The sequence below is a fragment of the Lathyrus oleraceus genome, chromosome 3, assembly GCF_024323335.1.
Source record: "Lathyrus oleraceus cultivar Zhongwan6 chromosome 3, CAAS_Psat_ZW6_1.0, whole genome shotgun sequence".
In the NCBI taxonomy this organism is placed as follows: domain Eukaryota; kingdom Viridiplantae; phylum Streptophyta; class Magnoliopsida; order Fabales; family Fabaceae; genus Lathyrus; species Lathyrus oleraceus.
Window position 1 is genome coordinate 283298623 of NC_066581.1, and position 60948 is coordinate 283359570.

At 34.5% G+C, this 60948-nt stretch overlaps 2 protein-coding genes and 1 pseudogene across 2 annotated transcripts; all 3 read right to left on the reverse strand.

The window, feature by feature from the left end:
• Positions 1-22869: 22869 nt before the first annotated feature.
• LOC127130867 (E3 ubiquitin-protein ligase At3g02290-like) lies at positions 22870-24241 on the reverse strand (annotated as a pseudogene).
• A 3866-nt stretch (positions 24242-28107) lies between these two features.
• Positions 28108-33961, reverse strand: LOC127130868 (beta-glucosidase 13). The gene is made up of 15 exons (XM_051059828.1): positions 33865-33961; positions 33302-33351; positions 33053-33178; positions 32863-32932; positions 32383-32429; positions 31980-32055; positions 30953-31030; positions 30742-30829; positions 30367-30607; positions 29980-30095; positions 29609-29823; positions 29373-29407; positions 29172-29274; positions 28969-29062; positions 28108-28288 (listed from the first exon to the last, which is right to left on the reverse strand). Exons 1-15 carry the CDS (start codon positions 33956-33958, stop codon positions 28108-28110), a joined length of 1614 nt encoding a protein of 537 aa, XP_050915785.1. The 5' UTR covers positions 33959-33961.
• Positions 33962-45215: 11254 nt separating this feature from the next.
• On the reverse strand, positions 45216-51065 carry LOC127130869 (beta-glucosidase 13). Its single transcript, XM_051059829.1, has 15 exons — positions 50969-51065; positions 50405-50454; positions 50159-50284; positions 49969-50038; positions 49489-49547; positions 49086-49161; positions 48058-48135; positions 47848-47935; positions 47473-47713; positions 47088-47203; positions 46717-46931; positions 46481-46515; positions 46280-46382; positions 46077-46170; positions 45216-45396 (listed from the first exon to the last, which is right to left on the reverse strand). Exons 1-15 carry the CDS (start codon positions 51060-51062, stop codon positions 45216-45218), a joined length of 1626 nt encoding a protein of 541 aa, XP_050915786.1. The 5' UTR covers positions 51063-51065.
• Positions 51066-60948: the final 9883 nt, after the last annotated feature.

A 60948-nucleotide genomic window follows, 5' to 3' on the forward strand; every position in this document is an offset into this window, starting at 1 on the left:
CAGATGGTGACTTGTTGTTCCGCGGATCAGAGTCCTGTTTATAAGTCGGATTTATGGCCATTTATTGCCGAGACGCCGGAGTGCTGTCCGTGATTTATTAGTGGGGATCCGTTTATTTCAGGATTCCCCGGGCCGAGATATTTATCAGTGGGGATCCGTTTATTTCAGGATTCCCCGGGCCGATTCAGATGATTGTGGTATCTGCTCAGAGATGGTGCAGTGATGATGATGATGTATCTGTCTTCCGTTTATTTCGGAACCCGTGGGTCTGATTGATGATTGTACACTCCTCAGATGGTTATGATCGGTTCAGAGATTCGGGTTGTGATTCAGAGCAACAGAGGATCAGATGACTTGGAGGATGGCCCAGTGCATTGCATACATCTGCATCATTCTCATTTTGCATTCATCTGCACCAAACCTATGTTTAGCCATATGGGGAATATTATTGATTGAGAATCTGGTTGAGAGACATCCGGATGTCAGAATATTATTGATGAATTTTTATCTGTCTCGATGAAACCAGAATCAAAGGACAGAATCTTCCTCATATGGATAGACGTTGCATCCATGCATATTAACCTGTTTGCTGTTTTGCAGGAATCATTGCTCGTGCTCGCAGAACTGTACCTTTGCACTCGACCCGTCCTCACAGATACTTCACCCGGCACAAATCCAAACTGATGGATCCGTCCAACGCTGACATTCTCGAGCTGAAAGAGAAGATGGGAGAACTGATCAGTGTCATGCAAGAGTTCGCCTTAGAGCAGAAAGTACTTGCCGAAAAGGTGAGGAGGATTGAAGACTGGCTGGAGATGGGGAACGTGCAAGAAAACGCTTCGTTGTCTGGACCGAAGAAATCCTTTGGTAATGACCAGCGCAAGGATGAGGGTGGATCGAGTGCTGTGTACGCCCAGAGAGGATACGGTAGGGGTCGTTACTACCAGCACACCGCTGCGGTAACTATTCCTGCTGACAAACAGCCTGCACAACAGCAACAGCAGCGTCAGCCATTCCAGCAGAGGTCTCAGAGGGTAGGATATCCAGTCAGGAGGAGGATGAGTGATCGGCATTTTGACAGGCCGCCTGTGACATATTCTTTCCTATTGAAAAAGCTGAAAGATATGGGGCTGGTACAGTTGAGGACTTTGGCACCTATGAGACCTGATCAGAGGCCAGCCAATTTTGATGAAAGTGTCAAATGTGAATTCCATTCGGGTGCTCCTGGGCACAGTGTAGAGGACTGCAAAGCTTTTAAGCACGTAGTCCAAGACCTGGTGGAGTCCAAGGCCCTCCATTTTTCACTATTGTCAGATGTTAATGCTAATCCCATGCCGGCGCATGGTCAGGCGATGGTGAATGCAATTGCTGAAGATTCAGATCGCGCCTGTGCAGTAGGTGGAGAGACTGACAATGACTGCAAGTTCAGTGGTTGGATAAAGCCGTGCGCACCAGGGAGCTGGGAGGCCTAAAAAGATCAACACTGTTACTCAGCCTGAAGAGTAATGATTTCTGTTTTGATTTTATCTGCATGAAAGCCATACGTGTTGCCCGACACGTAATGGTTCATTGTAAGGGCCACCTCATGTTTACATTTGCAACATTTCTGCATCATTAATAAATGGATGTTTTTCAGTCAAAAAGCGGTGTTCCCTGTTTTTCATTTATTTTTGCAGTTTAAAAACAAATAAAAATGGCAATGGTTATTTTCATTTTCTTTTTGATTTGTCTCGTCCCAAATTCAAAAATAATTCTCCGGATCTCATTGATAACAATCCTGTTACACCTCATATGACTTCGACAATCCGAGCGATCAGGCTGAAGAAGAAGACGAAGAAGATCGTGATCTACTGGAACTAGCCAGATTGCTGAAACAAGAGGAGAAGGTGATTCGGCCGCCTGAGGAGCGGGTTGAGATTGTTATTCCAAGCACCGCCGAGGTCAGGAAGGAAGTGAAATTAGAGCCGCTTCAGAGACGAGTCGAGAGCAGAATGGTAGCCCTGTTGAAAGGAGTATGTAGATACTTTCGCCTGGTCATGTCAAAATATGCCAGGGTTGAACACCGATGTCGTTGTACACAAGCTACCATGGAAAGGAGACTGTCCTCTAAAGAAACAGAACGCCGGTGCTACTTATCAGAGGGTCCTGGTGACTTTGTTTCATGAGATGATTCATCGTGGAATCAAATGCTATGTTGATGACATGATAGCAAAGTCCCCAAACGGAAGAGGGGCATCTGGTAGACCAGGGCAGGTCGTTTGACCAGTTGAGACAATTCAAACTGAGGTTGAATTCAAGTGAGTGCACTATCAGAGTGTGAGCCGGTAAGCTGCTGGGGGTTCATTATAAGGGAGGAATCGAGGTTCATCCTGCTTTAAAAAAAAAAAAATGCCTGAACCGAGAAAAAGTAAAGAAAGAGATTCGTGGTTCCTTAGAAAGATTGAACTACCTGTCATGGTTCACATCTCATCTAACAGCCACGTGTGAACCTATATTCAAGCTGTTGAAAAAAAAAGAGATCAAACGGTCAGGTGAAATAATGATTGCCAAGGGGCAGTGAAAGAATAAAAAAAATAATAAGGAGCAGGAGCCTCTGATTCTGATGCCTCCCTATGGAGAGAGACTGTTAATCTGTACTTGACAGCCTTCGAGGGGTCTACGAGGTGTATTGGGTCAGCATGACGCGTCTTGTCGAAAAGAGCATGCAATTTACCTTAGCAAAAAGTTTATCGACTGTGAAACAATACATTCACTGTTCGAGAAAACTTGATGAACTTTGGCATAGGCTGCTCGCCGACTAAGACAGTATATGCTGGTTCATACCACTTTGTGGATTTCCGAGATGGATCCAATCAAGTACATTTTCGAGAAGCCAGCATTGACCGGACGGGTTGCGAGGTGGCAAATGATTTTGACAGAATATGATATACAGTACACCTCCCAGAAAGCGATCAAGGGGAGTGTATTGTCTGATTACCTCGCCCAGCAACCTATTGATGATTATCAACCGATGAAGTTTGAATTCCCTGATGAGGACATCTCGAGGTGCTCTGATCGAAGGATTGAGAGTGACCGATCCCGGAGGAGGGGCCTGACCCCAAATCCGAACGGATTCTGATGTCTGATGGGGAGGTTAAGGAGAATAAGATTTTGTTGCCCGGATAACGTTTGAATACACCAACGACGGTGTGATTGAGTAGGAAACTGGTATCCTGGGTATTGATCTTCGGTACGTCTACTGGGGCAACTCCTTTCTCATTGGTATATGGGATGGAGGCGGTGCTACCTGTTGAGGTTCAGATTCCCTCTTTGAGAGTCCTGATGGACGTGAAGTTGCAAGAGGCTGAATGGGTAAGGACCCGGTACGAAGAGTTGAGCCTGATTGAGGAAAAGAGGCTGGCAGCCATCTGTCATGGACAGTTATATCAGCAGAGGATGAAGCGTGCTTTTGACAAGAAGGTGCGACCTCGGGTATATCACGTAGGTGATATGGTGTTGAAAAGGATCCTTCCTCCTCAAAACGATCGAAGGGGCAAATGGACACCGAATTATGAAGGTCCATTCGTGGTCAAGAAGGTTTTCTCTGGCGGAGCCTTGTTGTTAACGACCATGGATGGCGAAGATTTTCCATCCCCTGTGAATGCGGACGCAGTTAAAAAATACTTCGTATAATTGACCCGCTGGACGAAAAGAATAAAATAGTCCAGGCAAAAATGGGCATCCCGGCGAACCAAAAACAGAAAGAAAGGTTCGGGCAAAAATTAGGGATAAAAATGGAAAAATGTACACCCGGCAAGTCGAAAACCTGAAAAGGCGACTTGGGCAAAAAAGGGTATCCCGGTGGACTGAAAACCCGAAAGGGAGGTCCAGGCAAAAGAGGGATTGAAACGAACAACTGCGTCTAGCATGATCGTTTGCGCTTTGGTTAAAGCATCATGGATAATACCCGGTAGGGATCAATCGGAATCGTCTTGCTCAGAAGGCAGAAAGCATGGAGAGTCTGAGGACATATGGGGTGTAACTGAGTTGGAACTCGATGAGATCACGGGTTTCACATTGCCATTAGGATAGATTTTTCCTTTTGTGCGCAATTACCTCTTTTCAGGAATTGCTTCCTTTGTATTGCTCAATTTGAGCCACACACTTTTCCAATCAATAAAATGCATGTTCAGTCAAATAATTTTGGTTTTTGTTTTTCATTGCCGCTTTGATTGCAAAAACATCCAGATATTTTTGATAAAGAATCTTGCATTTTAAGACATACAGGTTCCTTCCAATGCATGTTTATAAGATTGAAGGCTTGAAATCTTATTTGGAAGGTTGAGTGACCCAAGTGTTGAAGTCTTGACACGCCTGGGGCACGGTTTTATCTAATGATCTGTTTTGCAGGAACTGTTGGATATTTTCACTCACTTGCAGGTTGTGATGTGGAAGCTTTATAATAGATCCCCAAAGAGTTCGCTCAGGGACGAATGAATACCAAGAAGACTCTTCAAAGTCGGAAGATTTGGAAGTCTGTAGAAATTCCCCGCAGAGTTTGACCAGAAACGAATGGATGGGTAGAGAAGCAGTGAGAGACGTCGAGACGTCCGACGACCTTTGATGGTAATCAAGAAGACTCTTCAAAGTCAGAAAATTGAAATTTCTGTATAACTCCCAGGAGTACGTTCTCGTCGAGCACGGAGCGACTTGGAATACAAGATGATGGAGCAGAAAAGGTCCAGACGAGTCTGGGAATTCTCAAAAGTGGAAAGTCGATACGAGATTGGGAGGTGGATACCGTGGTTCGACGAGTCGACGGGTGTTCTGTACCAACTTTTCTCATTTCCCAGCTAGGTCCCCAAGCAGAGTGAAGAGGACTAGCTCCCCAGCGGATCCAAGGTCCGTGGACTTTCTCCAGCCGAGTCATGGTGGTTAGCTCCGGCAGGTTTACAATGGTGTTTCCTCAGCAGCCAGGCCAGAAGGTTGCTATTCCCCGAGTGGAGCGGGTCTCAATGAAATATATCTCCAGCAATTCCCCGAGTGGAGCGGGTTCAAAGAAATATATCTCCAGCAGTTCCCCGAGTGGAGCGGGTTTCAATGAAATATATCTCCAGCAGTTCCCCGAGTGGAGCGGGTTTCAATGAAATATATCTCCAGCAGTGTTCATCCTACCAGTGGATTGGACAAGTTCCCGTAGCGGACGGATATTTGCATCCCCAGCTAAGGGTATCCTACCTATGGATTGCATGGGTAATCCCCAGCGGAGTAACATTCGTTTCCCCTAGCAGGGTCCGGATGGTTATCCCCAGCAGATGTCAGATCGATGCTTCCCCAGTTGCCAGGCCTGGAGGTGGTTGTTTCCCAGCAGAGTATCTGTGAGCATTTCCCCAGTGAAGTCATCAGGTATCTGTGAGGGTTTCCCGAAGCAGAGTCAGGATTGATATCCTCAGTAAGTCGAAGATCGTTGTATCCCCACAAAGTGTTGGTGGTGCTTATCCCCAGCAGTTTCCCGAGCGGATTGGGTGCAAAGGAGGTTCTTCCCCAGCAAGGGTTGCCTTATTCCCAGCAGCAGTGCTTATTCCCCGGCAGGGTGGAGGTTGGAGTAATGACGAGTTCCTCAACGGAGTGTCTCGTGCTCCCCAGCAGAACCCCTTGAGGGGGACGTTTTTATGCATTCATCATGTAGCGTAAGCATAGCATATTGCATAGAAAAATAAATCGCGTAGCATTTCCATAATTATGGAGCATTACGCAGAAAAAGATCATGCCTCATTGTTGCAAGCATAGAGCTAGTCTCAAGCCGTGGTTACCGTTTGAGAAGTGGTTGTGTCAGACAGTGAAGGTGTTACTCCGAAGAGTTTAGCCTCATGATTGGATCAGAGATGTACCCCAGTAGTGCGATACTGGAGGAAGCTTTTCCGTCGGGCCGAGATGGGAATGAAGATTGGAGAATGTTACGCGATCAGCGCGATTCAAGCCGTGGTTACCGCTTGGGATTGGTTTGCCGGACAGTGAAGACGATACTCCGAGGAGTTCAGCATTGTGAGTTTGGAACAACAGTATTTCCCAGTCATCAGTAAGTGTCTGGTCGGTCATTGTTTGATGTCCTGTCAACATCCTTGTTTGATGTCTTGTCAACATCATTGTTTGATGTCCTGTCAACATCCTTGTTTGATGTCTTGTCAACATCATTGTTTGATGTCCTGTCAACATCCTTGTTTGATGTCCTGTCAACATCCTTGTTTGATGTCCTGTCAACATCCTTGTTTGATGTCCTGTCAACATCCTTGTTTGATGCCTGTAAACATCATTGTTAGATGTCCTGTCAACATCATTGTGTGATGCCTGTCAACATCATTGTTAGATGTCCTGTCAACATCATTGTTTGGTGTCAGTCAACATCATCGTTCGATGTCCAGTAAACGTCGAGTTTTCTCCCAGTCATTGTTTAATGTCTGGTCGAGTTTCTTTGGTGTCAGGTAAACATCATTGTTCGATGTCCAGTAAACGTCGAGTTTCTTCCCAGTCATCAGTCAGTGTCTGGTTGAAAGTGTTACTCTGAGGAGTGTGGTACCATGACGTCAGATCAGCAGTGTTCCCCAGTAGTGCGATATTGGAGGAAATGTTTCCGTCGGACAGAGATGGAAAGGATATCAGAAGACGTTACGCGATCAGCGCGATTCCGGGGTTCAAATGGAGAAAAGGAGATGTTGCGACATTTTCTGGAGATCGGGGTTCAATCAGAGAAGAGTATATGCTGAGGCATTTTCTGGGGTTCAAATGGAGATGGAGTTGAAGATTATATCCGGGATGAGGTCCTTAGGATTATCTTTTGTTCATGTGTCACCTTAGACTCAGGCTGAGGCCAATGGAGGTCGTTATAGGTGTCTTCTGAGGAAGAGTTACACATGTTACCTTCTTTATGAAGGTTTACCCTCTGACATGTCGCCCTCAGAGTGGTTTGGTGTTATTTCCGACGTTGCCAGCGGAATTATCACGGAGAAAAGGATATGATGAGGCATTTTCCTGGGGTTCAAATGGAGAAAAGGAGATGTTGCGACATTTTCTGGAGAACGGGGTTCATATTGGCGATCGCGAGTTATCGTCAGGCGACTGGGGTTCAAATTGGAGAATGGGGTTCATTATTTTGGCAAAAAGGAGTGCTGAGGCATTTTCCGGGGTTCAAATGCAGAGATATGAGGATCGTTTATGCAATAAGAAAATTTCGGGGTTCAAGAAAAGAATAAAAAACAGAGGCAGAGCTGATAATCCCGCGTGGATGTGTGGTGATCAGACCATGGTTATCCCTGTTTTACCATTTATTTTGGTGTCCAGGTCGACGTTTCAGAGCTTGTTTCTACGCCGATGCTGACAGGCGTTGTTAATTATATCCCATCGGAGTGCAAATTGTTCGTCTGTTTCTTGGTATTCAATCACTCTTCATCCTGATTATCCGAAAGCCGAGGCTATTTCGTATCGACAGGTTCACAGTGGATTGAATAGGGGCAGCTGTAACACCTCAAAATTTGCCCTCCTCTCTTGGGACTAGCATTAACATATTTGCATTTCATTTTAGGGCATTAGGCATTTCATATTGCATATCATGTGGTTACATTGTGCAAGCTATCTTCCCAAGTCTTGATCAGGAGATGAGGAAGTCAAGTGCAAGCCTAGGGTTTACTGACTGATCATTGATCATCTGAGGATTGGGCTGTGAATTAGGGTTTCATGATTATCAATGGATGTTGGTATTCATCTTGATGGAATTGATACATCATCATCATCATGGTTGGTTGTCATCAGAAGATTGAAGAGGATTCCTTGAGATTAGGGTTTTGACCACTGGTCAACCCTAATCAGTTGCATTGGGCCAATCAGGGCTGGATCAGGAGAGGAGGCTTCTGATGGTGATGGGGTTTATAATGTGATTATATGGTGATTATTGAGGCTAGGGTTTCACCCTTGAGCCATTTCAGTTGAAGATTGGGGTTCAATTTGATCTATGCATTGCCAGGTTCATCTATCAGTTGAAAAGTCAACTGTGGTCAACTGTACATGATCTGATGGATTTGGAGGTGGAAACAAGTGGGAGACACTTCATTCATGTTGGAACAAGTGTTAAATGATATCTCAAAGCTTAAGAATGAAGAAAATCAAGTCAGGACAAAAACTGCCAAAAATAGAAAGTGACTTGTAGTTGAAGTTTCCAAAAATGGAAAGTTTTGGACCTCAAAGCCACGTGTCCAAGGAAGCTTCAAATGAAAATTTGTTTAACATGAAAGTTGTAGATCTTGTTCTCACCTTTCCAAAAAGTCCAAGAACTTGTAAATCCCATGTATGGTTGGAAAGTTAGGGCTCAGTGAATTTCAAAAATGACCCATAATCAGGAGGCCATAATTTCCACATGCTTTGTCCAAATTGCAAGTTCTTTATATGCACAAACTCCATTTGACATGTACTTTCATGGTGCATCATTGGATTTTTCCAAAAGTGGCCAAGGCAAAAAGTCACTTTTCAACTGGACAGCTGAATTGGACCAGGGGCAAAATTGTCCAACTTTCAAAATAATTGGAATTTTGAGATGAGACTTTTTGCTACACCTCATAATTGGCATTTTAAACTTGTTGGAAGCATCATTTCATGGCTAAGGCATGTAGTTTGGAATTTGGCTTGAAGAATGGAAATGGAAAAATTGGATATTTTGCCATACACATGTGAATTTGAGAAATACACAACCAATGAAGTTGGAACAAGTTGCAATGGTTCACATATGGTATTTGGAGATTGCATGAGCTGTCAAAACAGGTGGCATGAGCTGTCATGTGGAATTTCCATTTTTGCCCCCACTTTGAAAATTACACTTTCATTAACAATTCCATTTTTGCTAATTAACATGATTAGTGGATGATTAAGCTCATGTATATAAACCAAAACACTCTCTAATCATAACAGAATTTCACAATTACCAAAGTTAGATCTCAAAACCTCTCACATTCATCAAAATCTCAAGAACACTCCAAATGCAAAACTTCATCAATCTTCCTCAATCTTGAACCAAACTTCGAAATTCCTTTTGCATTCAACTCATATCATCTTCTCCTTCATCTGTTCGTGCTCAAGGACCTCAAAAGCTTGGTCAATCGCGACTGTTCAAGAACTCATCATCAATGGCAAATTCCAATTCCACATGACTGGAGCAGGTTCGAGCTAGGCAAAGGCTTCCAATCACCTTCCTCATCATTATACAACACCTGTTTGTGGAGAAAGCGCGTAAAGAGCATCAACATTGCACTGCCATTTCCAGGTTTGAAGAATTTCGAATCTCACGATTTGTTAATTGTTCATATGCGTTTGGAAGTTCTTTTCACGTAGGTTCTAATGCTGCTTGTGGTTTAGAAAATGATTAACTGTAGCGTGAGAAATCTAGGATTGAATTTTCATGTCCAAACCCTAACCTCATCGATTCAGGAGATTTAGGCATAGTTAGGTTAAATTAAGTTCGTATTCATGATCCACGTAGTTAGACGATTCCAACGAGTATCGGTTTGCTCATTTTGGTGACGATTCGAGGATCATGTGTTCTTGGCCTTGCTGGAGGAAGAAGACGATAGTTCTGCGTAATTGTGTGTTTGATCCTTCGTTCCATTTGAATTTTCAAATAGCATGTTTGCCGCCCCCGCGCTAAATATTTACCGTTCTGCCATTACTGAATTTCATTTAATTATTATTAATTCTTAAAAATGTTAAAAAATCATGAACATGTTTAAAAATTCACCAAAAATAGTAAAAAATTCAGAAAACTATGGAGATTTTTTCTATGACTTTGTGGTTGAGTGTAGATTTTTTTTGACCTATTGGTCAAAGTCGTGCTTGGTAAAAATGTCATTTGACCTAGGCTTCTTTCATATGTGTCCATTTTTGATACCTTGCACCATTTTAATTGTGAAATGCACATAGTGTAAAATAAATGCCTGGAAATTTTTGTGATGATTCTTGACTGATTGATGCTCATTTCCATGTAAATTTCATGCATTTTTGATACCTGGCCATTGAGATATGAATTTTGGAACTTAGGTGTGACAATTTGTGTCACACCTCTTGATGTCAATTTGCTGGATTTTATTGAGTGACCTATACATGTTGAAATGAAATGAAATTTTGCATGGTGGTTAGTTAACATGTTAGGAGGCTATGAGAATTTTTGTGGAATTTTACATTTCATTTTCTATTTGATCATGATTTTTCATCTCTGTTGGTCACAATTGCAAGCTCATATGATACATGTTGGTAGATTGATTGGTAAATGCTCATGTGGTATTGTATGATCATGAAATTTGGCATGCTTGTAGTAGACACATGTTAGGACCTCCCTGTTTTGGTCTCATCCATTTCTCTTTTGTTTTCATTGAGTTATGAATCTTTGAAGTGAGTTCATGCATTGATGATGTGGTTTGGAGCATGTTATTGTGACTGTTTTTGTTGATTTTCATTGACATGGTTCCATTTGCCCAATTGAGCTCAAATTTGACATGGTAGACCTTGAATGCCCCCTGTTTAGGTGTAAATTATTTGAGAATTTTTAGAATTGTTTTGATGTGGATTTGAATGCAATAGTTCTGTTTGTATGCTTGGTGCTTCATTTGAACTAGTTTGCCTTATTTTGTGCATAGCATGAGCATAATGAATGATATAAACATGAGGCCAATGATGTTTGCTCTTGTTTGACTTTAATTTGAGATTGGTTGGTGGATACCTTGCTGTTTAGGATTTTTTCCTTGCTTTGGACCCTAGGCTTAGCCTAGTGGTCCAGTTGCTAATGTTTGCTTGATTTTTCAGGATCAAAGGCATAATGCACATGGAGAATGATCCAAATCAATTTTAATTGATGTTGTTGATGTTTGTATACTAACATAACATTGTTTTGTAGGTTGTGAAGCTTGGGCTTGAGCTTTGAGCTTGCCTTGTTGTGCATTGATCTGTATAGATTAATTGGTTGAACACTTGCTGTTTAGTTTTGTCTGTCTGAGTACTAACTGTGTTTGACTGTTTCCAGGTACTTTTAGTTGCTCAGTTCCTTGTGAACTTTTGCTTTGCTTTGCTTAAGCAACTTGCATTGAGGTATAACTTCCTAACTTCATGTAGTCTGGAGACCCGGCTGTTACCGGGCCGGGCAAATAAATGTCTGAAGTCCTCCTTAAGAGGCGATGATTGTGATTGTTTAATTTTGTGCCAAGCAGGTGAAAGTCCTTTAAATAAGGCAATTGGTGGAAGTTAGGGATAAGCAATCTATCCCCCACTATTCAGTTGAGTCTTCTCCTTGCTCCCATTACATGGTTGTAGCATTGAGATCACAAGCCCAAGATCCGTGCAGTGCACATTGTGTCAGAGTCTCTGAGTATAGAAGGGTTCCCCCATTCTGGACCCATGCTCATTTGTCAGAAGCTCTCCCTGGTTAGGGATAAGAGCTGTGAGGTCTGATCCTCACTTCATCCTTTCATCTGCTTCACCTTAGCCTCGTAATGGCAAGGTTAAGAGCAAATCCAGCCCGTACAGACGACTTGCTGAGGCAGTCAAACCATTGTGTGAGCCACTTGTTTGGTTATAGTGCGTGCTATGTGGATATCTGTTTGAGATGCTTGTTCTCATTTGATGTATGCTTGAATTATGCTGTATGCTTGTGTGCTTACTTCTTTCCTGGATAGGAATAGTTTTCTTATGCAAGTAGGATAGAAAACCGAACTTAGGGTAAACGATGCATGACAACACTAGGCTCGAGTCGTAGTCTCCCTAGTGTCGTGTCTTCCCCTGGTTTCTGGTTAGTAATTCAGTCCCTTTCAGGGGAACTACATCGCCCTGATCCTCGTTCCAGACGAGGTATGTAGGCAGGTGGTCGTGCGAGACCACTCCGGGCAACCTTTTTCTTTTTTGCGTGTGTTTACTTGTTATCTGACTGTGTGTTTTGGTTCGGATGCCGACGTAAGTCCAATAATTGGCTGTCGGGCTCCACGTTTGCCGTTTTGAGTGTGTTTTGGTTCGGATGCCGACGTAATTCCATCCAGTGGTTGTCGGGCTCCATGTTTGCCACCCTTGTTTGTCTGTATGTTTTGTGTTGTTTGGCGTGCGTAAGCCGAACTACAGTGGCTCTGATTCTTGTTCCAGACAAGATATGTAGGCATAAGGTGCGATACCTTATCGAGCCCGTTTCTCTTAACCCCACCTGCGTTCCCCGTGTGTGTGTGTGATGTTTAGCAACCTTTTCTTTATTCTAGGACGTGGATCCCGTCGAGTACGACGGACGTGAGGGGTGCTAATACCTTCCCCTTGCGTAACCGACTCCCGAACCTTTTCTCTCTGGTCGCGAGACCATGTCTTTCCAGGTTTCTCTGAGCGTTTCCTTTCCCTATCTTGGGATAAATAACGCGCAGTGGCGGCTCTGTGTGTTTTTATTTTTAGGCTCGCCGGTTGATTTTTCGCAGGATGCGACACACCTCACCTCTTTGCTTCCCTTGGAGAGTCTTTTCTAGACAATCCCCGGCGAGGTCCTTTGTGGATAGTTTTGCTGTGTTGGCGTTTTTCCCAATACATGCATTTTTTCCCTGGCAGGGATGTTTTGTTCTATCTTTCTCCAGCCCGAGTCCAGATTTTTATCCGAAGCTTCCTCCGTTTGAGTCTTTCCATTGGATTTCTCCCCTTTGGAATTCTTTTCCCAGTTTCAAGTCGTGGCCTGCTCACGCATTTTTTTTGTTTATTCCCCAATAAAGTCTCCAGCTTTGAGTCGTGACTTGTTCACGCTTTTCCTTTCTTCTCATCCCTATATGAGAGTCCCGTTAGAGTCTATGTTCCTGGCGAGTGTATTACTCCTATGGATTGTCTTTTCTTTCGATGTCTTTTCTTCTTTGTGGATCCATATTCCCCACAGAGTTGTCTTCTTTTGCATACATACATCTGCATCATGAGATCTCTTAGGGACCAAAATTGGTCTCTTTGTTATTATTTAAGCTCATTCTACCACGTCGAGATGAAGATTTTAACCTTCTTTTCTTCGACTAGAATGACCTTAAATAGGGGCATCTGTAAGACCCAATTTTTGACCCTAAGATCCCTCATGGCATCATAGCATTGCATTGCATAAGCCTCAAGGATCATTGGACACCTTGCTTCCTTCCCTGTGGGTGGGATCTTTCCTGAGAGTGATTCTTGATCACCAAGCATGCTTGCATTTGTATATCATTGCTTTTCTTTTAATCACTAACCAAAATATACAAAAATATGTCATTAACCTTTGTTACTTGCAGCTTAAGCAGTCAACAGGTCAAGGCACATCAAGTGAATCCTTTGTGCAAGAGATGAGATTTTCATTAAGATATGGATCATTTGATCATTATATTGGGCTTATATGAGCTATGGTTTCATTTTGAAGCAAATTCATCAAGTGGCAAAGGCCCAAGTTCATCAGAATATTTTCAGGTCATCTAAGGACCAATGCAAGTCAACTGAAAGTCAATTGAAGGCTTTGAGTGTGGGAATTGAACTTCTTCATCCCATTCATGTTCAAAAAAGGCTTATCCATCACGTCAAACATCTATATTGAAGAATTTGAAGCCAGTGCAAAAGTTTCCAAAAATGGAAAGTGATCTATAATTTCAAGTTTCCAAAAATGGCAAGTTTTTAGACCAAATTCAACTTGAGTTTCCAACATCAAAGAAGCTTCAAATGAACTTTTGTCCAACATGAAAGTTGAATATCTTTCTCTCCCATTTCCAAAAAGTCCAAGATCATGAGCATCTGATGAATGGTTGAGGAGTTATGATCAAATGATTGCAATGTGTGCATGGAACTTCCAAGAGCCATAACTTTTGATCCAAAGCTCCAATTTGAGTGCCTCTTTTTGCATTATGCTCCTTATGACTCATATTTTTCAAATACATCATTGCATTGCATGAAATTATCTCACATGATCAAATGTCCATGCATGAAAATTTTGGAGGGAAAGTTGGAAATTCAAATTTGGTGCATCATATGAACAAAATTCCAATTCCAACATGTGCATGAGATGATTTTAAGTGATTTTGAGCATGCACATGGTACTGTTCACGTTCATTCACCATGCATAGGGTGCATTTTACCATTTGTACACTACACCTTATATCTTGCTAATTTCCATTAACCTTGGCCTAATTACAATTTCAGAGTGATTAGGAGATAGTATAAAGCCTTAATCATAACAGAATTTTCAGAATAACACATTCTAGATCTCAAATTTTTCTTTCCCTCCAAATTTTCTCCAAATTTAAACTTCAAAATTCTCCACATAGCATAGCAATTTTCTTGCATATTCTGGTTTATTGAGTGTGGTTGATGAAGGATCAAGCCTTGATTTGAAGAATTCGAGCCAAGATCAAGCACATCAAGCTCAAGAACACGAAGATGGAAGTTGAAATCTGATCAAGATCCAAGCCATTTCAAGCTTCAATTCGTGCCTAAAGCTTCAATATACAAGTGATAGAGGAGATATGGACATTGCAAGGCCTTGAATCTACAGTTTCCATTGACTGCTCTTCAAGAAGGTTTGATTTCGAATCTCATGATTCTTCATTCTATTGCTATGTTTAGGTAGAGCTTTTCATGTTGATCACACTGATGCTTTTAGATTCTGATTTGGTGAAGTATTGCATGAGTTATGCATACTAGAAGTTTTGTAGATCAAAATGTTTCTCTTCGATTTGCATTGGTTAGGAAGAATTATTGTGAATTGAGCCTGGATTGGATTGTGCATTGAATAAGCTTTCGATTGGTATAATTTTTACACGTTTCTGGAAAAAAAAATTGATGAGGTACTGTAGCGCCACCGTCTCCACGAAGAAGACGGTGGAAACCACCGCTAACCACCGGCCTAGGGTTTTTTCTGGTTCAGCACTTCAAGTTTACTGTGCAAGCGCCTTTCACTTTCGCTTCCTCTGTTCGAGTCCATGCGCTAGCAATTATTTTTCACTTACTTCCTTCACTAATCCAAAACGATGGCGTTTTGATGGACGCGCTATGACCTAAGGCTCACCTATTTGATCCTTGCTTATGTTGTGGTTATTCTGGATTATTTCATTTATTTTCCAGCGCTTGTTTTGACTTCATGTCCTGTGTTCGAATCAGGCTCCATGCATTTTCCAATTTCAATTCAATTAACATTTTAACATGTGTTTCACATTTTAATTCATATATTTTCTTCCAATTCAAAAAAATCATAAAAAATAGGAAATTAATCCAAATTGCTTCCAAATTTTTTTCACTTGTTGGTATTGATGTCCTTTATTTTTAGATGTCATTTGTGTGATTTGAATAGTTCTAGATTTTTGATTGTGAACTGATGTTTGAACATGTATGCAAATGTACCATGCTTCATTCAATCTTTTGTGGAATGCTCAATAATTGTCCAATTGCCATGAAATTTAATATGCTGATTCCCAACATGTTACATGATTTGTGAGATTTGGTTTGGCATTTTTAGCATTTTCCATTTCTGTTTTAAACACATAAACTTTGGGTGTGACAATATGTGTCACACATTTTGATGTTGATCTTGTTCATTTTCATTGCCATGTCAATTGAGCTTTTCTGATTCCAATTTTTTGCATGATGCTTGTGTCTAACATGTTGTATGCACATAAATTTTTTTATGATTGTTTGATTCATTTCTGTTTTAATATGGAATTTTCATGCTTGATGTCCAATTGTGTGCATTGTAATTGCCATTGCCATATCTTGCTCATGTGATGACCTTGCTTTATGCTTTAGACTTGGTCCTTTTTAGGACATGTTCTCATGTGATTAAATATGCTTCATGTTGAATATCCACTTCTGTTTTGACTTTTTGCTTTGCCTTTGACCCTAGTCTTTGCACTAGTGGTTTGTACTCACCTTTTGAGCTTTGCATTTCAGGTTCAAGCAATTAGTCCTAATGGATGATGTGATCTCCTTGCTTGAGATGCAATTCACTTTGTTTAACTAACCTTTGTTGTGTTATAGGTCCTTTGGTGGTGGACTCACTTGAGTGATTGCCTTTTAGGACTTGCTTTGTTGTGCATATTGGAAACCACTGTTGTTGTCTGTTGGTTGTTTGTCTGAACACTATACTGATTGTTTGGTTTTTCACACAGGTACATAAGTCGCTTTAAGCTCATTACTTGAGCTTTGCTTTGCTTGTGGTTGGTATACCACTTAGGTAACCTCTCTAACTCCATGTAGTCTGGAAGCCCTGTCGTTTCTTTTGGCAGGCATTTAGCTGAAGTCCTCCTTAAGAGGCAATGTCTTTGATTGTTTAATTTTGTGCTAAAGACCTCATTGTCGAGGCATGTGACTTAAGTCCTCCTAAGTGAAGAGGCAATTGGCAGATAGAAGGGATTTGCAATCAATCCCCTGCTATTCAGTTGAGTCTTTCATTATGCTCGCACTACATGCTGATGCATTTGAATAAACACCCAAGATCTTGTATAGAGTCAGTCATGTGGAATAGAGTTCCTCATTCTGGACTCCCACACCTTCTTTGATTCAAGCTCACCCAGGCCAGGGTTGAGAGCTATGAGGTCTAATCCTCATCTCCCATTTCATCTGCTCACCCTGACGGTCAATGTCAGTGGTTAAGAGCCTTATCACCCATAACAATATTGGCTTGTTTGTCAAGGTTGATATGACCCCTTGACTAAAGCCCAACTTCGTCTGAGCCTATTGATTGTGTATAGAGTGTGCTAATTGATTGATGTGTTTGCTTGTGTTGCTTTTGTATATTGTTTGCATATTGCTTTTGCATTTGTTATTTGCTTTAATTGAGGAGTCAGATGTAAGACCATTGAGTGGCTATTTGTTTCCTGTTCCTTTTGGGGAGCTGGATATAAGACCATTGATTGGCACTCCATTTCCTGTTTTGTTTCTTTTGTGGAGTCAGATGTAAGACCATTGATTGGCTATCTGTTTCCCATTTGTTTTGTGGAGTTAGATGTAAGACCATTGATTGGCTATCTGTTTCCCATTTGTTTTGGAGTTGGATATAAGACCATTGATTGGCACTCCATTTCCAGTTTTGTTGCTCTCTTATGAGACCATTGCTTATTTGCTTTTGCTTACTGCTTTTTGTTGCCTATTCCAAAGGAACCACTTGGATCATCTACATATGATCTCAAGAAAGGAACTCCTAATGAAGTTTTGTTCCTCATCCTCCCACCTTTTTGCTTAACCTTGACCCATATTTTCATCCTTAACCCAAAAAACCAGAAAACTTTTGTGCAAACATTTTCACTTGTTTTCAAAACTAGAAACCTAGGCCTTAGGCCTTTGATTTTCAAAATTCATTTTTCATAACACTACTTCTGAATTGAACTTTAAATCAACTTTGACTTGTTTGTGAATACTTCTAATTGGTTAATTTCACTCACTCAATTGCTTTTGTGGCCTTGTCCACTTCTTAATCAAGTTTTCACACATTAGCCGTAGATCTGAATTATCTTAGTGGTTGATGTGAATCTCACCTTTTGTCCTTAGTGATTGAATGGTAAGACTTCCATGCTTATTATAGGGCATAATCCCTCACTAGCATGTCGAAGCTATTCTCACATGGTGGACTTGTGGTTGTATAGGTCGAGTGTTCTCCCTTTGATAATGAAAGACCTTAAGCCTTTTGTTTAAAATCAATCCACTCACTTTTTGGAAATCTTTTAGCCGAACTACGGCGTTTTAATCCTTATCTTTCATGAAAAGGTACGTAGGCAATGGGTTCATCCATCCAAACACAAAAATAATAAACTTGTACATTCTTTTCTCACCTCTTCCTCCATGTTTGCACAATAAATATTTCATAAACAATAACTTTTTGCAACAAGTTGTGAAAAGGGTTCCCTAGGAGTACCTAGGATGTTGTGGGTGCCTAACACCTTCCCACAACATAATTACCCCCTTACCCAGATCTCTGACCTTTTATTAGTTTTCTTTGCAAAACTTCTTAGGCTTTTGTTCGCTTTCTAGCCATTCCTTTGGATAAATAGAAGTGCGGTGGGGACTCTAACCTTGTATGATTTACCTTGGATCTAGTTAATATTTCCAATGGTGACGATTACACCGCTACAGTGTGCGTTAGTGTCAGTTGAAATATTAGGCTTTTCGAATTATTAGGTGGGAAAGAAAGAAAGGATGAGAAGAGAATGTTTTTGGATTTTTGACGAAGGACTAAACCTAAGTTTTTTATTAGTGGGCCTGAAAAGATTTACGAATCCTGCTCCTACGTATCTCAAAAGAGAAATCAAGGCTTACGTAGTTCTGGGTAGAAAAATGTTTGTTTGTTGGTCGATTTTAGCGAAAGCTACTTTGTGTCAAATCGACGAAAACATTGTTGGACTACCCAAAACAGGTGGAGAAACATTGCCTTGCATTGTTTTGAAACAAAGTACCTTTCGTTTGTGAAAAGGCTTAAGAGATCAATCGCACGGCGGCGAGGAAAAAATTGATTGGTTTGATGTGTTTTGAATAATGGCGAGAACTTGGATGAGCGAGATATACATCTCGAATCCTAGTCTCAGGAGTGCACGGTATACACCATGTTCCTTTTCCATCTTTATTGAAAAAGTATTACGGTAGGAATTAGGTATTTTGAAGTTTGAAAGACGAGTACTTGTGACCTACAAGCTCTTACAGCTTGGGTCTAATACTCGGGACTACGTCTGGACATTCCACCCAGACAGTCTGTTTCTTTCCAATATTGCTAAGAAAATGATTCGAATATTTACGAATGTTTTTTGGAGGGAAGACGAATATTTATGGCTTACAAGCTCTTACAGCTTGAGCCTAATATTCGGGATTACGATTGGATATTCCATCCAAGTAATATTTTTCTTCCAACTTTATTAAGAAAAAGATTTGAATATTTGGAGTGTTAAAGAGAAGACGAATATTTACGGCTTGCAAGCTCTTACAACTTGAGCCTAATATTCGGGATTACGATTGGATATTCCATCCAGGTAATCTTTTTCTTCCAACTTTATTAAGAAAAAGATTTGAATATTTGGAGTGTTAAAGAGAAGACGAATATTTACGGCTTGCAAGCTCTTACAGCTTGAGCCTAATATTCGGGATTACGACTAGACATTCCGTCCAGGTAATCTTTTAATTCCAACTTTATTAAGAAAATGGTTTAGATATTCATAACTATTTTGGAGAGAAGACGAATATTTATGGCTTACAAGCTCTTACAGCTTGAGCCTAATATTCGGGATTATAACTGGATATTCCATCCAGGATAATCTTTTTCTTCACGTTTTATTAAGAAAACGATTTGAATATTAGAGTGTGGAAGGGAAGACGAATATTTATTGCTTGCAAGCTCTTACAGCTTGAGCCTAATATTCGGGATTATAACTGGATATTCCCTCCAGGATAATCTTTTTCTTCACGCTTTATTTAGAAAATGATTTGAATATTAGAGTGTGGAAGGGAAGACGAATATTTATGGCTTGCAAGCTCTTACAGCTTGAGCCTAATATTCGGGATTATAACTGGATATTCCCTCCAGGATATTCTTTTTCTTCACGCTTTTATTTAGAAAACAATTTTGAATATTGGATTAAAATAATCAAAGTACGGAGGTTTGAAATTATTGAAAGTTAAGTTGATGTTGCTTAAGAGCTCATTGTAAGAAGGCCCAAGAGTAAGCCATGTGAGGTTGATGGCGATGCTTAAAAGCAATCGACTTACAAGGGTATGGAAATGGGCTCGACGTCGAATCGAGAATCAGGCGATATTTATCATTATTATTTTTTTGAATGGTTTTTCTTTTTATCAAGGAAAATGAAATGATTTATCATGATCCTCACACATAAAAGATAAATAATTTACATAAATCCCAAAGAAAGAATAATCGCCTAAGCCATATTAAAAATAAAATAATAAAAAAATGAATAAACAATAGAAACATGTTAGTTAAGTAGTAAGACTAGATAATTAAATGTGAGAATTAAAGGAAAATATGAGACAGTCAAAAATATTGGAGAACCAACACGACACAACTGAGTATCGAACCCAGGACCAAAGAGAAGGGGGATTATCTCCATCTCCATCAGGCCAAGACCTGCTTACTGCTAGATTAAGACCCACAAAAACTATGTTCTAACTGAAAACTCCCGAAGGGAGAAAACGAGAAAGGCCAAACATGGGCTAAGTTTGTTTAAGGCCCATGAACCTAAATCTCAACTTGGGTAGTTGAGGCCCACTTCAGCAAAGTCCAAGCGCGAAAATGGCAGGGAAGTACAATAGTCACATGGAAACTTGGACGAACGTAAGGGAGCGCCGAACAAAGCAGCCGACTTTGGGATTCGGAAAGGCAATGTAATTAATGGCCTTAAAGCCTCGATGAGATCCAAATAAAAAACACCAACAGACGGTGAGAATAATCACTTCCGCCTCAAATCTTCTTTTCTGCTTGAGACATTCATCTCCTTCCTCACTCGAAACAAAAGCAAACTTACAGATTAAACCTAAACCGTTACTCCTATCACAAACCAAACCCAACACTAAAAGCACGCAAAGGCAAACGACATCATCAAAATCATGAACCCTAAACAGATAGGGTCGACCTTGAATACTGAAAAACAAGAAGGGACAATCACTTATAGAGAAATGAATCAAGCGTGAAAAAAAACATTACACATACATTGTAATACATTCGGTGGCATCAACATGAATCCAAGTATGACATGATAAAGAAGAGAAAAAGAACTACCAGCTCGAGATTCTTCAGAGGTAGATGAATAGGTATGTGTTCTTCCACTCTTCTTGTTTCTTCGGATCCTATCCTTTCTGGTTTTTAGCGTCTCGCTGTCAGAGGAGAATCTTAGGGTTTTTGGCTAATTCTCTTTTTCGTATTGAAAGTTTTTAGGGTTTTTTGCTTTTGAACAGTAGCCGCTCCTCCAAAAAAATTTAGGGTTCCCTTGTGAATAGTAATCTCTTTTATATATGACCTCTCTGTTGTGTTTCCTGTTGTGTAGTGGAGGCTGTCCGTACGGAGGATGCTGGAGGTTTTTGTCTTCGCTCAAGCTGGTGGTCCCTCTCGTCTGCTTTTCCGTACTATTGGTAGTGACCAGGAGCTAAGGCAACTGTCCATGTAGTAGAGCGGGAATTCTGAAAATTGTCTGCTCAAGCTTAATGGTCCCCCCTCAACTCTCATCCTAACTTTTTACCACAGGTAAATCACTGTTGCGAAACCACTTTAGCATACGTTTTCTTGAATGAATGGTACATGGTCGTGTTAATTTCATCTGTTGCTGATACTTGCAGGACATACGTCACCGGGTTGAATTTCAGCTGAGGTTTGCAAGCGACATGATTTGTTTGTGGGTTAAATTGGTGTCGGCGCGATATCGCATAACTATTTTGACACGGTTCTGGTGTGGCTTCGTCGAGAGCAAGGACATCTGGAAGCTCTTTGCTTTTGAACTTGAGAATGGAGAGTCGGTTTTACTCATGGCAAACGCTCATTATTGGTACAGTCCACCGTTTGATGCGGCAAGTGCTTCTTATCAGCATAGTGTGCCGGCATTTGAGATGTTGAGTGCATGTCTCAACAAATCAGCCACTGTTGGTCTGTGTTCAGGATTTTTCCTCAACATGCTCTTGATAAATTGCTTCAGTGTGGGAGAGTGAGCAATTGGCAATGGAGAAATAGCGGATCTACTTATTTTATTGATAACTTCAGCGTTGTCCGGAGCGTGAAATGCTGGTTGATATGCAACAATTTCAAACATGCAGCAAACAAATGATATGCCAGATTTATAACCATACAGCATGGGAAGGTCCTGAGCAGATGACGCAACATCGAGGCGTCCTACAATTGTTAACTGTAATGGCAATTTTCTTTCATCAGCCTCAGGGGAACTAGGCTCAATATTGTGTTTGTTGCAAAAAGGCAACCACTTCTTTGCAAACTCAACTGTTTCTGATAAGGCTTCAAAAGTCAGCATAGCTGAACCATCATCTGATACATAGCAGAAAACCTTGTCGGCAGGGTAATCAACGGAGAGTATAGACAAAACAGTATTTGCAGTGATAAGAGGCGGCTCCTTGAGAGGGTTCTCTGTACTGACGGAAACGTCAATAAAGGCCAACTGTGATGGTTCTCCGTCACGATCATATCTTATAGCAAGCCTGTCAAGATAAATCTCACGGTTAATGGGCGACCACTTTGGAAACTGATCCAAAATCCCGGATAACGCGAACCAAATCTCACAGATAGCTGATGTCAACCACAGTGGATATGCTATTTCATGGAATGATTGGACACTAGGGAGAACCGACATGTTAATATGCCTTCTGATAATCCCTTCTACTTCCTTGAACAATTGGTCACGATCCTCCCAACAGCAGACACACTAAAGTGTGTGTAGGAGATTGTAAGTTTTAGAACCTTTCCTTTTGTCTTTGTTTTATTCAAAGAACTTTCTATCAATAGCTTGCTTTCTTATGTTCCAAACTTGACATGATAGTAACAGTTTCGTAGCATGGTCTAATTATTATTATTAAACTGATGCGCACTTTATTTTTCTTGTTTGGAGACAAAACCCGCAGGTTTGAGGTATGAAGCATGGACATGTTCAACACCATTATGATAAGGTAGATCATTTGGCTTGATCTCAGCATCCGATACCGAAGCTTTGGGCAAACCATGAACATCCGAAGACAAATTCATGGCATTTTCAGAAGTGCTTGAATGAACTTGCTGCGTGTTAATAGTTTCCAGATCAGTAGATCCATCCCAAGTACGGGATACACGGTATTTTTTGTGTTGAATTATTCCTAGAATACTGACTTCAAATTCAAATTCTCTTTGATTCTTAGTGATTTTTCTTTTCACTGCAGCCTGACTACTATCTTTAGATGTTGCCTTTATCCACCTCCAGATTATCAAGAGTATATTGTCTCATCGAATTCCATCTCCTTTCCACAAACTGGATAGTTGTCACTTCTCTCCATCCACTCATAGATGCAGCTAAGGTGAAAATGATGAGAGCATTTTGTCATTATCTTGGGATTCTCTTTAGTGTATTCTTCAAGGCAAGTTGGACAGATATCCTCTTCTTCTGATGATGACGTGTAAACAAGCCCAACTCCAAGTGTGTATTTTGCTGATGAAAGTTCTTGATGCAGACTTAGAACGGTATATCTTCAATTCATCTTCTCGGGCACATTCATTCCATTTGTCTGTTGAGTTTAGAGGCTCTGCATCATATGGTAAGGGCCTTGGAGGAGAACGGTACATGTCCGATGGAGAATTATCAAGTGATGCTACAGATGTCATGGATGTTGTTCCTTAAAGAGATGAAGAAATTGAAAGTGCTTCGCCTCTTCGGAATATTGATGCACACACATTCAAAAGATTATGTACCAAGCAACTGAGACACATGTCGTTCCTACACGCAGGATTATTTGGGTTCACATAATCTTCTACATCATCGCAGCTCAAACAACAGTAAACAGAGCCCACTATTCCAACCAGCTTCTAATCTTTCCTACTCTTCAACCAATCAATAGAAACTAGATGGTGTTACATGCATGTTTTTTTTTTGGAGAAAAATAGTGTCCGACAACATCGCACCAACTATGTTTTCCATCCTTCATAAGTTCAGATACACTTGCAACATGGATAAGAACACCGTTTATCTTGCTCACCTGGAAGTGTGAAATTGAGAAGAGTATACAGAAGTTTTGAGGTGAAAGTTTGGTTTTTTTGGCGAGAATTGCTATGAAACTATGAAATTGAAGCGATGCTGTATTTTGTTGTTGTTCTCTTTCTTTTTGTAGTCTTCATATAATCTTCTTATTTCAGCCAGTCGGTGTGGAGGAAGCTCTTTGATGTCCCTAATTCATATTGCAATGTATGTGACTGAGTAGGACTGTTTGTGGATTCTCTTCCAGCAGCACAACTACACAGCATGAAGGCCACACAAATAATAACAATATCGTCGGAGATTCAAGTGATGGAAGCGGCAACTTCGGGGAGAGAATGACAACAGCGGATGCTTGCTGACAGTTGGATTAAGATCATACCAAACAAAGCACCTGTGCTTAGGCCTGAATTGGACGAGGTCTCAGTCCTGAACAAATCACGATTAGGAATGACCCATCTAGTGAACATGTTTCTGATCCGTTGGATTTCACTTGAACAGAAAGTGCGCGAGCTATTGTTATCAACATATTCAGGAAAAAAAACTTCAAGATCATTAGCAATCATGGTCCTACTAGCCACTCAAAAGCATAGCTCAGTTGATTGGCATATAGCTTAAGATTAGAAGTCAAATATTCCTCAAATGCATTGAAATGTGGAGCTCTTTCAAGTTTACAGAACTGATTGAATGTGTTATCTGAGCACAGAGGATTCCCATCAAGCAAGAGTGTGACATTTGGAGGAAGATTAGTAGCGCCTGATATGTTTGCAAATTGATTATTTTGTAACTCTAGTAGCAATCTTTTATTAGCATTTGAAATCTTGTCCTGCCAAACGCTGGATGGAACACTTCCACCCTGTCTACATCTCTCAAAGCAAAACCTAAATTATTGTAAGCTTCCAAAATCTGGGGTCACATGTAACAACTTGTTTGTAGTGTAAAATTGCCATGTCCAGTCGACCTTGCTCACAAGGTATAATGGCCAAAATCCTGCTTGTTTTATTTCTTTATTGATAAATAATATTGTAAATGAAAACGTCCATTAAAAGGTTTATGGATTAATTGTAATGTGAAATTGGATGATTGGTTATTTGAATGGATACAAATAAGAAAAATAGATAATGGATTTGGAATGAAACTTGGATTTAAAAAATGGACTTAAGATATGGATATTGAAACGTATGATGACCAAAAACAACAACGTTTTGCACTCGACACATAAATTCATTGAAAAAGGAGTGAGTACTAAGAATATGACAACGTAAAAGCAAACGTCACATGGATAATATATTGGAACAAAAAAAGATAATGTTTTATGAGGAAGACAAAACGTGGATTGGATTTAGACATAAGAATGAAAGTCATGATATTCCACCAGATCCTATCAAATGAGAAAGAGATTCTAAGTCTTACTCGACTATGGAGATCAAACATCTAAGGTCAAATGAAAAGGTGACAATCCGAAAGTTATGGAACGACAAATGATGGCAATGTCTAAACAAAAAAAAGTGGGTGGACAGCCTCATGACCAGATGAAATGGTCATGAGGAGGAATGCAAATGAATGATTGATTGGGAAAATTTTCAGGGCCAAAATCGGGGTATGATAGTAATGAATGATCTCAAGAGAGAAATGTGTGATGTTTGAGCTGATTAGGTCCTTATGGTTTAGGTATATGACTAAGTTGATTTGATTCTAATTTGGCACTCTATGGTGTGTTCTAATTGAAAATTCTAAAATGATTCTATTTCTTGAGGTGCGACAATGACCTTGGAGGAAATTGTGGGTTTGATCATTTTATCTTTTGGAAAATTATTTTTAAGGAAGACCTTATTTTACTCTTGCACTTTTTAAAACTAGATGTCATAATCTATTCTCTTCCTAAATCAGTATAGTCGAGATGGTAGGTCATTTTTTGCTTTAAGAGATGTTTTGTAAGTTTTTGTTGATTTATGCTTATGATATTCTTTTAGTATTTCCATATTCCTTTTTCATATGCTTTTTCTTAGGGGTCGGGGTCTTTTCTCCAATAATGTTATCAATTGTTTAGGAGGTTCCTTTTGGTTGGTGGTTTTTTAGGATTGTAGTGCACCTCTAGTCCTTTTTACTTTCCTTTTGTTTTTTCATATTTTGGTGGATACATTTTGTAATTTGTTCCTTTATTTTTCTTCCTATTTATCTATACTAGAATATAACCCGCGCGTTGCGCAGATCATCTATAATATATTAATGTCACTGTATATGAAATTTTAAACTTTATCAAAATTTTAGATTTTTTGTATTGAGTAATTTTTAAATAATTATATTTGAATAATTATTATATGTAGTTTTATAAACACATATTTGAAAAAAGGTTAAATTTTAAGAGTAATAGAGAAAATTAATTGATTATTTTGATAGAATTTTCTTTTTGAGTGAATTTATTTGAATAACTATTATATGAGTTTATTAGGACATTTGAGAATAACTTAAATTTTAAGGAGTAATAAAAAAGATCGATGTAATTGTATATAATATAAGAATTATACTAAAATTTATCAATTAGTTTGTGTGTTAAAAATTTAATGATTGAATAATAGATAATAGAATAATTTCATGGTTAAATTTATAATTTATTTTTATTCAAAGAGAATAATTGATTTATTGGCAATTATAACGCAATAATAATTGTACTAAAATATAATGAAAAAAACACTTTCAAAATTTTTAATATTACATTAATTGTTCAGTTAGAAATTGGAATTGTAGATAATTATCATCAATAATAAGTAAGAAATATAATTTCAAAATTTCTAATAGTCCTTAATTATAGGTTGAAGATTTAGATTGATAGATAATTAATAAATAGTAAGACATTGAGATTCAATTTGATTTTTTTAAATCTGATACTAACTACAAAATTAAAATTCTGATTGGTGATAATGTCACTAATATTGTAAAATGGAGCTTCCGTTTTATTTAGAGTCAGAATTTGGATTGATAAATAATTAAAATAGTGAGAAATAAATTTTAATTTTTTAATAAGTCATTAATTATTAAATATGAATGTGGAATCATATATTATTATTGGCCACAATTAGAAAGAAATAAAAAATAAAACTTCATAACAATTGAAATAAAAATTAAATATTATCTATATACACTAATTATAGTATTGTTAGAAATAAAAATTAAATATTATCTATATGCACTAATTATAGTATTGTTAGAAATAGTTTGTCTAAAGGAATAAAATATTTTTTTATAAATAATAAAAACATCAACTATTCCATATAGCTAAACCACAAAAACATTTTAAAATAGAAGGAAGGAAATTAAACCAAAGAATAATTCGTAACAATTAAATGGAAATTAAATATTGTTGGTATGGTTATATTCGAAAGAGATTGTAAGTTTAAGGAGTGCCTTAGAGGGGGTGAATGAGGCACTTAGACTATTTTCCGAATTTTTGACGGTTTATGACTTTTACTTTCTTGAGTTGCTTATGTGATAAAAAGTGGTAAAGTGCGGAAAGTAAAGAACACCACGATGTTAAAACTTATTTTCATTCATTGATACGTTAACCTAGTTATTAAACAAAATATTCAAATACTTTTCTTAAAATTGTAAAAATGATTGAATGAATTTTGATAATCGCATCAGTCCAGGTGAAAACAATAAAAACAAATACCTATACTTTTATTGCAAATACTACGATAACAGGCTCAAAGTGGATAATTGTCAATAATTTAATTAAGTGACATTGACCATCCTTTAGTCGTTGATTTGTTGAAGTAAAAGTCTTCATTATTAAATGATAGTAATGATTATATTTGTGTGATGTTGTTAATAGTTATTTGATATGACAAATGCAAGATATTGAACATTTGACTCTATTGTTATTTATTTTCTTATATGGTTTGAACTTGAATTCTCACTTATGAAATATCTACATGTAACTGTGGTCTATAAAATAGAGCGCATGCCTTCACAAGAATTTTAATTTTTAAAATATTCTTAAAATTTGGGAAACTTATCCTAATGCTCATTGTTAATTCAAGTTGTATCCATGGCACGTGAGATTTTATGATTTTTTTATTATTAAATGATGAAAACTATTGCGTGTTGTTATAATTAATATTGTATTACTCTTTATTTGAAGTTGATTAATTAAAAGATTTTATCCTTTTCAATTTTCATTTATTTAAAATAATTTTTTTAGATAAATATCAACAACTAAATGATTTTGGGGTATAGCGTCACATGCATCACATGAGTATATGCACTAGTATAAATTTCAACGACATATATAAATGCATTAAAAAACTCTAAATCACAATAAAAGAAATAAATAATATTACATACAATAACATTTGAAGTGAGATTCGTGTCTCACTTCTCCATTTATAATGTTCTACTTTCCTTCCATGATGATTTCAATCAAAGGTATACTTTAGTGTCTCAAATCACATGTAAGATATTCTTTGTACCATTTTGCTGTATTAGTCGGTATACGCTTGAGACTATCATTAAAGTCAATATGATAAAGACCCCAATTTCCAGAATAACCCGCTTGAAATTCAAATGTATCAAATGCTGCCCATAAAAAGTAACCTTGAACGTTTACGCCATCACTATCAATTTAAACATAAAAAATATTTAAGATGAGTCATACCGATATTTTTCAAGTTTCATTACTTTAAATTTGATTGAGTTTTTATATTAGAACCAAAAACAATAAGTACTTATAGTCAACAATATACTTTTGAAAAAATTAAAAAACTTTAAGAAATTGCATAAAATTTATTTTCAGACAATTTAAATGATTACATAGTCATTCAATTATGTTTTAATACAATGCCAATTTATTTGATCATATTTTAAACTATCTCAACACAATATCCAAATATGAACATGACTGAGCAACTATGTAAAACCACTTTTTTTCTATCAATTCAAAATCATTGACCTTTATTATAATTAAACAAGTTAAAATTTCATTCTTTTTATTTCAAAATATTCTTAAATCAATTCATAGTAAAAACAATACAATATAGTTAAGAAATATTTTTGAATTTTTTATTACTCTCTTTACACAAGTAAGAATGTTAATAATGTATGTGATATATAAACACTATATAATAAATATAAATAAAAGGTCCTCACAAAAGCAAAATCAGATCATACATAAATAAAATATATGTGCATGATTAATAACTAAGAGGAATACATTCAATTCTAAGAATAATCAAATGTATCATGATACATTTATTTACTATCCATATAATTTTATGGATAAGTAAAAGTGACTTACTTTATTGCCGTCTTAGTAGCATTTAAATGTGCGGCAACATAAGCAATTCGGTGTTCGTCCTTTAATGGATTTGAGATTTTTGAAGAAGCAATACCTACATAAATATGATTTCATAAAATTTTTACTGATTAATCTTTTAGTACCATAAATTATAGATATTAGTCATAATATTATAAATATGATTAAAAAAAAGTACCACCAACCATTTTCAGTGATGTAGACTTTAGGATTTTTGTACTTTTCCTTAATATAGATTAAGAAATTATATAATCCTTCGGGATAAACATTGTTCCAACCATATTGATCCTATAAGTTATTAACATTGAACAAAAATTAAAAATATCATAATTATGCTATTCTCCTAACATATGTCATTATTTTAAGTTTTTTTTTTATTTTCTCACCTTGAAACCAAGGATTTTTCCTTCTGCATCAGAAGCTGCAATTATGAAGTAATGACAAAAAAAAATAGTTCATAATTAATCAGTACAATTTATTGTAAACTTACATGTAAGATAAGAATAATTTGATTGGTGCAGAATTTGTGATGTCACCTTAATTGACTTTTTTTTACAACGATATATTTTGTGTACCATTTTTTCCTGCTTAAAAGTAGAATTCAATTTAAGAAAAAACTTACCTTCTGAAACTGCTAAAGCATCATAATTGTCCGCCATAATCTTGGTTATATTTGGTTCGTGTCTAGCAAAGTGAGAAGTATAATAATTTATCCCTATAAAATTTGTGCTTCCTTTTAACATACGTTTCTCCTTTTTAGTAAATTCTGGTAGCCTATTCCCCACCAACTCTTTCATTATTTTTGGATAATCTCCATGGAACACGGGATCTAAAACCCTACACATTGAAATATAATGTAGCTAAATATTTTTTTTATATGTATATGTAATTACCAATTTAAAGAAGATATATAAAATTTAAATAAACATAACATTGAACTTATGATAATGCACACATGGTGTGCTGTTAGTAAGGTAAGCAAAACAGACTAACCATCCCCAATAGAAATCCATTAGTCTTTGAGCAGCAACCACATCTTCTGGGTTAGAACTGTAGGGAACATACCTTCCTGATGAAAGAGCAAGTCCAATTTCTCCCCCTTGTATTGCCTATATCAAATATTCAATAAAAAATAACAATAATTTATTTCTTATATATCATTCTCCTTATTTTATAGACCTTTAATTAATGTTATTAATTGCCAATGTATTTTTTTAAATTTAACTAAATCAAATGTAACTATTATTATTATTATTTTTATCAATGAGTTGTATTTCATTCACTATGTTGTGAATCTCAATTGTTAATCTACATATATTTTAAGCTAACATTCATACTATATATATATATGTAAAATAGAATACCTAAAATATGTCTTACTTGAAATTTTGTTGTGTATAACTTTGATGTTGTAGCATGGGCAAGAAGAAAGTTATGAAGTAGAGTATATACTTGTGTACATATTTTAGTACTTGTGCACGCTTGATCAGTAGATAAATTATCAATATTGAACATGTATTGAACTATAGCAGTGAATTCTGCCTCATTGATTGTAGTCCAATGTTTTACTCGATCTCCATATGTTTTGAATAAGAGCTTACTATAATCCTTGTAATATTTTCTGAAATTTATTTTTTACATAAATAATATTAGCATAAATGTTTAAATTCCATTATCTGGTGTACACTAACTTTAAGGTTAAATAAATTAATCGAAAATAAAATATCAAGAGGATATGATATTAAGAAAATTTACACAATGGAACGATTTAAGAAGCCACCATGTTTTTCTTTAAGAGCTAACGGGTAGTCAAAGTGCATGATACCCACAAAAGGTTCAATACCTACACATATAGTAAAAAAAATGGATAATGTAAAAGCGCAAAAAAAGTGTATGCATTTTATTTTTAATAAAATACTCGTTAAATCTGATTATTACAATGAATTTTAGATACTTCGAACCATACCATTTTTGAGTAATTCATTAATCAAGTTGTTGTAGAAGTTGACACCTTCTTGGTTTATACCTCCTTCCAAAGTTCCATCTACATAATCGATCATTAAAAATAAAGAAAAAGATAAATGTATTAGTATTATTAAGTATTTCAGGAAAATAATATATTATATCCCTAATTGTTGGGCATTTGAAAATTATTATTTTTCTCATATCTTTAGTACCAATAACAACAAACATCAAACCTTAATTTCGGGAAGAAAGACAACACTATGGAGAATCATTTACAAAATTAGCATAAAGGTAACATATTATAGAATAACCAATGTATTTGGTCGGTTTATAGACTAGATACATTGATTATTCAATGAATCTAAAAAATGAGTTGTCTCTTATATACAGGAACAAAGGTAGTATAACATATTATATTCATTTAAATCGAGTATCGAAGAAAAAGAGCTAAAATATCTAACATTTAAAATGAAAAAAAAAATTAAAGAATAAATTTAAAATCTATAAATAAGTCAGTGGAATAAAAGTATAATCTAGCCAACTTAAATATATGAAATTCTCTTTGTATTTATAGATTAAAGTATCTAAATTTTGTATCTTAAGAGGAAAAAAATAGAACACAAGCTTAAAAGACAAAAGTAAAACCTAAAAAGAATTTTAATGAGAAAAATTATAATTTATAATTTTAAAAAATCATAAAAAAATGAGATTCCTTGCTTAATTTCCAAATTCAAACTTTGTTTAATATTCTCCGCTTCAGATATTAATTAATGATGTGATGCAAAATAAATATAAAGATCGAACTAAAGTAAAGACAATTACAAAAATATGTTAGGAAAAAATAATTTATACTCAAACACAACTTATTTTAGACTAAAAGATATAAATAAAAGGAAGAACCAAAGCACAAAACATAACTCAAATGTTTCGTTACTTAATATTCTTCTTCTGAGAAATATGAGAGTGTATTAGATATTTTTTATTTTATTTTAGATGTTAAAATATATTATTTTAGTTTTAAAAATTACTTGGCAATATTCTACTCCAAGAGATGGACATTCGATAAGAATTTACTCCAAGCTTCTTTAAATGTTGCACGTCCTCCTACAAGATCATAAAAATTAAAATAATGAAAATCAGTTCAAAAAAATAATTATTCTAAGGTGTACAATTTTTAAAAAATTTATTTCTACATTGTCAATCTATTATGTTTAATTAACAATAAAACTGGTGTTGTTTCTAATTAATACTATATAGTAAATAGAGCAATAATGTAAAGTCGGTGTTTGGAGACTTGGGGTCAAGAATTCCAACAAAAGATGGATGTATGCTTACTTTCATCAAAATAATAATTAACTTATAATATTTGAAAATAAAAATCTAATGTCTATCCAAAGAGAAAAAAATTCAATTCAGATTTAGTGAACTCACCTTATATCGTTTATAATGTTGAATTTTTGATGAAAATTTATCAGCATCTAAATATCGACCTATTTGTTAAGAAGAAAGAAAAAATTGTTATTGTTAATCATTATAACAAAGTATTATATTCCAAGATGAATAGAAATAACCAAATGACAATACTACATATTTTAAGAAAAATAGAAAAATAAAAGTTAACCACCGAACGAAATTCAATTTTTATAAGAGATTGATGTAAAATGACAGTGTCACCTTTCATTATAGTCATTTCTTTAATTTGTTAAAATTTGTTTTCCATTACATCTATCAACTTTATTTGATAATTTAATTTTGAAAAAATTTTGGTCAATTGAAGTTTTGTTGAATACTAGTACTATGAAAAAGATAAAATAGCATTAAATTATTGAACATCAGATAACATACCTAGTAATATATTAAAGTACCAAAGTATTTACATTTGTATTCTTACTATAAGTATATGTTTCAAACCTTTGTTTTGTTCAACTATATCATCCCAGATTCCAAGTCCTCTTCCTCCTTCATGAGACCCTCCTTCAATCTGATGTTACCAAAGTTTTTTTTAGTAATACGGTAGCTTTTGTAATTTCAAGCTATTAAATATCTTTTTAATCAGAGTTGGTACTATATGTCTAAGTGTATATGACTTTTTAGAATGCACCTGAACGGCAGAAGATCCCGTACCAAACAAAAATCCATGCGGAAATGATTCTCGATTTGGAAATTTTGAAGAATTTAGAAATTTTAAAATAGAGGCATATGGATTATATGTATTTCCTTCTCCAATCTACAAATCTCAACAACAACAACAACAAAATATGTTAACACAAAAAAAACTAAAATTAAGTAATTATGACTCAATCAATATTATTGTATATATGGATAAACTAATTAATTTAATCAGAAGCACCTGTGAAATAGATAAGTCATATTTGGTTGTCATATGCCTGTGAAATAGATCTGCAATCGTAAAATAATATAACCAATTATGACAATGTAAATAGTTAAATAATTCATATTAGAAAATGAAGAGCACAAATATCATTGAAATTTTAAAGAAATTATTTGTATCTCAAAAAGTAGTATTTTCTCTATATATTTATAATTATATAACATTTTGAATAATTATTATGTATAACATGTATATGACTATTACTAAATTATCATTTGTGTATATTATGTTGACCTTAATTTAATTTTTTATGATGAAATTATAATATTAATAAGTGATATTTCAAAATAAACAAATAAATTTATCTAACAATTTGAAAAGCATCTTATATTTAGGAACAAATAAATATTTAAAATTATGAGAGATGAATAAGTAGATATAGAAGGAACAAATATTAACATGGTTTGATGAAGATAAAAGATTGAATTGAATTTTGTTTTACATATGTGTAATTTTAATTTTCCTAAAGTCTTAATGGCTTAAATTAAGAGAATTATTATCATAAAAATAAAAATACATACACCCATATGCTTGAGAAGGAATGTTGAATATCAAAACAAGAGACAAGATTGTAATAATAGTTTTATAAATTCTCAAAGCTGACAAAATCTCCATTTTGTGCAATGAAGAGAATGCCAAAATTTGATATAAAATTTAAAATTTTACTTTATTTATAGTTTGAGAAAATAAATAAAAATAGCTTTTTACCCAATGACAACCTGTTAGACCACTTTCTAGTTTAAAAATGATCAGACTAGTCTTTTAAAATATTTTAACAAAAATATATTATTGCGCTGTCTGAAATTACTTTGACCTTTTTTTGACCACACATTTATTTGATCATGATGAATACCAATATTACTATATTTAGACTTTCCAACAAAATAACATATTTAGTTTGTTCTTTTATATAAACTATAGTTTGTGTGTTACAATTGTACAACATCACGTTAAAAATACATTTGCATATATTACTTTATTTCTAAAATAAATATATAAAAAAATTGAGTAAATGATAAATTTATTTAAAGTATGTCATAAATAACTATGATCTCCACTTTCCCATCATCATCAACATCATCATCATTTCTTTAATTATTTATAGTTAACTTCACTTATTATATTTAAATTATATTACTTGGTTACACAAAGATTAATAATACTTACGTTGTTAGTATATTATAGAAGTTATATAACATTACAAGTATTCACCTTCGTAACTGAGGTAGATATATTCGGATGAGAAACATTTTCTTCATGTTATTTAATTCTACTTCATCCCATCACTTAAAATTTCTCATGTGTTTTGTCAAACTCTAGAGGCCAATATTTTTATTAGAACTCGATACTTGTATTAAATTATCTATTAATAATAATAAGGTTTTTTTACCATGTTTATTTTTTCAAAGTAATAAAGTCCATAAAATAACTAGTCTGTTTGATGAAGCATTGAGTGTGATTTAATCATGAAACCTTGTTAAACATAAAGAAATTATTCTTAAAGTATACGTAGTCAGGTTTTATTGTGAAGTGGAATAATGTAATACCCCAACCAGATAAGATCTAAAATATCGTAACTGAGATACTGTAATAGGTGGCACTGATACATCAAAGAGCATAGAATTGACATAAGTATATGGAATTACATATGTTACACCAAATGTGCATATATATAAACCATTTCTAAAATATAAAAATACTAATAAAACCCAGCACAAATCAAAATATAAGAAAAGTCTTATTGCATCCATCAAATCATCTTGCCTTTCCCTTTATTAGCAACCTGTCTATATGAAAAGATAATCAACAACATGGGGTGGGATAATACCATCTCAGTGGAGTTCTACCAACGCCACAAGTTCAATAAAGGTTGGGGTCATCTAGAACTACAAGAGATTCTACATATTTTATTACTCATGTATCATAAAATAAAACAAAACGGATCGAGGTATAATCATCCTCATACAATGTAAGAATGTCGATACACTCGCTCTAACATCCATGTACACTTCAGGAGACCGTTAGCATCGTGGAACATCCACTTCCTACTATCATTTCTCATATCAATCCTAGTTTGATAGAATTGGGGACTTTCTACTAATCCTTTCCACTAAGGTTGGTCCTATGGTGCGACCTACCACATTTGCCTGGATTATCCTCCTGATTATTAGTTGCACTCCAATATACACAACATGTTTCAATATTCCTCTTATGTATCTCAATTGATTCCTTTTAGAACAGACGTCGTTGTATACGCACTATCCCACGATACTTCTAAGTTTCCAAGATTCACTATTAGTTTACCTTGATTCATGTCCTAGGTTACCTAAAATCCCAAAAAAAAATCTCAAAATCATTTATTAATCACAAACAGAAAACATATATATAAAATAATTATAACTCTTTATCGTAAGATAGATCCTTGAATTAACTTTCTAAGGCATCTGACTGTGCTCAATTGGAGTTACCAAACTCAAATTATGTTATTCTCAATTCTACTTCAAAATTTGTAACATTGTTAGTCGAATATAAAATAGTGGTAATCGACTACCACTCATCCAGATGTTAGATTTTCAAATTTAACACTAGTAATCAAATACTAATTAGTGATACTCGACTACCACTCGTACAAGAACTAAAAAGACAATTTTTTACTACATAAACTTGTATCCAAACAATCCCTAAGGTTCCTCTTTGCTACATACATTATTTTAAGGCATAATCCAAACTTTCAGGGGTAGGAAACAAATATGAACTCATAATCAAACTATCAAAACACAATCAAATCAATTTTTCAAACATGCAAACAAGCAATTTCATAACCTAAGATACCCATTTTCCCACATGAAACCCTAGGTTGAACTATCCCAATCATCACCTAAAGACCTAATTTCCTTTATGTTTATCATTCATTCATATAAGTTGATAAATCTTGAGTCTAAATGATAAAGCCACATTTTCTTAAGTCAAGGTAAGGTATAAAGACATCATGGGTGTTACAGATAACATTAAAGCATTGAGACTATTATATGGATAAGCTAATGATTACATCTAACGAATCCTGGATAGAGAGTTACCAAGTCTTTATATAGGTATAAATACTATGAGTAATATTGATATTGGATTCTTCCTTCATGAGAATACTACATAAATTGTTATGCAAGTTGCATAAGTTATTCTCATGGTGATAGTGGTGTATACTGCCCTTCGATCTAAAACCACTAAGGATCAGCGTAAGGTATACCCCAAAAACTGGAATAGACAGCGCACCTTAGAGGGCGCTTTCTTAAAGAAGCGCACTCTAAAGTGAAGAGAAAAAATAAGGAGCGAACAACTGGAATAGACAGCGTACTTTACAGGGCGCTTTTGTAACAAAGCGCCCTCTAAAGTGAAGCGAAAAAATAATGAGGAAATGGAGGGACACCAATAGAGGGCGAGTTTATGAAAGCGCCCTCTAAGGGTACCCTTAGAGGGCGCTTTTAAAAAAGCGCTCTCTAAGTCCATGTACATTTCCAGTTTATAAGGCGCTTTTGGAAAGCCTTAGAGAGCGCTTTTAGAAGCGCCCTCTTAGGCCCCCTTTAGAGGGCGCTTTTTTTACACAAGCGCCCTCTAAGGTCCCCTTTAGTAAACATTAAAATTATAACATATACTGCATGTCTCTTTATTTTCCCTCTCTATATGCTATTTCGTTTACGTAACTGGGTTTTCTCTCTACTGCAATTACTCTCTACTGCGATTACTCTCGTCCTCCGTTCGTTCTCCCTCCCTCACTGTCGTCGTCGCCGTCGCCTTTTTCTGCTGCTGCGTTCACGTTCACTGAGTTATCTGCGTCCACCGTCGCTGTTCACTTTCTTCTCCATCGTTACCGTCACCTTGAAAGTATTTCTCTTCTCTATCGCTACCGTTCACTTTCTTCAGGTGTTTGATTAGGGCATTTTCTAAACTGAGTTTTACATTTTGTGCATTATGTTGATTAATGTTGTTTAGGGCAAACGAGCACTATATGGTGTTCATGAGCACCTTGTTGTAAGGTTTTTTGTTTCTGATTGAAAACTGATGTCATTTGGAGTGTGTTTGAGCTTGTGCTTGGAAGTTTGATGATTATGGATGCAAGTTTGTTCATGTTCCAAACACCATAAGTTTGCATTGGTCTTTTGTATGCAGTAGGTGTGTGTGAGTTTGTATTCAATAATGATAAAAAAAGAGAGAGTTTAGATTGTTGTAACATGAGAGAAATGGAAGGTATATGAATGTGTTTTTTTGTGTAGCTTCACGAATATGGTCATTGTCTTACTTGGGTCTTATTGAATCATTTCTATATTACAGATAAAATGGCTAACCAAGACGATACCCATGACGCGAGTGGATCACGTAACAATGTTGAAAAAGAAATCAAACGAGGATTGACTGTTATGAAGTCAATCATTCGTGCAAGAGACAAGGGTGAAAAATTCGAAGTACATTGGAGTGCTGAAGACCAACTAATTGAGCCTAACGGTTCAATGTTGGCAAGTTACATTGGTTTCCTGGTTCGACAACATATTCCGATTACATGTGATAATTGGAGAAGTCCGGAATTGAAGGTTGGCAAAGAAAAAATATGGTCCGAGATACAGGTACTTACCATATATTGTTATATGTTTTTTTTGTTGACTATTTGTTGACCATATATTGTTATAATATTACTTATAATAACACACTCCATGTGTATGTTTTTTAGAGATCCTTTCACATCGATGAAAGCCGGCAAAAATATTGTATTCAATTGGCCGGAAAAAGACTCCGAGGATTTCGATCCTTTTTGTCCAACAAATTTCTCAAGGTATGTTTTTTAGAGATCCTTTCACATCGATGAAAGCCGGCAAAAATATTGTATTCAATTGGCCGGAAAAAGACTCCGAGGATTTCGATCCTTTTTGTCCAATGAAGTATGCGGAGATTATTTCAGCCGAAGAATGGGATAACTTTGTCGCCAAACGAAGAAACGAAAAATTCCATGTAATGTCTATTAATTATGGTATTATACAATTGTTAAGTTTCTTGGTTCTAATATGCCTTAAACTTTTTTATCCAGGAAGTAAGCGACAAAAATCGGAAAAGGGCATTAAAACCCGCGTATCCGTACAAAAAAGGGTGTACGGGATATGCACGGTTACAACAAAGAATTGTGAGTATATTCAAATGCTACGAGCTTATACATTGTCACAATATGTTATAATTGATGATCTTATAATCTGATTCAATGTGTAGCTAGCCGAGGAGAAAAGTGACGTAACATCTCTTCCGGAGCACGTATTGTGGAAGGTTGCTCGGGTTGGGAAGGATGGGGCTGTCGTTGAAGCGGTTCAAAATGTTTATGACGAATGTGTAAGTATATGTAACATTATTTCTTTAATTATATCGAAAATTTTGTTAGACATATAATTCATTTTTAATCTCCTCTAATAATATTTCAGGAGACTTTATCCCAAACCTTACCTTCAACCGAGGTCCAGGATTGCAGGAGCGTACTTAGTCGAGTACTAAATGTTCCTGAGTATTCCGGTCGTGTGAGGGGTAAGGGTTTTGGTGTGACTCCGTCGTCATTTTATAAAAAACCAAAAACAAAAAATCCTACCAACAAAGAGGTGATGGAGACCTTGGCGGAGTTAAGGGCACAAGTACTCGAACTGCAAAAGGAGAATGCAAGGTATAGAGAGGAAAGGTGCGGTTCCGAGGCAAAAGATACTAGTGACCGAGCTAGTATCAATTGTCAACCGAAATTTCCCGAGGTAATTATATATGTTATTATGAAATTAAAATAGCACTTTTTTACTTGACACATATACACGTTAACAATAACATTTATTATTGGTTTAGGGCATTACACCTTGTCAGTTGTATCTATCGTCACCAACTTATCGCATAGTTGGCAAGGGAAAAGTGCACAACACTTCGGGTGAATTACTTCACCATAATCCCCTCCCGGTGGGATATATGAAAGTTTCGGTTGACCTTGATATTAGATACGGACGCGCTTCTACCATTACCTGACGTTGTTTCAGAGACAACGTTGATGCGAGATGCAGTCGGGTCCTTTGTTGGATGGCCGTCAGATCTAATTTTCCCAGATGCCGAGGTATATATGTTCTAAATGATTATGAATATTTAGTATTCACATTTCAATTCAGTTACAATTATGATATTTAATCAATCCTTATTACATGGTAATGTTAGACTCCTACAAGACCCACACATAAAGCTGGTAAAGGGATTTCAAGACGCATCGAGTCGGTTGCATCTCAAAAAGAGGTACAAATATATATACCCATTGAATTATATACGCAACGATTCTATTGCATCACAAAAAGTCATGATTTAATTTATATGAATTTTTAGGTTCCCGTCGAATGTTGAAAAAAGCTGGTAAGGATATTCCAACGACGTCCGGGAAAAAATCTCAAATTATGATGCGTCTTGAGAAAATGGTGGAAGAGTCCGATATTATGCACGGCGCCATCCGTAGTGTAGATTTTGATGAAGGTGTTTTCGGAATTGCTCATTCTGAAATAATTGCAAAGGAGGACATGCAACAACTTTTTGAACACGAAGAATTGGGCATCGCTGTCATTCATACATACATATGGTACTCCGATCAATCTATTATTTACTTAGTTGAACAATTTATTTACACATTTCAATGAGTAGTCTAATGTTTATTATGTTTCTATTTAAGGTATATGTATGACACATTGATGCGGGGAACTGAATTGTGTAACCGATTCAATTTTATTGCTGCTTCCCGTATCAACACAACGTTTATAACGAAAAATCCAACATCCGTAAAGAATGAACTAGTCGATAGATTCATGGCGGCCGACGATAATACTACACCCAGTTTGTATTTTTTACCGTTTAATTCTGGCAACGGGTTAGATTTTCTTTCTAATAATTTCATTCTAATCTATGTATATCTTTTACGTAGAAAATTTTCATGCATCTAAATTTTTGTTTTATTTTACAGTGGTCACTGGGTGTTGGTTGCTATGGATCTTTCGAGACTAATGGTGTATTATCTCGATTCGTTATCGGGTGATTGGAGTAAATATCCGAGTATGAAGAAGACGGTTGACGCGTAAGTGAAATTCCCCTAAATATTCGTGTGTATTTGTATATTTAATTATGTCTGTCAGATTGATCTCAATATACGTTTTTATTTTGTTAGGGCAATACTAAAATTTAGATCGAAAAAGAATTATCGTAATAGGAAGGACATTACCTGGGTCAGAGTTCAGGTATATATTAAGTATCTTATTTTTGCTTATAATAGTGTTTGTTTTTTGCTTATAATAGTGTTTGTAAGAAATTAACTATATATATATTGTTTGTTTTTCTGTGTAGTGTCCTCAGCAAAACAATTCGGTCGATTGCGGATTTTTTGTATTGAGATTTATGAGAGATATCATTGCGTTGAATCGTATAGACATCCCAAAAATGGTATGGAATAATAACTTAGGGTTTATTTTAATATTATCGGATATTTCATCTAATTTGTTACTAAATCATGAATATGTTTTATTCTCTTAATTGTAGTACTTTGACGAATACAAATCTTACTCAAGAGCTCATTTGGATGAAATGAAGGATGAATTGTGTCAATTCATTATTGATCAAAGAATCATATAGGTTGTATATTGTTGTACATATATGTATGGAATGTTGTTGTACATGCATGAATATATATTAATGTTGTATATATGGAGGATTAATGTTGTATATAAATGGATTCATGTTGTATATATCAATGGATTAATGGTGTATAACATTGGATTAAAGGATGAAATCAATATGAATTTTACACTTTTGCAGCATGCGAACAGGTTCCCAATTAAATACCCACTATTTTTCAAACAAATTTTTTTAAAATAACTAACACTTTAGAGGGCGCTTTCTGTAGGAAGCGCCCTCTAAACACTTTACATTGACAACTTTAGAGGGCGCTTTGTCCAGAAAGCGCCCTCTAAGGTGGCCCTTTATGGACCACTCCAGAGGGCGCTTTTTTCTGAAAGCGCACTATAATGTGGCCCTTAAAGGGCCACTTTAGACAGCGTTTTCTCCAGGAAAACAAAGCGCTGTCTTTACCTATGCCAGCGCCACTTTAGAGGGCGCTTAAAAGCGCTGTTATAGGCCAAAATAAGCGCCCTCTTTTCCCTTATTTGGTGTAGTGGTATAATGTACTTAAGTAAAATACGGAAAACTGTAAGGTATGATAGTGGAATTCACAACACCGTAATGTATGATGTACTTAAGTGAAATACAATACACTATAACGTATAATATTCTTATTGGGCTTGTTCAACTTGTAGCCCATACAAGCAGTTATATAAATCGAACCCTTGTCCTAAAGTATTAGTTTCCTAACCAAAATTGGTTTGGGAAATCCTACTCGTACTTATCTCTCTCGAATTATTCATTAATAACAAATATTATTGAGATTGGAGGCACTATGTTCGTGTGGATTGAGTATAGGTGTTTTATTTTGTTCAAAAATCGCAGCCATTCTCTGGTTCTGTATCAATGGTTAATTTTCACAAGAGGTAACCATTATATCGTTGATCATGTACATTCGTAAGGATTAAGTTAAGGGTCATTTTTTTATTTTCTTCTCCGCATTTTAATTGTGATTTCCCTTCAAGTAAAGATCTAAAGTGATCACAAACATTTCATTATTATTCGTAATTCTCATTATATATAAGCATGTAACTCCTTGAAATCTTTAAGATTCTGACCTTTTTTTCATCAATAAAAATATTTCTAATGGGTTTTATATCATTCTAGAATTTTGAAAATATCAAATCATCCAAACATTAAAACTATTTATATTTGTCTTTAAAATTGTGTATCATACTCTATTTTCATCTTCATTCAAAGAGGAAAATTTTAATTTCTTTAAGAGAATAACATCTTAGACGTAATCTCTTTGCCAGAGATTTTTGGAGTTTTTTTCTATCCTTTTGTTACTTATGATGTGGGAGATAGATTGTGGTTTAAAGTTGTTAGGTGGTGGGGTTGTGTAATGAATGATCTCAAGAGAGAAATGTGTGGTGTTTGAGCTGATTAGGTCCTTATGGTTTAGGTATATGACTAAGTTGATTTGATTCTAATTTGGCACTCTATGGTGTGTTCTAATTGAAAATTCTAAAATGATTCTATTTCTTGAGGTGCGACAATGACCTTGGAGGAAATTGTGGGTTTGATCATTTTATCTTTTGGAAAATTATTTTTAAGGAAGACCTTATTTTACTCTTGCACTTTTTAAAACTAAATGTCATAATCTATTCTCTTCCTAAATCAGTATAGTCGAGATGGTAGGTCATTTTTTGCTTTAAGAGATGTTTTGTAAGTTTTTGTTGATTTATGCTTATGATATTCTTTTAGTATTTCCATATTCCTTTTTCATATGCTTTTTCTTAGGGGTCGGGGTCTTTTCTCCAATAATGTTATCAATTGTTTAGGAGATTCCTTTTGGTTGGTGGTTTTTTAGGATTGTAGTGCACCTCTAGTCCTTTTTACTTTCCTTTTGTTTTTTCATATTTTGGTGGATACATTTTGTAATTTGTTCCTTTATTTTTCTTCCTATTTATCTATACTAGAATATAACCCGCGCGTTGCGCAGATCATCTATAATATATTAATGTCACTGTATACAAAATTTTAAACTTTATCAAAATTTTAGATTTTTTGTATTGAGTAATTTTTAAATAATTATATTTGAATAATTATTATATGTAGTTTTATAAACACATATTTGAAAAAAGGTTAAATTTTAAGAGTAATAGAGAAAATTAATTGATTATTTTGATAGAATTTTATTTTTGAGTGAATTTATTTGAATAACTATTATATGAGTTTATTAGGACATTTGAGAATAACTTAAATTTTAAGGAGTAATAAAAAAGATCGATGTAATTGTATATAATATAAGAATTATACTAAAATTTATCAATTAGTTTGTGTGTTAAAAATTTAATGATTGAATAATAGATAATAGAATAATTTCATGGTTAAATTTATAATTTATTTTTATTCAAAGAGAATAATTGATTTATTGGCAATTATAACGCAATAATAATTGTACTAAAATATAATGAAAAAAACACTTTCAAAATTTTTAATATTACATTAATTGTTAGAAATTGGAATTGTAGATAATTATCATCAATAATAAGTAAGAAATATAATTTCAAAATTTCTAATAGTCCTTAATTATAGGTTGAAGATTTAGATTGATAGATAATTAGTAAATAGTAAGAAATTGAGATTCAATTTGATTTTTTTAAATCTGATACTAACTACAAAATTAAAATTCTGATTGGTGATAATGTCACTAACATTGTAAAATGGAGCTTCCGTTTTATTTAGAGTCAGAATTTGGATTGATAAATAATTAAAATAGTGAGAAATAAATTTTAATTTTTTAATAAGTCATTAATTATTAAATATGAATGTAGAATCATATATTATTATTGGCCACAATTAGAAAGAAATAAAAAATAAAACTTCATAACAATTGAAATAAAAATTAAATATTATCTATATACACTAATTATAGTATTGTTAGAAATAAAAATTAAATATTATCTATATGCACTAATTATGGTATTGTTAGAAATAGTTTGTCTAAAGGAATAAAATATTTTTTATAAATAATAAAAACATCAACTATTCCATATAGCTAAACCACAAAAACATTTTAAAATAGAAGGAAGGAAATTAAACCAAAGAATAATTCGTAACAATTAAATAGAAATTAAATATTGTTGGTATGGTTATATTCGAAAGAGATGGTAAGTTTAAGGAGTGCCTTAGAGGGGGGGTGAATGAGGCACTTAGACTATTTTCCAAATTTTTGACGGTTTATGACTTTTACTTTCTTGAGTTGCTTATGTGATAAAAAGTGGTAAAGTGCGGAAAGTAAAGAACACCACGATGTTAAAACTTATTTTCATTCATTGATACGTTAACCTAGTTATTAAACAAAATATTCAAATACTTTTCTTAAAATTGTAAAAATGATTGAACGAATTTTGAATATCGCATCAGTCCAGGTGAAAACAATAAAAACAAATACCTATACTTTTATTGCAAATACTACGATAACAGGCTCAAAGTGGATAATTGTCAATAATTTAATTAAGTGACATTGACCATCCTTTAATCGTTGATTTGTTGAAGTAAAAGTCTTCATTATTAAATGATAGTAATGATTATATTTGTGTGATGTTGTTAATAGTTATTTGATATGACAAATGCAAGATATTGAACATTTGACTCTATTGTTATTTATTTTCTTATATGGTTTGAACTTGAATTCTCACTTATGAAATATCTACATGTAACCGTGGTCTATAAAATAGAGCGCATGCCTTCACAAGAATTTTAATTTTTAAAATATTCTTAAAATTTGGGAAACTTATCCTAATGCTCATTGTTAATTCAAGTTGTATCCATGGCACGTGAGATTTTATGATTTTTTTATTATTAAATGATGAAAACTATTGCGTGTTGTTATAATTAATATTGTATTACTCTTTATTTGAAGTTGATTAATTAAAAGATTTTATCCTTTTCAATTTTCATTTATTTAAAATAATTTTTTTAGATAAATATCAACAACTAAATGATTTTGGGGTATAGCGTCACATGCATCACATGAGTATATGCACTAGTATAAATTTCAACGACATATATAAATGCATTAAAAAACTCTAAATCACAATAAAAGAAATAAATAATATTACATACAATAACATTTGAAGTGAGATTCGTGTCTCACTTCTCCATTTATAATGTTCTACTTTCCTTCCATGATGATTTCAATCAAAGGTATACTTTAGTGTCTCAAATCACGTGTAAGATATTCTTTGTACCATTTTGCTGTATTAGTCGGTATACGCTTGAGACTATCATTAAAGTCAATATGATAAAGACCCCAATTTCCAGAATAACCCGCTTGAAATTCAAATGTATCAAATGCTGCCCATAAAAAGTAACCTTGAACGTTTACGCCATCACTATCAATTTAAACATAAAAAAATATTTAAGATGAGTCATACCGATATTTTTCAAGTTTCATTACTTTAAATTTGATTGAGTTTTTATATTAGAACCAAAAACAATAAGTACTTATAGTCAACAATATACTTTTGAAAAAATTAAAAAACTTTAAGAAATTGCATAAAATTTATTTTCAGACAATTTAAATGATTACATAGTCATTCAATTATATTTTAATACAATGCCAATTTATTTGATCATATTTTAAACTATCTCAACACAACATCCAAATATGAACATGACTGAGCAACTATGTAAAACCACTTTTTTCTATCAATTCAAAATCATTGACCTTTATTATAATTAAACAAGTTAAAATTTCATTCTTTTTATTTCAAAATATTCTTAAATCAATTCATAGTAAAAACAATATAATATAGTTAAGAAATATTTTTGAATTTTTTATTACTCTCTTTACACAAGTAAGAATGTTAATAATGTATGTGATATATAAACACTATATAATAAATATAAATAAAAGGTCCTCACAAAAGCAAAATCAGATCATACATAAATAAAATATATGTGCATGATTAATAACTAAGAGGAATACATTCAATTCTAAGAATAATCAAATGTATCATGATACATTTATTTACTATCCATATAATTTTATGGATAAGTAAAAGTGACTTACTTTATTGCCGTCTTAGTAGCATTTAAATGTGCGGCAACATAAGCAATTCGGTGTTCGTCCTTTAATGGATTTGAGATTTTTGAAGAAGCAATACCTACATAAATATGATTTCATAAAATTTTTACTGATTAATCTTTTAGTACCATAAATTATAGATATTAGTCATAATATTATAAATATGATTAAAAAAAAGTACCACCAACCATTTTCAGTGATGTAGACTTTAGGATTTTTGTACTTTTCCTTAATATAGATTAAGAAATTATATAATCCTTCGGGATAAACATTGTTCCAACCATATTGATCCTATAAGTTATTAACATTGAACAAAAATTAAAAATATCATAATTATGCTATTCTCCTAACATATGTCATATTTTAAGTTTTTTTTATTATTTTCTCACCTTGAAACCAAGGATTTTTCCTTCTGCATCAGAAGCTGCAATTATGAAGTAATGACAAAAAAAAATAGTTCATAATTAATCAGTACAATTTATTGTAAACTTACATGTAAGATAAGAATAATTTGATTGGTGCAGAATTTGTGATGTCACCTTAATTAACTTTTTTTTACAACGATATATTTTGTGTACCATTTTTTCCTGCTTAAAAGTAGAATTTAATTTAAGAAAAAACTTACCTTCTGAAACTGCTAAAGCATCATAATTGTCCGCCATAATCTTGGTTATATTTGGTTCGTGTCTAGCAAAGTGAGAAGTATAATAATTTATCCCTATAAAATTTGTGCTTCCTTTTAACATACGTTTCTCCTTTTTAGTAAATTCTGGTAGCCTATTCCCCACCAACTCTTTCATTATTTTTGGATAATCTCCATGGAACACGGGATCTAAAACCCTACACATTGAAATATAATGTAGCTAAATATTTTTTTTATATGTATATGTAATTACCAATTTAAAGAAGATATATAAAATTTAAATAAACATAACATTGAACTTGTGATAATGCACACATGGTGTGCTGTTAGTAAGGTAAGCAAAACAGACTAACCATCCCCAATAGAAATCCATTAGTCTTTGAGCAGCAACCACATCTTCTGGGTTAGAACTGTAGGGAACATACCTTCCTGATGAAAGAGCAAGTCCAATTTCTCCCCCTTGTATTGCCTATATCAAATATTCAATAAAAAATAACAATAATTTATTTCTTATATATCATTCTCCTTATTTTATAGACCTTTAATTAATGTTATTAATTGCCAATGTATTTTTTTAAATTTAACTAAATCAAATGTAACAATTATTATTATTATTTTTATCAATGAGTTGTATTTCATTCACTATGTTGTGAATCTCAATTGTTAATCTACATATATTTTAAGCTAACATTCATACTATATATATATGTAAAATAGAATACCTAAAATATGTCTTACTTGAAATTTTGTTGTGTATAACTTTGATGTTGTAGCATGGGCAAGAAGAAAGTTATGAAGTAGAGTATATACTTGTGTACATATTTTAGTACTTGTGCACGCTTGATCAGTAGATAAATTATCAATATTGAACATGTATTGAACTATAGCAGTGAATTCTGCCTCATTGATTGTAGTCCAATGTTTTACTCGATCTCCATATGTTTTGAATAAGAGCTTACTATAATCCTTGTAATATTTTCTGAAATTTATTTTTTACATAAATAATATTAGCATAAATGTTTAAATTCCATTATCTGGTGTACACTAACTTTAAGGTTAAATAAATTAATCGAAAATAAAATATCAAGTGGATATGATATTAAGAAAATTTACACAATGGAACGATTTAAGAAGCCACCATGTTTTTCTTTAAGAGCTAACGGGTAGTCAAAGTGCATGATACCCACAAAAGGTTCAATACCTACACATATAGTAAAAAAATGGATAATGTAAAAGCGCAAAAAAAGTGTATGCATTTTATTTTTAATAAAATACTCGTTAAATCTGATTATTACAATGAATTTTAGATACTTCGAACCATACCATTTTTGAGTAATTCATTAATCAAGTTGTTGTAGAAGTTGACACCTTCTTGGTTTATACCTCCTTCCAAAGTTCCATCTACATAATCGATCATTAAAAATAAAGAAAAAGATAAATGTATTAGTATTATTAAGTATTTCAGGAAAATAATATATTATATCCCTAATTGTTGGGCATTTGAAAATTATTATTTTTCTCATATCTTTAGTACCAATAACAACAAACATCAAACCTTAATTTCGGGAAGAAAGACAACACTATGGAGAATCATTTAAAAAATTAGCATAAAGGTAACATATTATAGAATAACCAATGTATTTGGTCGGTTTATAGACTAGATACATTGATTATTCAATGAATCTAAAAAATGAGTTGTCTCTTATATACAGGAACAAAGGTAGTATAACATATTGTATTCATTTAAATCGAGTATCGAAGAAAAAGAGCTAAAATATCTAACATTTAAAATGAAAAAAAAAATTAAAGAATAAATTTAAAATCTATAAATAAGTCAGTGGAATAAAAGTATAATCTAGCCAACTTAAATATATGAAATTCTCTTTGTATTTATAGATTAAAGTATCTAAATTTTGTATCTTAAGAGGAAAAAAAATAGAACACAAGCTTAAAAGACAAAAGTAAAACCTAAAAACAATTTTAATGAGAAAAATTATAATTTATAATTTTAAAAAATCATAAAAAAATGAGATTCCTTGCTTAATTTCCAAATTCAAACTTTGTTTAATATTCTCCGCTTCAGATATTAATTAATGATGTGATGCAAAATAAATATAAAGATCGAACTAAAGTAAAGACAATTACAAAAATATGTTAGGAAAAAATAATTTATACTCAAACACAACTTATTTTAGACTAAAAGATATAAATAAAAGGAAGAACCAAAGCACAAAACATAACTCAAATGTTTCGTTACTTAATATTCTTCTTCTGAGAAATATGAGAGTGTATTAGATATTTTTTATTTTATTTTAGATGTTAAAATATATTATTTTAGTTTTAAAAATTACTTGGCAATATTCTACTCCAAGAGATGGACATTCGATAAGAATTTACTCCAAGCTTCTTTAAATGTTGCACGTCCTCCTACAAGATCATAAAAATTAAAATAATGAAAATCAGTTCAAAAAAATAATTATTCCAAGGTGTACAATTTTTAAAAAATGTATTTCTACATTGTCAATCTATTATGTTTAATTAACAATAAAACTGGTGTTGTTTCTAATTAATACTATATAGTAAATAGAGCAATAATGTAAAGTCGGTGTTTGGAGACTTGGGGTCAAGAATTCCAACAAAAGATGGATGTATGCTTACTTTCATCAAAATAATAATTAACTTATAATATTTGAAAATAAAAATCTAATGTCTATCCAAAGAGAAAAAAATTCAATTCAGATTTAGTGAACTCACCTTATATCGTTTATAATGTTCAATTTTTGATGAAAATTTATCAGCATCTAAATATCGACCTATTTGTTAAGAAGAAAGAAAAAATTGTTATTGTTAATCATTATAACAAAGTATTATATTCCAAGATGAATAGAAATAACCAAATGACAATACTACATATTTTAAGAAAAATAGAAAAATAAAAGTTAACCACCGAACGAAATTCAATTTTTATAAGAGATTGATGTAAAATGACAGTGTCACCTTTCATTATAGTCATTTCTTTAATTTGTTAAAATTTGTTTTCCATTACATCTATCAACTTTATTTGATAATTTAATTTTGAAAAAATTTTGGTCAATTGAAGTTTTGTTGAATACTAGTACTATGAAAAAGATAAAATAGCATTAAATTATTGAACATCAGATAACATACCTAGTAATATATTAAAGTACCAAAGTATTTACATTTGTATTCTTACTATAAGTATATGTTTCAAACCTTTGTTTTGTTCAACTATATCATCCCAGATTCCAAGTCCTCTTCCTCCTTCATGAGACCCTCCTTCAATCTGATGTTACCAAAGTTTTTTTTAGTAATACGGTAGCTTTTGTAATTTCAAGCTATTAAATATCTTTTTAATCAGAGTTGGTACTATATGTCTAAGTGTATATGACTTTTTAGAATGCACCTGAACGGCAGAAGATCCCGTACCAAACAAAAATCCATGCGGAAATGATTCTCGATTTGGAAATTTTGAAGAATTTAGAAATTTTAAAATAGAGGCATATGGATTATATGTATTTCCTTCTCCAATCTACAAATCTCAACAACAACAACAAAATATGTTAACACAAAAAAAACTAAAATTAAGTAATTATGACTCAATCAATATTATTGTATATATGGATAAACTAATTAATTTAATCAGAAGCACCTGTGAAATAGATAAGTCATATTTGGTTGTCATATGCCTGTGAAATAGATCTGCAATCGTAAAATAATATAACCAATTATGACAATGTAAATAGTTAAATAATTCATATTAGAAAATGAAGAGCACAAATATCATTGAAATTTTAAAGAAATTATTTGTATCTCAAAAAGTAGTATTTTCTCTATATATTTATAATTATATAACATTTTGAATAATTATTATGTATAACATGTATATGACTATTACTAAATTATCATTTGTGTATATTATGTTGACCTTAATTTAATTTTTTTATGATGAAATTATAATATTAATAAGTGATATTTCAAAATAAACAAATAAATTTATCTAACAATTTGAAAAGCATCTTATATTTAGGAACAAATAAATATTTAAAATTATGAGAGATGAATAAGTAGATATAGAAGGAACAAATATTAACATGGTTTGATGAAGATAAAAGATTGAATTGAATTTTGTTTTACATATGTGTAATTTTAATTTTCCTAAAGTCTTAATGGCTTAAATTAAGAGAATTATTATCATAAAAATAAAAATACATACACCCATATGCTTGAGAAGGAATGTTGAATATCAAAACAAGAGACAAGATTGTAATAATAGTTTTATAAATTCTCAAAGCTGACAAAATCTCCATTTTGTGCAATGAAGAGAATGCCAAAATTTGATATAAAATTTAAAATTTTACTTTATTTATAGTTTGAGAAAATAAATAAAAATAGCTTTTTACCCAATGACAACCTGTTAGACCACTTTCTAGTTTAAAAATGATCAGACTAGTCTTTTAAAATATTTTAACAAAAATATATTATTGCGCTGTCTGAAATTACTTTGACCTTTTTTTGACCACACATTTATTTGATCATGATGAATACCAATATTACTATATTTAGACTTTCCAACAAAATAACATATTTAGTTTGTTCTTTTATATAAACTATAGTTTGTGTGTTACAATTGTACAACATCACGTTAAAAATACATTTGCATATATTACTTTATTTCTAAAATAAATATATAAAAAAATTGAGTAAATGATAAATTTATTTAAAGTATGTCATAAATAACTATGATCTCCACTTTCCCATCATCATCAACATCATCATCATTTCTTTAATTATTTATAGTTAACTTCACTTATTATATTTAAATTATATTACTTGGTTACACAAAGATTAATAATACTTACGTTGTTAGTATATTATAGAAGTTATATAACATTACAAGTATTCACCTTCGTAACTGAGGTAGATATATTCGGATGAGAAACATTTTCTTCATGTTATTTAATTCTACTTCATCCCATCACTTAAAATTTCTCATGTGTTTTGTCAAACTCTAGAGGCCAATATTTTTATTAGAACTCGATACTTGTATTAAATTATCTATTAATAATAATAAGGTTTTTTTACCATGTTTATTTTTTCAAAGTAATAAAGTCCATAAAATAACTAGTCTGTTTGATGAAGCATTGAGTGTGATTTAATCATGAAACCTTGTTAAACATAAAGAAATTATTCTTAAAGTATACGTAGTCAGGTTTTATTGTGAAGTGGAATAATGTAATACCCCAACCAGATAAGATCTAAAATATCGTAACTGAGATACTGTAATAGGTGGCACTGATACATCAAAGAGCATAGAATTGACATAAGTATATGGAATTACATATGTTACACCAAATGTGCATATATATAAACCATTTCTAAAATATAAAAATACTAATAAAACCCAGCACAAATCAAAATATAAGAAAAGTCTTATTGCATCCATCAAATCATCTTGCCTTTCCCTTTATTAGCAACCTGTCTATATGAAAAGATAATCAACAACATGGGGTGGGATAATACCATCTCAGTGGAGTTCTACCAACGCCACAAGTTCAATAAAGGTTGGGGTCATCTAGAACTACAAGAGATTCTACATATTTTATTACTCATGTATCATAAAATAAAACAAAACGGATCGAGGTATAATCATCCTCATACAATGTAAGAATGTCGATACACTCGCTCTAACATCCATGTACACTTCAGGAGACCGTTAGCATCGTGGAACATCCACTTCCTACTATCATTTCTCATATCAATCCTAGTTTGATAGAATTGGGGACTTTCTACTAATCCTTTCCACTAAGGTTGGTCCTATGGTGCGACCTACCACATTTGCCTGGATTATCCTCCTGATTATTAGTTGCACTCCAATATACACAACATGTTTCAATATTCCTCTTATGTATCTCAATTGATTCCTTTTAGAACAGACGTCGTTGTATACGCACTATCCCACGATACTTCTAAGTTTCCAAGATTCACTATTAGTTTACCTTGATTCATGTCCTAGGTTACCTAAAATCCCAAAAAAAAATCTCAAAATCATTTATTAATCACAAACAGAAAACATATATATAAAATAATTATAACTCTTTATCGTAAGATAGATCCTTGAATTAACTTTCTAAGGCATCTGACTGTGCTCAATTGGAGTTACCAAACTCAAATTATGTTATTCTCAATTCTACTTCAAAATTTGTAACATTGTTAGTCGAATATAAAATAGTGGTAATCGACTACCACTCATCCAGATGTTAGATTTTCAAATTTAACACTAGTAATCAAATACTAATTAGTGATACTCGACTACCACTCGTACAAGAACTAAAAAGACAATTTTTTACTACATAAACTTGTATCCAAACAATCCCTAAGGTTCCTCTTTGCTACATACATTATTTTAAGGCATAATCCAAACTTTCAGGGGTAGGAAACAAATATGAACTCATAATCAAACTATCAAAACACAATCAAATCAATTTTTCAAACATGCAAACAAGCAATTTCATAACCTAAGATACCCATTTTCCCACATGAAACCCTAGGTTGAACTATCCCAATCATCACCTAAAGACCTAATTTCCTTTATGTTTATCATTCATTCATATAAGTTGATAAATCTTGAGTCTAAATGATAAAGCCACATTTTCTTAAGTCAAGGTAAGGTATAAAGACATCATGGGTGTTACAGATAACATTAAAGCATTGAGACTATTATATGGATAAGCTAATGATTACATCTAACGAATCCTGGATAGAGAGTTACCAAGTCTTTATATAGGTATAAATACTATGAGTAATATTGATATTGGATTCTTCCTTCATGAGAATACTACATAAATTGTTATGCAAGTTGCATAAGTTATTCTCATGGTGATAGTGGTGTATACTGCCCTTCGATCTAAAACCACTAAGGATCAGCGTAAGGTATACCCCAAAAACTGGAATAGACAGCGCACCTTAGAGGGCGCTTTCTTAAAGAAGCGCACTCTAAAGTGAAGAGAAAAAATAAGGAGCGAACAACTGGAATAGACAGCGCACTTTAGAGGGCGCTTTTGTAACAAAGCGCCCTCTAAAGTGAAGCGAAAAAATAATGAGGAAATGGAGGGACACCAATAGAGGGCGAGTTTATGAAAGCGCCCTCTAAGGGTACCCTTAGAGGGCGCTTTTAAAAAAGCGCTCTCTAAGTCCATGTACATTTCCAGTTTATAAGGCGCTTTTGGAAAGCCTTAGAGAGCGCTTTTAGAAGCGCCCTCTTAGGCCCCCTTTAGAGGGCGCTTTTTTTACACAAGCGCCCTCTAAGGTCCCCTTTAGTAAACATTAAAATTATAACATATACTGCATGTCTCTTTATTTTCCCTCTCTATATGCTATTTCGTTTACGTAACTGGGTTTTCTCTCTACTGCAATTACTCTCTACTGCGATTACTCTCGTCCTCCGTTCGTTCTCCCTCCCTCACTGTCGTCGTCGCCGTCGCCTTTTTCTGCTGCTGCGTTCACGTTCACTGAGTTATCTGCGTCCACCGTCGCTGTTCACTTTCTTCTCCATCGTTACCGTCACCTTGAAAGTATTTCTCTTCTCTATCGCTACCGTTCACTTTCTTCAGGTGTTTGATTAGGGCATTTTCTAAACTGAGTTTTACATTTTGTGCATTATGTTGATTAATGTTGTTTAGGGCAAACGAGCACTATATGGTGTTCATGAGCACCTTGTTGTAAGGTTTTTTGTTTCTGATTGAAAACTGATGTCATTTGGAGTGTGTTTGAGCTTGTGCTTGGAAGTTTGATGATTATGGATGCAAGTTTGTTCATGTTCCAAACACCATAAGTTTGCATTGGTCTTTTGTATGCAGTAGGTGTGTGTGAGTTTGTATTCAATAATGATAAAAAAAGAGAGAGTTTAGATTGTTGTAACATGAGAGAAATGGAAGGTATATGAATGTGTTTTTTTGTGTAGCTTCACGAATATGGTCATTGTCTTACTTGGGTCTTATTGAATCATTTCTATATTACAGATAAAATGGCTAACCAAGACGATACCCATGACGCGAGTGGATCACGTAACAATGTTGAAAAAGAAATCAAACGAGGATTGACTGTTATGAAGTCAATCATTCGTGCAAGAGACAAGGGTGAAAAATTCGAAGTACATTGGAGTGCTGAAGACCAACTAATTGAGCCTAACGGTTCAATGTTGGCAAGTTACATTGGTTTCCTGGTTCGACAACATATTCCGATTACATGTGATAATTGGAGAAGTCCGGAATTGAAGGTTGGCAAAGAAAAAATATGGTCCGAGATACAGGTACTTACCATATATTGTTATATGTTTTTTTTGTTGACTATTTGTTGACCATATATTGTTATAATATTACTTATAATAACACACTCCATGTGTATGTTTTTTAGAGATCCTTTCACATCGATGAAAGCCGGCAAAAATATTGTATTCAATTGGCCGGAAAAAGACTCCGAGGATTTCGATCCTTTTTGTCCAACAAATTTCTCAAGGTATGTTTTTTAGAGATCCTTTCACATCGATGAAAGCCGGCAAAAATATTGTATTCAATTGGCCGGAAAAAGACTCCGAGGATTTCGATCCTTTTTGTCCAATGAAGTATGCGGAGATTATTTCAGCCGAAGAATGGGATAACTTTGTCGCCAAACGAAGAAACGAAAAATTCCATGTAATGTCTATTAATTATGGTATTATACAATTGTTAAGTTTCTTGGTTCTAATATGCCTTAAACTTTTTTATCCAGGAAGTAAGCGACAAAAATCGGAAAAGGGCATTAAAACCCGCGTATCCGTACAAAAAAGGGCGTACGGGATATGCACGGTTACAACAAAGAATTGTGAGTATATTCAAATGCTACGAGCTTATACATTGTCACAATATGTTATAATTGATGATCTTATAATCTGATTCAATGTGTAGCTAGCCGAGGATAAAAGTGACGCAACATCTCTTCCGGAGCACGTATTGTGGAAGGTTGCTCGGGTTGGGAAGGATGGGGCTGTCGTTGAAGCGGTTCAAAATGTTTATGACGAATGTGTAAGTATATGTAACATTATTTCTTTAATTATATCGAAAATTTTGTTAGACATATAATTCATTTTTAATCTCCTCTAATAATATTTCAGGAGACTTTATCCCAAACCTTACCTTCAACCGAGGTCCAGGATTGCAGGAGCGTACTTAGTCGAGTACTAAATGTTCCTGAGTATTCCGGTCGTGTGAGGGGTAAGGGTTTTGGTGTGACTCCGTCGTCATTTTATAAAAAACCAAAAACAAAAAATCCTACCAACAAAGAGGTGATGGAGACCTTGGCGGAGTTAAGGGCACAAGTACTCGAACTGCAAAAGGAGAATGCAAGGTATAGAGAGGAAAGGTGCGGTTCCGAGGCAAAAGATACTAGTGACCGAGCTAGTATCAATTGTCAACCGAAATTTCCCGAGGTAATTATATATGTTATTATGAAATTAAAATAGCACTTTTTTACTTGACACATATACACGTTAACAATAACATTTATTATTGGTTTAGGGCATTACACCTTGTCAGTTGTATCTATCGTCACCAACTTATCGCATAGTTGGCAAGGGAAAAGTGCACAACACTTCGGGTGAATTACTTCACCATAATCCCCTCCCGGTGGGATATATGAAAGTTTCGGTTGACCTTGATATTAGATACGGACGCGCTTCTACCATTACCTGACGTTGTTTCAGAGACAACGTTGATGCGAGATGCAGTCGGGTCCTTTGTTGGATGGCCGTCAGATCTAATTTTCCCAGATGCCGAGGTATATATGTTCTAAATGATTATGAATATTTAGTATTCACATTTCAATTCAGCTACAATTATGATATTTAATCAATCCTTATTACATGGTAATGTTAGACTCCTACAAGACCCACACATAAAGCTGGTAAAGGGATTTCAAGACGCATCGAGTCGGTTGCATCTCAAAAAGAGGTACAAATATATATACCCATTGAACTATATACGCAACGATTCTGTTGCATCACAAAAAGTCATGATTTAATTTATATGAATTTTTAGGTTCCCGTCGAATGTTGAAAAAAGCTGGTAAGGATATTCCAACGACGTCCGGGACAAAATCTCAAATTATGATGCATCTTGAGAAAATGGTGGAAGAGTCCGATATTATGCACGGCGCCATCCGTAGTGTAGATTTTGATGAAGGTGTTTTCGTAATTGCTCATTCTGAAATAATTGCAAAGGAGGACATGCAACAACTTTTTGAACACGAAGAATTGGGCATCGCTGTCATTCATACATACATATGGTACTCCGATCAATCTATTATTTACTTAGTTGAACAATTTATTTACACATTTCAATGAGTAGTCTAATGTTTATTATGTTTCTATTTAAGGTATATGTATGACACATTGATGCGGGGAACTGAATTGTGTAACCGATTCAATTTTATTGCTGCTTCCCGTATCAACACAACGTTTATAACGAAAAATCCAACATCCGTAAAGAATGAACTAGTCGATAGATTCATGGCGGCCGGCGATAATACTACACCCAGTTTGTATTTTTTACCGTTTAATTCTGGCAACGGGTTAGATTTTCTTTCTAATAATTTCATTCTAATCTATGTATATCTTTTACGTAGAAAATTTTCATGCATCTAAATTTTTGTTTTATTTTACAGTGGTCACTGGGTGTTGGTTGCTATGGATCTTTCGAGACTAATGGTGTATTATCTCGATTCGTTATCGGGTGATTGGAGTAAATATCCGAGTATGAAGAAGACGGTTGACGCGTAAGTGAAATTCCCCTAAATATTCGTGTGTATTTGTATATTTAATTATGTCTGTCAGATTGATCTCAATATACGTTTTTATTTGTTTAGGGCAATACTAAAATTTAGATCGAAAAAGAATTATCGTAATAGGAAGGACATTACCTGGGTCAGAGTTCAGGTATATATTAAGTATCTTATTTTTGCTTATAATAGTGTTTGTTTTTTGCTTATAATAGTGTTTGTAAGAAATTAACTATATATATATTGTTTGTTTTTCTGTGTAGTGTCCTCAGCAAAACAATTCGGTCGATTGCGGATTTTTTGTATTGAGATTTATGAGAGATATCATTGCGTTGAATCGTATAGACATCCCAAAAATGGTATGGAATAATAACTTAGGGTTTATTTTAATATTATCGGATATTTCATCTAATTTGTTACTAAATCATGAATATGTTTTATTCTCTTAATTGTAGTACTTTGACGAATACAAATCTTACTCAAGAGCTCATTTGGATGAAATGAAGGATGAATTGTGTCAATTCATTATTGATCAAAGAATCATATAGGTTGTATATTGTTGTACATATATGTATGGAATGTTGTTGTACATGCATGAATATATATTAATGTTGTATATATGGAGGATTAATGTTGTATATAAATGGATTCATGTTGTATATATCAATGGATTAATGGTGTATAACATTGGATTAAAGGATGAAATCAATATGAATTTTACACTTTTGCAGCATGCGAACAGGTTCCCAATTAAATACCCACTATTTTTCAAACAAATTTTTTTAAAATAACTAACACTTTAGAGGGCGCTTTCTGTAGGAAGCGCCCTCTAAACACTTTACATTGACAACTTTAGAGGGCGCTTTGTCCAGAAAGCGCCCTCTAAGGTGGCCCTTTATGGACCACTCCAGAGGGCGCTTTTTTCTGAAAGCGCACTATAATGTGGCCCTTAAAGGGCCACTTTAGACAGCGCTTTCTCCAGGAAAACAAAGCGCTGTCTTTACCTATGCCAGCGCCACTTTAGAGGGCGCTTAAAAGCGCTGTTATAGGCCAAAATAAGCGCCCTCTTTTCCCTTATTTGGCGTAGTGGTATAATGTACTTAAGTAAAATACGGAAAACTGTAAGGTATGATAGTGGAATTCACAACACCGTAATGTATGATGTACTTAAGTGAAATACAATACACTATAACGTATAATATTCTTATTGGGCTTGTTCAACTTGTAGCCCATACAAGCAGTTATATAAATCGAACCCTTGTCCTAAAGTATTAGTTTCCTAACCAAAATTGGTTTGGGAAACCCTACTCGTACTTATCTCTCTCGAATTATTCATTAATAACAAATATTATTGAGATTGGAGGCACTATGTTCGTGTGGATTGAGTATAGGTGTTTTATTTTGTTCAAAAATCGCAGCCATTCTCTGGTTCTGTATCAATGGTTAATTTTCACAAGAGGTAACCATTATATCGTTGATCATGTACATTCGTAAGGATTAAGTTAAGGGTCATTTTTTTATTTTCTTCTCCGCATTTTAATTGTGATTTCCCTTCAAGTAAAGATCTAAAGTGATCACAAACATTTCATTATTATTCGTAATTCTCATTATATATAAGTGTCGCATTACGCGAAAAACCGGCGGGAAACAAGAACAACAGAGCCGCCACCGTGCGTTATTTATCCCAAAAGAGGGAAAGGAAACGCTCAGAGTAAACCTGGAAAGAACATGGTCTCGCGACCAAAGAGAATGGGATCGGGAGTCGGTTATGCGAAGGGAAGGTATTAGCACCCCTACGCATCCGTCGTACTCGACGGGATCCACGCACAATAGGAAGGAAAATGGTTGCTAAAACACTGCTCATAAACACACAAACTGGCTGAAAGAGACACAGGAAAACAAACAAGACTGACTCGGCAGGATATCGCATCCTGGGCCTACTTAGTCTATCGGGCATAGACATCAGAGTCAAAGTAGTTCGGACCGGGAAAACAACACATGCTCGCTAGGATGTCGCATCCTATGCATACGTATCTCCTTTGGACGAAGGAGAATCAGAGCATCCGTAGCTCGGCTAACACGCACACAAACAAACACAGGCAAAGGCAAACGTGGAGCCTGAATGCCAATCACTGGACTTACATCAGCATCCGAACCAAAACACACACAAGAAGGCAAACATGGAGCCTGAATGCCAATCACTGGGCTTACATCAGCATCCAAACCAAAACACACACAAGAAGGCAAACATGGAGCCTGAATGCCAATCACTGGGCTTACATCAGCATCCGAACCAAAACAGACACACAGGAACCCAGATGCCACTCGATGGACTTACACCGACTTCCAAACCAAACAAATAAGAACAAAACAAAGACACAGGCGCCCGGAGAGATCTGCTCATCTCCTGCCTACGTACCTCATCTGGTATGAGGATCAGGGCGACGTAGTTCCCCTACGAAGGGACACCAGGCTAGCTTAACCAGATAACAGAGGGAGACACAACTAGGGAGACTACGACTCGAGCCTAGTGTTATCATGCAAAATCATCCCTAAGTTAAGGTTTCTAGCTAACTAGCACAGGGAGCCAGCCTATCCTAAAGCACAAGCAATAACACACAATCAATCACAAACAGCACACACTATATGCACACAAGTGAGGCTCAAACAAGGGGTAAGGCTGCAAAGGCAAGCCATCTGTACGGGCGAGGTTTTGCTCTTAACCTTGCCATTGAGGGGCTAAGGTGAAGCAGATGAAAGGTGAGTGAAGATAAGACTTCACAGCTCTTATCCCTGGTCAGGGAGAGCTTCAGACAAAGGAGTGTGGGTTCAGAAAGATGGAACCCTTCTACACTCAAGACTCTGACACAACTGTACAAAGTACAAGATCTTGGGTTTGTGTCCCAATGCATCTACACAGTGGTGTGAGCAGAGGGACGACTCAACAGAATAGCGGGGGATAGATTGCATATCCCTTGGGTTCCGCCAATTGCCTCATTGAGGTCTTTACCTGCTTGGCACAAATGTAAACAAGCACAAACATCGCCTCTTAAGGAGGACTTCAGACAGTTGCCTGGCCAAGTAACAGGCCAGGTCTTCCAGACTACATGGAGACAAGAATGTTATACCTCAGTGCAAATTGCTTATCAAGCAAAGCAAAGCAATATTAGCAACTAAAGTACCTGAAATCAATCAAATACAATCAGTATACCAATCACAAAATTAAACAGCAAATGGTTCACAATTAGCTATACACAAACAAACACAAGCCAATGCACAAAGGTGCAAGCCATTAAGGCTCAAACTCAAATATCAAACCCTGCAAAACAAAGTCAAAATTAGCTATATACAAGTCACAAGTCAACTCCAAGAGAGGCACATCAT

What these genes read in the sequence shown, in the direction of transcription:
- LOC127130869 (XM_051059829.1), bottom strand. Translation starts at nt 51,062, where the DNA reads ATGGAGATTTTGTCAGCTTTGAGAATTTATAAAACTATTATTACAATC. An exon ending in ATGGATTTCTATTGGGGATG is followed by an intron (nt 46,932 to 47,087) that starts GTTAGTCTGTTT and finishes TTCAATGTGTAG; the next exon opens with GGTTTTAGATCCCGTGTTCC. An exon ending in GCTACTAAGACGGCAATAAA is followed by an intron (nt 45,397 to 46,076) that starts GTAAGTCACTTT and finishes TTAAATTGATAG; the next exon opens with TGATGGCGTAAACGTTCAAG.
- LOC127130868 (XM_051059828.1), bottom strand. Translation starts at nt 33,958, where the DNA reads ATGGAGATTTTGTCAGCTTTGAGAATTTATAAAACTATTATTACAATC. An exon ending in TATAGTTGAACAAAACAAAG is followed by an intron (nt 32,430 to 32,862) that starts GTTTGAAACATA and finishes GTCGATATTTAG; the next exon opens with ATGCTGATAAATTTTCATCA. An exon ending in GAAAAATCCTTGGTTTCAAG is followed by an intron (nt 29,275 to 29,372) that starts GTGAGAAAATAA and finishes AATAACTTATAG; the next exon opens with GATCAATATGGTTGGAACAA.